At 45.6% G+C, this 71,849-nt stretch overlaps 1 protein-coding gene across 2 annotated transcripts; it reads right to left on the minus strand.

Moving 5' to 3' along the window:
• Positions 1-383: 383 nt before the first annotated feature.
• TNFAIP8L3 (TNF alpha induced protein 8 like 3) lies at positions 384-37,121 on the minus strand. Of its 2 annotated transcripts, none has more exons than XM_034994911.1 (2): positions 36,931-37,121; positions 384-1,546 (listed from the first exon to the last, which is right to left on the minus strand). In XM_034994911.1, the coding sequence occupies exons 1-2, from the start codon at positions 36,980-36,982 to the stop codon at positions 984-986; spliced, it is 615 nt and encodes a 204-aa protein (XP_034850802.1). In that variant the 5' UTR covers positions 36,983-37,121; the 3' UTR covers positions 384-983. The 2 variants fall into 2 exon arrangements, with proteins under 2 accessions (XP_034850802.1, XP_034850800.1); XM_034994909.1 differs by lacking the exon at positions 36,931-37,121 and adding an exon at positions 13,333-13,498.
• Between the last annotated feature and the right edge of the window lie 34,728 nt (positions 37,122-71,849).

Raw genomic sequence — 71,849 nt, forward strand, 5'->3', positions numbered from 1 at the left:
TATCTAACTCCAAGGCATCTTATTTTGGAATCACAACTCCAAAACCTCTTGTTTGAAGGGTAGTTTCAATTTATTGATGAACCGAAGAAACTAGCACAATGGGACTGTGAAAGGCCAGGAGAGAGGGACAGGGGTTCGTTCGGCCCGCTCTCCCGCGCTGCCGGGATGCGCCCTCCCGCACCTCAGGGGCGGCGCCCCTTGGAGGGGGAGGCCGGGCCTGCAGGGGGCACAGTTCTCTGCCCCTGTGTCAGGCGTGGGAAACTCTCCACACCCCCGCTGGAAAGACTCCCTCTGTGGGATCATAAACCTGCACCTGGGACCTAAAAAACACAGCTCTTGGAAAAGAGTTTTCCAGTCTGCAGCTATGCTTTTTCATACCTTTGTATTCATTTGTGTCTGAAACAGCACGTCTGGAGACAGACTGTAAACCTGGCCCACTAGATACTGATATTCTTTTCTTCTCTGCTGCGTAGTAGTCTAGATCCAGGTGGGTCCCTCTCACACTCCAAAGAGAAAATAGTAAGACCTTACGTTAGAGTTTTCAAAGGCGTGAACATACGTTGCCTCCTTTGAACCTGCGAGTAGCCCTGGGAGGGAAGCAGGCGGGCATCGTGGTCCCAGGGTCCCGAGGATGGCTGGACTGGTGAAGCCGGGAGCCAGATCCACGTCCTCCAACTCCTGGTCCAGGGCTCCTTCCACTCCACAAGATGAAGCGAGCTCACCTTGATGAGCACAGCAGCCTTCTGCTGAGAAGGGATGATGTGTCCTTCGGGCTGGCGGACCAAGGTGACTGGAGGTACAGAGCTCATCAGTGGGCTCAGGGGAGAAACACACCTGAGTGAAATCTGACATCAACAGCAGACGGGTAACTAGGGCAGGACACGGGCATCTTGGACGAGGGTTTCCTCTTTTCTGGATTCTAACCTGGACCACACCGGGTGCTGTAGCTGGAACTCAGCAAAGTCCAGGAGGAGAGAAGGCATTCAGAGGACTTTCTCATCTAGCAATTTATGGATTCCTTCACACATTCTCTTGAGGTTGGGCTGGCAGTCTCCATCCAGACTATACAGGGTGGAGAGGAACTCCACGTCAGCAAAGTGGTTGAAGACGTGGTTGATGCGCCCGTGGGTCCGGGGCGTCAGGTGTCGCTGTACCAGTTCGTGCACCAGGTCCTTGCACTCGTGCAGGAGCTTGGAGAGCACGTTCCTGTCGAAGGTGTACTCCACCTCATAGAAGCTGACGATGGTCATGGCCGTCTGGTTCAGCTTCTTCCTGAGCTTCTCCACGATGACCACCTCGTCCTGGCTGAACTGGTTGTGCCGGTAGAGTATTCCGATTTTGATTGCCACCTTGATCAAGTCTTTCATGATCTTGTGGGCTTCCTTCTTGTTGTGGGTGTGCTCTCTGGTGACTTTGTAGAGCTCATCGAAGATCTCACTGCTGGTGTCATCAATCAACATGTTCGCCATGGTTTTGCTGGCGATTTTGCTCAGGATCTTCTTCTGGGCTTGAAGGGCAAGACTCTTTGAACTAAAAACGTCGGGACCTATCGTGAGGAAAGAGAGAAAAGTTATAGAAATATGAGAACCATTTATTATGTTTCTACAAGTGAAACACACTAATTTGAACTTACGTTCCTAGAGCAAAAACTCATGCCTTTATATCCCACCGCTCCCTCACCAAACTCCACCAAAGCCTGGGATTGCTCCACTGTCCTCTCCACATACCATGCTTGTTTGCCCTCTTGAATCTTCTCAATCGCCCTCTTTCCTCTCTGGAAGGGGCCTCCTCTTCTCCGGGCCAAATCTCACCTTTCCAGACCTACTTCATGCACAATGCCTTCCTGACCCTATTAGCTCACAGAGAACCCCACCATTCAGTTGTGCAAATTACCACTTAACGACAAGCATGGGGCACCAACACCAGCACCATCCGCAGGGCGGACATACCCAGGCTGATCACGCGGTCTTTTTGACTGAGTCTCAGAATCCATATTTTGAGCTTCAGGGGTCTTCTTTTTCACGTTTCATATCTTGGATATTGATATGTGTCTTACTGTCCCTGTTCCCAGGGGGGACTTGTGCTGTGGTTATCTTTATCTATATGCAAGCAGTTTGCACAACAGGAGCCGGAGATTTGGGAGAAAAGTCAAGGGCACTCGGAGAAATATTGCCTCACCAATGCCCTCAGCTGGCATAGAGAACAGAAGGGCACCGTGTGCGAAACACACAGACAACTCCAAGTCAAAGATGCTTCAGACGAGTAGTGCCCTGAATGTGAAGCAGCTTAGAACAACCAAAGTCAACTAATGTCTCTTCTTTTCCACTTTATGAATGAACAAGAGTAATATATGTTAAAAAACCCCCCACTATGTCTAAGTAAGTCCAAAAGGATCCTTCAATAAGTATAAAATTTCTAAGTAAAAAGAAAGCAGTCACTCACAGTTTAATTGGCAGCACATTGTTCTTTCTTAAGAGCACATAAAAGAGCCTCTTACAATTGACGGTGTCTTAGATTTGATGAACTGCTCCATGAAGTCACCAATTAGCTAGAGCTGACATCAGAAACCCACTGGCCATCTCTCTACAGTATGTACACGTATTATTACTCTTCCAGAGGAGAGTCAGGTTGCCCGAGGACGGAGACAGTGTCTCCCACAGCACCCAGCTCCGTTCTGGGCACAGGGATGAAATGGTGTCTTCTAGGTAAAATACCAGAGAAACAGTGCAGAAGAAGAAGGTAGTAAAATACAGTGCAAATTTATATTAGAAAGTAGTTTTCCTTTGAGAACTGAAGACCCTTCTAGGATCCATAGAGACTGTATCCAGTGCTCTGTGGCCACAGGGAAGTGACAGATAGGACAGGCAGAGTGGACACGTGGCCATACATGCCAGGTTCCGCAAGCCTCACCTGGCTGCCCCACCTCATGTTCCACGTGCTCTGCCCACCCTGGACTCATTCGCTCGGTGGAAAGTGATTAACACCCAGATGCTCAGGTCTCACGGACAGACTCAATGAACACTCCCACACAACTTAGACAAGGCTCATATGCATTCCCTCCACCCGCCTGCCCCCTCACAACGGGCCCCGCCTTGCTCCCTCAGGCCTGGGCCCTTCCAGGACAGTGTCTTCTGCTCTCAGGCTTCTAGCTGCTTCTCAGGCTGCCAGCTCTCTCTCTCAAGTCTGAAACCATAGAATGTTCAAGCAACTTTGCAGTCAAGTGACCCTGACATGGGCGGGATGTTCCCTTCAGTCAAGGTGCAAAGGAAACCAACAGCATGTCCTGACTCTTCTTCACCATGAGAAAGCGCAGACCTCCTGATTTATGCCCTCCAGAGTTTGTAGCAAAAAATACTTCTGCCCAGTCTGACCATCTGCTACGGTCACCAGACCTTTGTGTGAATGACCTTTGTTCCCCAAACATCAAATTCGTATTCCAGGGCACCTGGTGGCTCAGTTGGTTAAGCTCTGCCTTCGGCTCAGGTCATGATCCCAGGGTCCTGGGATCGAGCCCCGCATTGGGCTCCCTGCTCCTTGGGGAGCCTGCTTCTCCCTCTGCCTCTGCCTCTCTCTCTCTCATGAATAAATAAAATCTTTAAAAAATTATTAAAAAATTCATACTCCAAAGACAAATATTTACAAGTATTGAGGATGCTCAGAAGACTGTGCTGTATGCTTAGGATTAAAAAAAAAGTCAGTCAATCCCACAGAAGAAGCTTCAAGACTTAAATAGTGGCCCTGCACTAAAATAGGTGTATGCCTACTCAGGTTATTATTCTGATGGGAACAATGGAATCTAGATGGATCTTTTCTAGAATATATATATAAAAAAATGAGTCATTTCTTTGTAGATATAGCTCCTCCTAAAAGCTGCCTGAGAACGAGGTGCATTAAGAGGCTCTCTAGAAATGCAGCAAGCCCGGGCTGACACAGAAGCGACAGATCAAATGCATAGATGGCCACGAGAATGTACGCTCTGTGAGAGCCGGAACCTGTGTCTAAGCCCTACTGTGTGCCTGGTGCTTCACGCACTGGTGGCCCAGGGCAGGTACTGGGGGAGGAAGGGAGTGCGGGCTGGCTCTGCGCCAGGTGTTTCTTGCTTCTCACTCTAACTGGTGGCTGAAGCTGCCATTTTTATCAAGCCTTCCTTCCTAGTCTTTTCCCCTCCCAACACTCTTCTCTCGACCAGTAGCCGTCACACCTTTTGCTCATATATTCCCATAAGAATTTTGAAAAACTACGCACCTCCTTGCACCCGTGATGGCAAGTATTTTTCACCTTAAGGTTAAATAATTTGTTAATAGATATAATTTCTAGATATTATAAAGTATTTAAAAATTAGTCTGTTAAATCATTCTTTTAAATATGTCCAATATAACATAGCACTACGGTGATATAACACAAGCTCTTCTTTAAAAATTAGAAATGTTAGGGCGCCTGGGTGGCTCAGATAGTTAAGCGTCTGCCTTCGGCTCAGCTCATGTTTTCAGGGTCCTGGGATCGAGTTCCGCATCGGGCTCTCTGCTCCTTGGGAGTCTGCTTCTCCCTCTGCCTCTCTCTCTCTCTCTCTCTGTCTCTCATGAATAAATAAATAAAATCTTAAAAAATAAAAAAAATTTTAAAAAAATAAAAAAGAGATAAAAATTAGAAATGTTAGAGATGCCTGGGTGGCTCAGTGGGTTAAGTGTCTGCCTTCAGCTCAGGTCATGATCCCAGGGTCCTGGGATCGAGTTCTGCATTGGGCTCCCTGCTCAGCGGGGAACCTGCTTCTCCCTTTCCCTTTGCCTGCCACTCCCCCTGCTTGTACTCATTTTCTTTCTCTGTCAAATAAATAAAATCTTTAAAAAAAATTAGAAATGTTACATTGTTCTTTTCCCCCCCTTGAAATTGTATCTCTATTCCATGACACCCAGAGAATTTTAACTTAATATATTTTTATGCTTGAAAATGTTTTATTTGATCAATTCATCATAATTCTCTACAGCCAAAGGATGCATACAAATTGAAATTTAAATTAAAAGACGATTCCAGTGATCATAAATCTCCAAGTCTTAAAACATTTCTTCTAGAGTGAGTTATTTTGGGGTACAATATAAAATGTTAAAATGTTGATGGGGCGCCTGGGTGGCTCAGTCGGCTAAACGTCTGCCTTCGGCTCGGGTCATGGTCCCAGCATCCTGGGATCCAGCTCCACATCGGGCTCCCTGCTCAGCGGGAAGCCTGCTTCTCCCTCTCCCACTCCCCCTGCTTGTGTTCCCTCTCTCGCTATGTCTTTCTCTGTCAAATAAATAAATAAAATCTTTAAAAAATATATATTAAAATGTTGATAAACACTAAACATAAATAAATTTTTATTGGAGATGCACCTCCAAATGAGATGTGTAGGGGTGGGTTATGGCATCTTGATTCAAAGAGGCACCATGAACACCAGAGCTTCACGTCCTCCCTGTGTCTGACCAGGAAGGTTCTGCACCCCAGGGTGATATATTTGTCTCAGTACGAATCTTCATGGGTGAGAACTCTGACTAAAAACAGTGGAAAGGAGAGAGGTCCAACCATGCTTTGACCTCAGGTTGTTTCTCAGGCAGGAAAGTGTAGAAAAGAGTATGTATTAAAGTGAGAAAGAGGAATTGGATCTATAATCAATTCCCTCCAAATCGTCCTCGTCTGCACATCACATGGGAGGTCTCTCGACTCTCGGCGGTTCGAACACTACATGGAATTCTCCTCTTCGGTGAGAGCAATAGAGTTCCAAGAGGTGATAAGAAGTCCTCTTTGGGGGTAAAGAGATTCTTGACCAAGTAAGTTTGGGAAATACTGGGTTAAGCAATTAGATTTCTTTTCCTGTGAGACTTTAAAACACTCCTTTAATACATTAAGGTGTTTTATCAACTCTCTGAGAGGGCTGGGTGTGGTAGGCAGAATAACAACCCCCCTCCCCCCACAAGATGTCCGTGTCTTAGTCTCTGGAACCTGTGAGTGTGACCCAGCAAAAGAGACTTTGCAGATGGGACTGAGTGTAAGGATTTGGGGATGGAGAAATTACCCTGGATCATCCAGTGAGCCTGATACAATCACAGGGGTCTTTCAAAGTGAAGGAGGGAGGCAGGAGAGAGTGGGCCAGAGAGGGGTCCATGACGGTGGAAGTAAAGGGTCAGAGTGATGTGATCGCTGGCTTTGGAGATGGAGGAGGGAGCCACCAGCCAAGGAATGTGGCTGGCTTCTAGAAGCTGAAAAAGGGAAGGAAACACAGTCTCCCCTAGGGCCTCCAGGAAGAATGCAGCCCTGAGGATAACACTGATTTTTAGCCCTGTGAAACCCACTTAGGCTTTCTGATCTCTAGAGGTGTAAGAGGATACATCTGTGTTGTTGGAAGCCACTAAGTCTGTGGTAATCTGCTTTGTAATAGCAAAAATAATTCAGGTGGATGGACGTGATGTAGCATTTCCCAAGTTTATCTGGTCAGGAATTCTTTTTGTCTTTTGAGTAGAGTGACCAACTGCCCTGGTTTGCCAGGATTGAGGGGTTTCCCATATAGCTGACTTTCAGTGCTAGAACTAGGTAAGTGGCAGGCACATTGGGACAAGTGGGTCACCCTATTCCGAAGCCACCAGTGGGGCATATATCACTGAGTTAAACACTGAAGAACAGAGAAGTAATAAAGAAAAATTTCAGAGGATGGCAGAAAATCATACATGCTTGCCATTCAAGATGCTATCATCTCAGCAGGTAAGTTGTACACTCGTGTTGCCACATTTACCAATTTACCGCCCCTCTCTACTTGCTTTTTATTCCTGTAATTAAACTTAACCCTTTTTTGCTCATTTTGGGCAAAGTCCCTTTTGTCCTTTGGTTGCTCTGCAGTTATTGAACAGTTCCTATTAGTCTGGCTCTATATGAAGTGCTATGGGGGAAATCCCCCCAAAATATCCATTTGGGTCCCGCTCTGAATATGGTCCTGCAGGAACAGGAGACACAGACAAGAGAAACAAAATTCAGAAACATGCGAAATAGCCCAAAACGGCTTGAGTGAGAAGAGCTGGGGACAGCTAAAGGCAGACTTGAATGTGGATAGATGGGGGTGGCTACCATGTTACAAAGTGGCTTCTAAAGCCAAAGATACAGGCCGGTAATTTTCCTCTAATCACAAAGGCTGGTTTTCCTGCTAAGTTTTCAGCCATCTCTATTGTGTAAGAATGTGTTATTTACATATAAGGGGATTTAGGATACAGCCCTCCAGGGTGAGGGCTCAGGAGGGTCACAGGTGTAGCGTCTCTGAAGCCCAAAATATCAAGAGTCTACAGCAGGGGAACCCAAGTGCTACGGATCACCAAAATTACCAAGAAAGCTTTAAGAAACAACAACAACAAACAAGTAGATTCTCCCACTCTACCCCAGACTGCCAGTATGAAAATCTTCAGGACATGGATCCGACTGAACACTCGTCCTGCTAGGTGCTCTGGGAGAGAAGGGTCTGTCTGTGGGTAGTTACGACGAGCTTGTGGATGACCACAGATTATGGTTGGCTCTTGAGGCTTTGCTGTACCGGGTAGCTTATTAAAGTCTTTGAGATGTCCCACCGTAAAGACACCTGTGTAGTTTTGTTTAGTCGACCCACTTCTCAAACTTACTGAGCCTTACAAAATTTGTACACACACACACAATCATCTTGCGGTATATATTATGAGAAATGCTGGGATAGGATTGAGAGAAATAAAATTAAGACACTCTGGTCAACTTTTAAAACTCCCAGGGATCTGCTGGGCAGGAGTGAGGAGAACCAACGTCTCCAACATGTGTGCATGATTAAAGGGAGGGTGTGTAACAATGAGAGAGAGCCAGAGGGGCAGTCCTATTCAGAAGACTTTTGCACAGAGAAATCTTGGGCCTGCTTCCTTCCATCCGTTCTTCTCTCTCAACCTTCTGCAGGGGGACTATGTGCTCACGATCTATCAGGGAGGAACAGTGCTGGCTGAGAGGAAGAATGCGAGTTTTGGGAGCCAAGGTCAGGAGTGTACTTGGATATTTGGGGAAACAGGCCTAACTGGTGGACACATATTTGTTTTGGGAAAACACCAAGAGGTCCAGGTTAGGTCTTGGCAAAAACTGTCCCCTTGTTGCCGTGTACAAGCCTTTGGAAGGCTGTTTTGGCCAGGGATAATTCTCTTAACCGTGTTCGTACAAAAGTTCCCATTCCCCAGCCACGAAAGCTAATGAGTTGTTTACAACACCTCAGAATCTCAGAGAATGGAGACAAGAATGTGATGATGCAGCTACTACATAGCTCCCCTGACCAGTACCAAGAGACAAGACGGAGGGAGCTGTGAAACTGATCGCCGTAGCATAAACAGGGGCTTTCTTACACCAAGACTGATGGAGAAGCTCAAGTGAGAGCAATGTGAGGTCAGTGCTCTGCGAATAAGCCCTCTTGGAATGTTTACAAGGAAAAGAAAAGTACCAGAGCTATGTTGGGAGACTGGCATGACAATGGTAGCCAACTAGTTTGGAGAGAGAAAGCAAAAGATAAGCGGGTCCTTCACTAAACGGAAAAGTGCTGGGGCCAGCCTCAGTTGATGTTTCTATAAATGATGTTCGGCCGTAGTACAAGGGATGTTTCCACATTTCTAGACAACACTAAGCTCTCCCAGGTGGTGAAATGCCAAACTGGTGGTGATACACAGCAGGAAGATCTTACCGAGCTGGCAGAGTGGGCGGAAAAGAGGCAGGTGAGCTCTAGCGTGGTAAGAGCAGGTAGTACACGTTGGGAAAAAGAAAGCAAATGCTGGTCATGAGGGATGAAGCACTCTGAGCATCTGCCCAGGATGTGCTGAAGTACAGAGGGGCTGGGGACAGACTTCACCCTTCTCTTCCTACTCTCGGGGCTCTGTAACTTCTCTGCTTCCAGTTAAGGAGCGTGCGGAAGGCTTGAACGCGAGTGTGGATGGCTGTGTCAAAATAATAAAATTGGGAATCGGAGGGGTGGACGAACCATGAGAGACGATGGACTCTGAAAAACAAACTGAGGGTTCTAGAGGGGAGGGGGGTGGGAGGATGGGTTAGCCTGGTGGTGGGTATTGAGGAGGGCACATTCTGCATGGAGCACTGGGTGTTATGCACAAACAATGAATCATGGAACACTTCATCTAGAACTAATGATGTAATGTATGGGGATTAACATAAGAATAAAAAAAATAAAAATAAAATTGGAAATTATCTGTCTTAGCCAGTGGTACACACAGGATCACGTCACTTCTGTAAACAGCCTAAGATGATGATGGCAAGGAAGAGAGTCAGCTAAAAGTGGGAAGTAGAAGTTAGGAGTGGAGACGGTACCCAGAGCCAAACACCGTCTGTCAGGGGCGCCTGGGTGGCTCAGTCGTTAAGCGTCTGCCTTCGGCTCAGGTCATGATCCCAGGGTCCTGGGATCGAGCCCCGCATCGGGCTCCCTGCTCCGCGGGAAGCCTGCTTCTCCCTCTCCTCCTCCCCCTACTTGTGTTCCCTCTCTCGCTGTGTCTCTCTCTGTCAAATAAATACATAAAATCTTTAAAAACAACAACGAAAAAAACACCATCTGTCAAAGCAGGAGACCCAGTGTCCAAGGAACGTGGGAGGGGCAAGACCCCGAGCAGAGGGCGATCAGTGGTAGTCCAAATTTCTGGCACGCAATCACTTATACGTGACTGCTGGGGAAAAAGTTCAAGGAAGCCTCCTTCAGATGCAGCAGCCTCACAAACTACTGGAACTTTCATGATGAGCACCTTTCTGTCCACCTGCACACGCACCCAGCAAAGCTGACTGCACTGGTCATGTCCCTCGGGCTCCCCCCTTCACTACTGATAAGGGGCCAGGAGCCGGTGGGGAGACTGATAGTGTCTCCCCTCCCTGCCTGCTTCCTTGTCTGTCCTGTGTGTGAACGGTGAGGAAGGGGTTGGCTCTGGGGGTGAGGTGGTCTGCAGGATGGGACAAAATACCTTCTAGAGAAGACACTGCCTCTGCTTCAGTTCCTGTTTGTCCCCATGTAGCTACAGGGACAAACTATTAAGCAACCTTAAGTAGTGCTTTGAAATGCGAACCTAACAGAGTTATGGTTTCCAGAAAGACTACTAATTGAGTTGTTGCATCTCCAGTGGAGTCTAACTAGAAACCGCTGTCCTGCCCTTGGATAAAGCTGTGGCTTCTCTACTGCTGGAATAGTAAAAACATGGCGCTGGAGGAGGTACAGTGAAACAAGATCGTTGAGTGATGGTGGGGTCTTTGGGTTCGGGACAAGCAAAAACCTGGATCCTCCCCTCTCTCCACAGAGAAATGATCAAAGCTTGGGAGCCCATGAAAAAAAGCCTTTGTTGGTCTAGTCCCTTTCATACTTGAATGAGATGGCATTTTTGAGACTTAAAAAAGGTATTTTGGGATGTCTTAAAAGGCATCACAGTAAAACCTGGATGGCATGGGAGGGTTAGGAATGCATTTTGCTGACTGCAGGTCAGTCCAGCATATCCTTGAGCCTTCTTCGGGGCTGGGCCTCCCCCACCCCTCCGAAGAGAGCCACCTGCCTTGAGCGCATACCTCCTGGGCTCACCTCTGCGGCTGAGACCTGAGGTCCCCCCAATTTCCACTACTGCAGTAAGAAGCAAGCAGCTTGTGGGTCCTACAGGTGCAGTCACTGTGATGTGCTGGGCAGCAGCCTCTGCCAGGTAACACTGCATGGTGTGCAAAATGAAAATACCAGAACCTCTGTTTCTGCCTCCTTGTTTTCTTAGGAGAGAAGTGAAGCTTTCCTAACTCTGAACATGCAGGCTGGCCGGGGGACCCACTGGCGGGTGGCATTCTGAGGGAACTGGGGAAAGTCCCCCACTCAGGGTTTGGTGGGTATTTAGTATCCCTCACTTGTTTATTCCCTTTCAAAAGTTTTGATATATTTCAGCATTTGTTTATGTGTGCTTGGTTAAACAGACTCAGTGATTATATCATTTAGTTTTAACTAAACCCTCAAAAAATGGACCAGTGATTTCAGAACATTCCTGCAAGCAGCCAAGCTGAGGACTGAAGATAATACACTAATCATACCAGCATAAGTGAACAGCAAGGAAATGGCAGAGCTGACGATTATCCTCCTCATCGTAAGAGCTTTTCCACAGCCAAATTATAAGGTAAAAGTAATGATCTAATCAGATTGACAAGAAATAGGCCATAAAAATTTCAAAAATTCTAATAAGATGATTTGAAACATTTTACTTGCCTTGAAATATTCCCCAAGGTATTAGGAAGCCATGGCAATTAGTAAGACAGTGAAATGCACTGTGATTTTGATTTTAGCTTGTCCTATGGGTGATGGGGAGGGGCACTCAGGAACAGCACGGATGACTGTTGGGGGGGCAGGAATGAATCGAGGATGACATTGAATCCTTCTCCTAGCTTGGGAAACTGGGGGGCGGGGAGAAACGAAGGCACCACCAACTGAACGAGGCATCTAGGAGCTTGTGGGGTGGATGAATTCAGTCCTTAGCACGCCGAGTTCCAGGGGCTCTAGGCTAATCTGGGTGGAGAAGGTCACGGGAGCCTGTCCAGTAGGCACCTCACACCAACCTGTCCCACCCTGAGCTTCCCATTTTCTCACCCAAACTCTACCCCTTTGCATCAAGCAGGAGCCGGTGAAAAGACCCATCTTCCCTAAAGAATTTGTCAGTGGGGGATCCCGAGAGATAAACAGGTTCTTCCTTAAAAATTCAACTATCTAAAATTAGCTGGTTAAAATATAGTCTCTACTCACAGCTTGCTGGTAATCACTTCAGTCAGAGCCATACCGTGTCCCTCCGAGGGATTCTCTCTCCCCTCTTTGGGCCCACCACCAAACTGCCCTTCCTAGTAAATGAAAAATGAGGGTAAATGAAAAGTGAGAGGCAGGCTTGGGTATGGCAGGATTGGGAGGGAGGGTGGAAGGAAGAAGGACCAAGTTGCCAGACAAGCAAATGGGGAGTAAGTGGTGTCGCACTGGCCAATCTTTCTGCCTCCAGCTCAGGCTTGGTTGAAATCTTGCCTTTGGCCCAGGCCTGGGAGCAGGCACAGAGTTTGGGCTTTGCCCTTGGTGGCTGCTCAGTCCTCGAGAGTCATTCATCCAGTGGTTTAGAAATGATTTGATTGTTTTGGGGGGCCAAGCATGATGAATCTTCCCAGCTGTACTGGACATTTCAGGATGCTGTGCAAAGACATAGAAAAGCAATGGTAGTCAAAGTGGGACACTTCTTACAGGAGAGCTGATTCTGATTGTTGCAACACCTTGCACTGAATCATTACTCTTTTTTTTTTTTTAAGATTTGTTTGTCAGAGAGAGAGAGAGAGCGTGAGCACAAGCAAGGGAAGCCGCAGGCAGAGGGAGAAGCAGGCTCCCCGCTGAGCAAAGAGCCTGATGTGGAGACTTGATCCCAGGACCCTGGGATCATGACCTTAGCCAAAGGCAGACGCTTAACCTACTGAGCCACCCAGGTGTCTCGAATAATTACTCTTTAAAAACAGCATTTGATCATCTTTAAGGAGAAGACCAAGGTTTTTTTGTTTTTGTTTTTTTCATTTCAAAAAATTCCTGGAAAAAAACCCAAAACCCAAAACCCAAAAAAACCCTAAAAATTCCTGGGCCTTGAAATAACTTACTGTTCCAAGTAAGGTGAAGAGAGATTGGCAGGGTCAGCTATAAGTAAGACCTACTCTCATTATCTCATTTTGTCTTAGACCCCTCCAATCAACCCATCCATCAGCACTGAGCAACTAGTTAATTAATAATCATGTCACAGATACTATTAACTACTGAGCACAGATTATATACCTGGGGTGGTGGATACCATGTATTTCATCTTCACAAGAGTTCTTCAAGAGAGGGATGGTGAGTCTCGTTTTACAGATGAGGAATCTGAGCCATAGCAGATTTAAGTAATTCACTCAAAGCTATGGGGCTAGTAAGCAGCACAACTGCAGCGGGGCCCAAGTTCAAATCAACTCCAGACAAAGCCCGCCATCTTCGCCTTCTGGCATCTGCTTTCAGAAAATCAGCCTTGGCTCCTGAATGTCTGTGATTTCTCACTTATTTGGGACATTAAATAGGCTTCAAATTAAATCCCCATCTAGCGAGGAGATTTACGCTCTTTTTTTTTTTAAATACAAAAAAATCCATTCTTACTATGTGATAGGACAATGCCACGTATTCATCAAAAATTGAAGATAGATGTCGCTTTCATTTTTAGAGGGAATTCTATATATTTCAACAGAGTTACAGATGGATTTTGTTTTTCCTGTTGATTTACAGCTAGCTCTGAAAAGTGAATGAGCGATGATTTTACTTACCAGAGCTAACTGAGGCAGATACGTGTGAAGTCAGTGGGGGCTGAATCATCTCCAACTCCACAGGTTAATTTTGGAGATCTGAGAGAGATTTTTGTCTTACTGCAGTAGAAGAGCAACCATCACCAAACACAATGTCTACTTACATGATTTTGTGAAACAAAGCTTATTCATCCCCTCCCCCCCTCCCTTGCGTCTAATAAGTAACTGGTGTCTCTCTGGATGGTAGATCACATCCAGGCATAATAATAGAGTCCCCTTCTGCACTGCTTTATGCACACGACCTCATCATACCCTTGCGACAACTCTATGAGCACGCACTAACCATCATCAGCAGCAGCAATGGCATTTGACGTCTTCCATCCAAGGGATCCACAGGAGAGAGATTAAATAGCTTGTGTGAAGCCACCATTCAGGAAGCGGCAGAGATGGGTTCACACACAGAAGAGGGCCCCAGAGTCCCGCGCTTCAACCCGCCATACTAAACTGCCATTCGAGGTGACAGCCATCAATTAGTTTTTTGGTTTTTTTTTTTTTAAGATTTTATTTATTTATTTGAGAGAGAGAGAATGAGAGACAGAGAGCACGAGAGGGAAGAGGGTCAGAGGGAGACGCAGACCCCCCGCTGAGCAGGGAGCCCAATGCGGGACTCGATCCCGGGACTCCAGGATCATGACCTGAGCCGAAGGCAGTCGCTTAACCGACTGAGCCACCCAGGCGCCCCAGAGCAATACTTTTAAAGCTATAAAATAAAAGGCAGAGTATTATAAAGGAAACTATTGCTAAAGCACTTATCAAAATATCAAAAGAATTTATATGTGCTTTAAAGAAAACCTAACGCATTAAAGATCTAGCAGATCTAATAGCTACCATAATTTTGAAGTAGTAATGAGCATAAACAGTATTTCAAGGTATAGGCAACACCTGTGATACAAGAAAACACCTGTGATTTTTTTAAGATTTTTATTTATTTATTTGAGAGAGAGCGAATATGAGAGAGAGAGAGAGCATGCACGAGAGCACAAGCAGGGTGGAGGGGCAGAGGGAGAAGCAGACCCCCCGCTGAGCAGGGAGCCCGATGTGGGACTCGATCCCGGGACTCCAGGATCATGACCTGAGCTGAAGGCAGTCGCTTAACCAACTGAGCCACCCAGGCGCCCAGCCATCAATTAGTTTAAAGGTGTTTTGAATTACTGCCCACTTGAAAATGGAAATGGTTCTCCCCCCCTCAGAAACATTAATTTTTTAAAATTAATAGACAGAACAGAAGATAATCTAACAAACTCTACTCGTTTGGCCACTGCCCAGATGGGACAAATCTCAGTATTTTGTCCTCGGAGAAAGAGCGAGGTAAAAAGCCCTCTTTGTTTTCAGCTCCCTCTTTCCCCTTCTATCTCCCCAGATCTAAATGCACTTCGGAAGCTGATGTGTCTTCGTCTCCTCCACATTTTTATAGTTTTGCCTCACAAGGAAACATGCATCACCAGTATATGGTTTAGAGTGTTTTTAAACTTCAGATAAGGGTGTCGTACTACACAGATTTTTCTGCAACTCTTCATTCAATATCATGCTCTCTAGATTTATCGAATTTAGTCATTTAGTTGCTTATGTGAATATATGATGTCTCCATGTTTTCTGATGATGGACATTTAAGTTCTTTCCCCTTTCTGCAAGCAATAAAGTCCACAGACCTGTCTCTCTGTGCACACACGTGACAGTCTCCTGGGTTCTACATCTAGAACGCGCCTGCCAGCTCCTGGGCCGGAGGCTACTGGTTGCTTTGCAGCAAGACAGCACTAATTTTCACTCTCACCAGCAGCCTATGAGTGCCTGCAGTTCCATTTCCTCATCAACACCTCAAATAGGCTGCCTTTTAATTTTCTGCCAATCTGATAGGTACAAAATAGTATCTTGTTTTAATAGATCTTTCTCTGCTAGTGACATTCAATGTATTTTTGTGTATATTGAACATTCAGGTCTTTCCTCTGTGAATTTCATAGAATTTACTAACTCCTCTCCCCGACCCCTCCCCTGCCATTGGATTGGACGTCTTTTTCTGGCTATTTTGTAGGAACTTTTTTTTTTTTTCTAAGATTTTATTTATTTGAGAGAGAGCAAGCGAGCGAGCACAAGCAGGGGGAGAGGGAGAAGCAGACTCCCCACTGAGCAGGGAGCCCGACGTGGGGCTCGATTCCAGGACCCTGAGATCATGACCTGAGCTGAAGGCAGATGCTCAATTGACTGAGCCACCCAGGCGCCCCTGCAGGAGCCTTTAATATGCTGTGGATTCTAATCCTCTGCTGATCACATGAGTTGCAACTATCTCCTTCCAGTCTGTAGCATTACCTTTTCACTTTATTTGTGGTGTCTTTAGACCTACGGAAGTTAAAATTTTTAACATAGTCAAATTTATCAATGTTTTCCTTTATTGTTAAGTGGGTTTTGTATCTCATTTTAAGAAATCATTTCCTGCCATGAGGTGAGAAGTGAGTCTCATATATTTTCCAGAAGTTTTAAGGTTTTGTTTCCCACATTTAGATCATTAATCCGTTTGGCATTTATTTGTGCATATTGCATGAGGTACTTTTTCTCCTCACAGTTTGTTCAATTTATTGAATAGTCCATCCTTGTCCCACTGACCTGTTAGGTAGGCCACCTTTTTCTAATCAAATTTCCAAATTGCGCAGGTCTGTGTCTCTTACTCTGTTCTACTGAACTATTTCGGTACTGGCACCACACTGTATTAACTACTATAACTCAGAGTAAGTCTTGATAGGCCGTAGGGAAGATCCCTGCCACCATTTTAGTCTTCCTAGAAATGGTCTTGACTGTTCTTGCCTTTGCTCTTCCATATGAATTTTAAGATCTTTTGACCAAATGCCATGAACACCCTGTATTAATCCAGAGCAAACAGGTATCTTTATGATATCAAGCCTCCCATCCATTAGCATGATACATCTCTCCATTTAGTCCGATCTTCTGTGTCCTTCGATAATGCTTTAAGAGTCATTTCCATGAAACTCTTATATATCTTTCATTAGATTTACTTCTAGGTACCATAGTGTTTTGGTTGCTACTGCAAGTATAATTTTTTTCTATTATAGTTCCTAAATGGTTATTCGTGATATATAGGAACCCAACTGATTCATGTATCTCCAACTGAGAAATTTTGTGAGTTCTGTAACTAGTTCTAATTGATTTTATGTAGCATCTCTCAGATTTTTTTACTTGGACAACTACACTGCCTCACAAAATGATCTTTTTCTACCTCCCATTTCTTTTTCTTGCCTTGTATGCTGAATCGTAAGGGTGCTATTTGATATCCTGTCTTGTTCTCGACTAACAGAATGGCCTCCAAAATCCTCCCTGCCCCCCACCCTGGCCACATATGATCTCTGCTGTGGGTTTTTGATGGATACCACTTATCAAAGTAAAGAACCTTCCATCTGCTCCTGTTTTGCTAATAAGGCTTTGTTTGAAGGTAGAAATGTGTATCTAATTTTATCAAATACTTTCTTTGTACCTCTGAAGATCACCATATGGTTTATCCCTTTTAATATGTGAATTTAACCAATTATTAAATGACTTTCTGATTTAAATCATCATTGCTTTCCCACAATAAGCCCCACTTCATCATAATGCATATTACATATGTACATTATATATATTATAGTGTATAAGTATGTATGAATATACACATATATAATATACAGAGAAATTCCATAGTAAGTATTGTATTTAGCATTTTGCAACTATGCTCAAAGGTGAGATTGGCCTATAATTTTTCCTAGTACAGTCCCTGTCTGATTTTGATGTTCGAGTAAACTAGCCTCATGAAATGGATTGTGTAGCCTTCTTTTTTTTTTTTTAAGATTTTATTTATTTATTTGACAGAGAGAGAGCACAAGTAAGCAGAGTGGCAGGCAGAGGGAGAGGGAGAAGCAGGCTCTCTGATGAGCAGGGAGCCCGATGCGGGGCTCGATCCCAGGACCCTGGGATCATGACCTGAGCCGAAGGCAGACGCTTAATGACTGAGCCACCCAGGCACCCCGCCTTCTTGTTTTTTAAAGGTTTAGTAAAACTCACCCATAAGGCCACTTGTGACAAGTGTTGTATTTTGAGACCGGAGATGAGTGGAGAATCAATTTTTTTAATGTTTATTCATGTGTAGAAGAGCAATAATCCCCCCAAATCAACACATACTTACGATTTTTTTTTAAACAACTATTTTAGGCTCTCTAGATTTTTCTTTTCTTTCCCTAGAGCACCCACAAAGTAGGTAGCTGCTGTGAATGATAGATCACTCTCAGGAATAAAGTGATAAACACCATCCACTGGTGTAATTTTCAATACTATTCTCCTTGTTTTATTTTAAGAAGGGAGACCAAGTATCTATTTCTCAAAATATTTTCTTTAACGATTTCATTACAAAAAATGATTAATAAGGGGCGCCTGGGTGGCTCAGTTGGTTAAGCGACTGCCTTCGGCTCAGGTCATGATCCTGGAGTCCAGGGATCGAGTCCCGCATCGGGCTCCCTGCTCGGCAGGGAGTCTGCTTCTCCCTCTGACCCTCCCCCCTCTCATGCTCTCTCTATCTCATTCTCTCTCAAATGAATAAATAAAATCTTTAAAAAAATGATTAATAAGTATTGAGAAAAGTCAGAAAAGATGCATACACCAAAGGAAGAAAAGGAGTCCCCCACAACCCCACCATGCATCACAGTCACCATGTATATATTCTACCAAACATTCTCCCAGGCATATGCCCTTTCCCATTCACAGATACATGATCAACAAACACTATATTCTAATCTACGGAAAATAACAAATAACCCAGCAGCAGGCTGCGTGATGGGGGAAAGGGTGTCCAAAGGGGTCCACTGGCATATAGCAGGATTCCCTTCTATTGCCCCTTCCTAAGCCAGGAGGTGGCAGGAGATACCAAGGAGGAGCCCCATACACAGACCCCCTGGCTCTGTCCACCTCATCCCAGCCCTCCCATCAGATGCCTGCTTGTTGAATGTTAGAGGACATGCTGAAATCAGACGCCACAGGGTGGCTCATCCCTTCACACGGATGGCTCTGCCCTAGTGCAGCTGGCTGAAGACAGGAAGGTGACAGGAAGGTGACAGCCAAGCATCCCAGAAATCCAGTCGGCTCTCCCTGGGGCTGGTACATTGGCCCCTTGTACCCACAGCTGAATGCAATGATCCCTGCCCAGGTGGCAGAAGCGCAGTGACGGTTTGCCCCGGCTGAAGACCCCTCTCTCCTTGTGCCCTGGGCTAGCACTCACATCCTTCCAGGGAGGGGGGCCCTCCCACCCAAGTCCAGCTTAGTCCTTTTCCAGTGCTGCACTGCGATCGGCACTGAGTTACTCCAGGACTGATGCTCAGAGGACTCGTGTATCCTCACAACGAGGGCAGCGTCTGCCATGTACAAGCTGCTCAATAAATGTCTGTAAATGAATAACCGGATGAATAATGTGCAGTGTGCTTTCTCATTCTTTGAGGCCCAGATTCTATCGGTTCAGGGTACACACTGGCACGACGTGCAGACGCACGGAGTACCTGCTGAACGGAATGCACTCAAGCACCTTCTGAACTCAGCACGAGGCCCACGCCCTGCCTTTCCCAGGCAGTCACCTGCGCGGCCCAGCTGGGTTCTGCCTGTCTGCACCCCTACACGCAGCAGCGTCCCCTGGGTGCCCCCTGTGCCACCCCCACACCCCCCGTGTTCACTCCAGCAGGAGCCCTCCCTCCGTGGCAGCAGCACCCACCTTCCCGCCACCCCCGGAGCCTCCCATTCACGTCCCTTCACGCTCACCCGTTGTTTTAACACCCAGGAGCTGCTGGGGATCAGAATAGCACAGACCACGTCTGTCTCTCTGGCTGATCCCCTCTGTCTGCTGGCGGTTCCCAAACTGTTCACTGTGGCAGGCGCTGAAACCCCAGGCTCAGGCCAGCAGACTGCTAACAAGGACACCAGTAGGATGCTGCATTCAGAGCCATGGGACGATGCCAGCTTGGTAATATGTGAAATTAGTAAACAGACTGATGTAATAAAAATGTCAGCCTTTGGAATTCTTCAATTTTTGGAGTGTAGATATAAAACCTGAGACATTAAAAAAAAATCAGGCAATAAAATGGAACACATTCCAGTCTATACTGGAAAAAAAAAATAAACAAAATATGGCCTGAGATAGTGGGTATGTAAGCCTAAAGGAATGAGGCTCTTGGAAGGTGCTGTGATTAGATTAAAACAGCTTAGTGAGTTAAAAAAACAAAAACAAAAACCAGTAGCTGTACTAGAGAGGTTGGAACACACCAGGGAGAAGAAACCAGAAGGTACTTCTGGATGGGAGATGATTTGGCAGACAGCACTGCGCCTTGCTCAATGTTCTACTTAATTTTTTTTTTAGTGAAATACAAATTTTGTACAATGACATTTTTGGATTTCAGTCAATTTGAAAGTGGAACAACAGGAAAGGGGCACATGTAATATATAGCTAATAATACCCCTTACATATATTCTGTAGTAATTGTTTTTTTTTTTTTGGTCCATGGATTTGAGATCTAAGTCATAAGTCAGGCCACGTTTTGGATATCCACTGGTGCCATAGTAATTTCTGGCCCCGGGGAATGGTGGTGTTGGGGAATGGAGTTTGCAGATGGGAGGTGAGACGGCAGATCTCTCATTCACCTGCGAGGCCCCTGAGGTTGGACTCCCGAGCTCGGCTGGGACCCCTCCTCAGACAGAACCACTGTGAGCCAAGAGGGTCCCACTCATCACTCAGGAACCAAACAAGCTGTGGAGACTCGTGTTCCTGGAAGTCACACATAAACGTGTCTTTCTCTGAGACTTCCTTTCTAAATTAAACGTTCTCCACACTTGTCCTAAGGCAGTAAATGTGTCTAAATTATTTACACATCATGGTAATAGAAGGAAGCACCACCACAAGGTTTTACCATTTCAGATCAAGTCATCTGGTGCGGTCACCTCCAGATGCTGATAATGGCTGTCCTGTGGAGTCGGGATGCAGAGCTATGGCCAAGGAGTCGCTCCCCCACACAGGGGAAACTGTTCCTGCGTCCAGCCTCTGTGTAGGCAGCAGGGTGTGGAGGACAGAGCCCCACCCCCAGGCTGCCCCCAGGCCCCCAGTGGGCTCACTGTGTATCATGGGCCCAAGTCTTCACCTTCCTGGTTTCTCGGTCTGTTAAATAGGGGAGCTGGACTCGATGAATCTGCTAATTTTAAATTAACTTCTTCAGAATCAGAAAGTAAGTTTTTAAGTCCATTAAAGAACAGCACTGAGCATACATGAGATATGAGCTGATACCCGCAGGATGGATTACCAGGCTTCCTTCTCTCACACCGATTCCCTCCAACCACCAAACTCTCTCCCAGCTCTGCAACTGTCCGTTTCAGCCGCGGAATGCCTCCTCTCTTCCCTCCTTGAAAAACCTGGGGCACTGACCTTGGAGCCTCCAGCTTTCTTTTTCTGTGGCCTCCCTCCAAAATGCCCCCTCCACCAATTTCCTGGGGCCCTTGCATCCTCCATCAGACCACAGCCTGTGCTCACCACAGAGCAGGCGGTCAGCAGACTCTCCCCAAGGCCTCTGCCTGTGCTGGCCTCAGCGCCCACAGACCAAGCCATAGACTGCCAGCCCCAGCAGGCCGCCCTGCGCTGACACAGCTGCCGATGGGAGCTGTGCCCAAACCCCCAGGGTCAGCTCTTCCTGCGAGGCCTCACATCTCGGTCATCCCACCTTTCTGCCCAAAGAGAAAGCGGCTCATCCTTGCTCCAGTCCCACAGGCTTTACTCTATGCATCTTCTACCTGGATGCAAACATACCCTGCTGCTCTCCCTTCCACCCCTCCCCTGAACACTCCTATCCAGAACAACCCTCCCCCCAGATAGGGCCTATTTAAGGACCTCCCACCTGGCTTCACTGGTTTGTCCACTGCAAATTCCAGGAGCAGGGACCTGCACTGCTGTGTCCACAGTCGTGTCTCTGGCACATAGTAGGAGCTCAAATGAATTTAAACTTCAAAAAACCAGTACTGACAAGTCAGTCCCGGAAGCGACGTCGCGGGGGAAAGACAAGGACAGACTCTCATGGCATGCCGCCTTGCTGAGCCAAGGATCTATGTTCTGTTAGCCTCTCCAGCTTCATCCTCTACTGCCGGCCACCCCCTGGTCTCCCCTGTACCGGGCGCTATCATTCCTGGGGTCCTCTCTGTGCTTCTGCACATCCTGTTCCCTGGTGCTTGGACATCTGCACCTCCCTCACCCCCTCTCTCCCGATTCCTATCCAGCCTGCAAGGCTCCACGGAAGGACTTCTGACCTCTGAGCACGCATCCCTGCAACCGCATTTCCCTCTGGTATACTCATCACAGCGCAGAGCCATCATACACCAGCTGGATGAGTGACGTCATGTACTGCCGTCTGTAAGCCACTGGGCGGCAGGAATCATTCCTGTATTCATCCCCAAGGCTCCAGCCAGGGATTGAAACGCAGAGAATGTTCATTGCGTGAATAAATGGCTATCAGTCTTGACATTTCACTGAAATGGCTTCGCACTTACGTCAGAAGCAATAACAATAATCAGAACCAGCATGGCCCCAGGGACACTGAAGCCTGCCTCCTCCAGCCAGGGGCCTGAGGTCACCCCCACTGCGCCTCCTTCCCACCTGGGCATGCTTGCCAGGACATCACTCCTCGGGCTCACCAGTCACGTTTCCTTTTTGTTTTGTTATTTTAGAAATCTATTTTCAAAGTGATATGGGTACATTATTTTAAAAGTCAAGTCATTCTAGGGCTTATCCAAAATGCAGCATCCTCTGGCCCACTTTGGATGCTTGCTCTTCATGGCAAAATACTTCAAACTCTTCTAGCTGTTTCAACTAATAATTACCTTATAAAATTTAAATTACATGTTATACTGTTAGTCCTCGACTTTACTTGCTTTTAACTTCCTATTACGGAAGGCAAGAAATTAGCTCTCTTCCCATTCATTTCTCCTTCCACCTTCCCATTTAGTTCTATTATAATATTTGGTTAGATCAAACATCAGTGATTTACACTACCATGACTTGGATACCATTCGTAGCTGACTCATGTATGCTCTATCACTTCCATGACTGCATTTCCTTTCTTATTCATCTCGCTTTCTCAGGAGTTAAACACTGCCTTGTTTCTCTTTCAGTTAGTTTTCTACCTACCTAGCACTAATTCACTCCCAAAGTTCCTAGCAGAATACAACGTTCTCAATGGGTTCAGACACATCAACTCATCTTTTCTTTTAATTTTCTTTCTTGGAGATTCCTCTGGGAGCTCTCTCTGTGCACTGGCTCAAATCCGGGCTCCTCTCCCTCTAAGCCCGTGCTAGGCTGCCACCCTGCTTCTCCCTCCATCCTTCCTCCCTTCTCTCCTGTGTCCATCTCATGGCTTCTTCTTTCTGAACCTACACCCCATTTCAGTGGAACACTTTGAGTAGCACAGACATCAGCAAACTACCTGAAAGAGCCCAAAATAAAGGGCCTAAAGGCAAAATATATGTGGGTACTTATAGAACCATTTAAATGTAACCATTAAATAAAAGAGTAAATGTGCTCGTGGGCCATCCAAAAACAGGCGGCTGGCTGCACCTGGCCTGGGGGCCTCAGCTGGATGACTCCTGATCTAGCAGCCCCTAAGAAAGGGAACAGGGTAGGGTAATTTTCTGAAGACCGAATGTGTCTTACAATGACTTTATTCCACCCACACGCTCGACTGATGATTTGACGGTGTTCAGTACTCTACCTGGGAAATCCTTCCCCTTGAGAATTTAAAGGCATTGTACCACTGTTGTTTAGCTCTTGGTGTTGCTGCTTGGAAAACTAGCCCATTGGTAAAAGGGCCTGGTTATCTTCTCTGGAAGCTTTAAGATCTTTGCTTCCTGACCAGTCATGGCCACAGGTCTCGGAGTTTCCCCTGCCTTCGTCCCTTTAATGCCCAGGAGGGCTTGGTGAGGTGAGTGGGGGGCCCAGGCAGAGGAAATGGAGAGAAGCACCTGGGTAGGAGAGGCTGCAGGGAAGGGGAGCATCAAGGATGAGGCAGAGATTTGGGGCCCAGGAGACAGGACAGAAGGGGAGAGGAGAGGGGGAGGACTTGCTTCTGGGCAGGAGGTAAGAGGTCAGGAGGCCCCTGCTGGGGAGCCAGCTTTTCTCCAAGTGTTGGACTCTTTAAGAGGGACCACCCTCCAGGTGAACAGACCCAAGAAGGCTGGGCAGCCATGACTGACAGGACCGCCGCCAGCCTAGCAACTCAAGAGAATGGCCCTTCTTGTGACCCCTGTCCCTCTGGCCTCCCTGCCACATGACCTGACCTCCTTATGTCCAGACCAGCTGCCCTTTGTCCTTGCCGGCCTCCAGCCTGCCTTAAGACAGTCTTGGCCCCTAATTATCAACCATCTTCAGACTTTGCTCAGACTCCAGTTACTCTCATTGGGTTATGACAATTTGGCAGAGCTCTTTTTATGTGGAGATTTTTTTTTCTTTTTTAACAAAAATGAAACAAACAAAACCCAAGGATGGTTGGAACGAGACATCTTCATCCCACCCATGAGCCTCAGTCCATCACTGACCTCCCTCCTGGGGTGAATGGAAAGCCCGGGGTGGGGTATTTGATGACAGCCTTCTGGAGATAACACCTGGGTGCTTACTACAAGTGCTGGTCTTAGGATGTATCTATCATCCATCATTCTTGGCATAAATGCCTACTTTCTCTAAGAATTCACTCTTATCTTGATTATTCTGCCTTTCCTATTTTCTGATCTCTCTTTTAAAAAATCACAGTGGTTATATTCACTCACAATCAATAAGAAGGAGATACGGCTGCCTAACAAAGAACTGATATTGCTTTCCACTTGAAAATTAAGTAATTTTTTTTTTTTTTTAAATGGGAGGATGAACTTTTCTGGAAGCATGAAAATACATAGTCAATATATATTTTTATATCTGAAAAGAGGTAAAAATAATCATTTCGTATATTATAAACCAAGAAAGTAGACAAAATTGTGGCTGATGGGGAATACCATTAGCCCTAGCTAGTTTAAAATTGGGTTAAAAATTCTGATAAACGTGAATCTAAATGGTTAGCACTTCTGTTTCCTATAAGCTTCCTACCCCTCTTTGGTTGGCTAGAGTAGAATAAGGTGGAGATAGGGAGGCAGTAAAGAATATTGGGGCCACGATGTCTCTTATTTTCAGCCCCAAGATGCACAAGAAATCTTCAATTAAATTTCCAATTCCTTTAGAAATAGATACACATTATATTTAATATCATACAACTCCTCAATAATAATTTTTTTGTTTTTGGAATGGCGGACCAATGGCGGTAGCAGACCAATACCGCCTAAAAACTAATAATCCTGCTATAACAGGATTTTAAATGCCACCCCTCTTTTTTACTAATTCTAAAAGTAATAAAGACACAAAATCAATGTGTAAATGAAAAAGAGGAAAGTGAAAGTCATTCATATTTGGGATAGAGGTCAGGGACAGAGAAAGGGTCATGGAGGGAATGAGGGTCAGGGATGCCAGGTGCATACAATGACAATCAGCTAGCGACAGTGAGGCTATGTTCAAGGGCCAAGATGGCTGAGTCAACAAGCTCATTCCAGCACTGCATTCAGCTTGAGAGGCTCTGGTGCCTTGTGCCAGAGTCTGGGCCCCAAATCTATGAGCTCATTACCCACTCTGACGGTCCACACTTCCTCTTCATGGCACAAGGGCCCACAAGGCCTAGGCCGGGTGGGCCCAGATGGGACAGAGTGATGTGGGGGAGGCACCAAGGAGAGCGGAGAGCCTAAGCCTGGGCAATGCGTGAGCAGGAAGAGGACTGAGGAGAGAAGCCTGGAACATGCCCCCCACCAGGAGGAGGCCTGAGAGGGATTCGGGAAGGACTGGTCTGAGGTGAAAGAAGATCACAGGCAAGTGAGAGAATAACTAGTTTCAAGGAAGAAGATGGAGACAGAAACTGGGACAAAACTACAACAAAGCCCACAGGATGAGCAGTGGACTAGGCCCTTGGATCTCACTTGATTGTTGCTCTGAAAATAACATTTCCTGCTGAAAGTTATACATACTCATTGCAGAAATATCTGGAAGAAAAGTACAAAGAAGGAAATTATAATTACCCATAAACTCATCATATAGAATGGTTAATTCTGTTCCAGCATTATAAAGTTAAAAGTTTATGTGTATGAATGAATGGAAGGGAGTCTCTTGCCCTTTTCTCTATAAAAAGGAATGTATGTGTATGTACGTATGGGTGTGTGTGTATAAATAAATATACGTACATATAATGTGTGTGTATATGCATGTATGTAACACAAGTGGGATCACAGATTATCAAGTTTTCTTTATCCACTATAATGCAAACTCTTCCCTATATTATTAGATGTTCTTCAAATTAATTTCTCTTAACAGCTGAATAATATTCTGCTGTGTGGAAATGTCATTATATATTTAATTGTTCAGTAGCTATCTGACTGAATACTGTTTTTTAGGTTGGATATGTAGGTTTGTTGCTGCCCCCATCTTGGGGGGTACAGTTTTCAATAATGAAAACTCACCACCTGTTTTGTGATTTGGGGTAATCTCTGATTCTGTGTCTTCATCTGTAAACCGAGAATAATAATACCTGCTTTATCCATGTCCTGGTTTTGCCATGGATCAAGGGTACAGGATATTTCATTGTTCTTAGGACTTTACCGTTGTTCGACTTGGTGGCCGAGGAGGCCACAGAAGAGCTGGGAAAAGCTGAGGGAGAGGGAATGGTCTGGGAGTGGAGGTGCTGAGCTGAGGGGCCTCCTGGCCAGTGAGGAGGAGAGGCCCAGAAGCCCTGCAAAGCAGGATTCTTGCTTGGGAGAGAGGACCAGGCGAGACTGCAGCTTTGGGAATTTTTGGCTTTGCGCCAGGAGAACGGATGGTGTCTCCAAAGGAAAGTGTATTGTCAGAAAAGACCAGGCTGAGGGCTCAGCCTGAGGAGACATAGGAAGAAAGCATTAATGATGGACACAGGAGAAGCAATGGAGGAAGGGTGCAGGAAAACCAGGATTATATATAGTTGCAGAAGTCAAAAGGAAAAAAAAAGTCAAGAAATTATTGTTGAATTCCCATCGGATACTGCTCTGGGCTCTCTAAAATTTGACTCTGTATTAACTGTTTCACTGAGATTGAGTCACTGAATTATGAAGTTAAATCCTAAGGGTAGAAATGTTAACAAAGATGAACAAATTTCTCTGTTTCCTTACAAAAACAGTCCATCTAACCAAAGATAAAAAAACATAATTGGAGAACTAGACGTCAATAAATCTCTCCCTGAAGCTGGTAGCTATTAAACTCAAAAGTAAATTAACCTTTGCAATTGTCACTGGGCATCTATAAAACCTAGTAAATACGTTTTGGCTATTAAAAAATATAAAAATCCTCTGAGGGCTCTGTGTAGGGCTTTCCTGACTGTGGGGGAGGAGTGCACCAGGCAGAAGGGTGAGGCCTGGTGTGGGCCTGTGGTGACCTGACTTCTGGGCAGATGTGCCTGGTGGGGAGGGGGTAGCAAGAACCCAGGACAAAGTGTTGGAAGGACACAGAGCAGGGGTCCCTTTGATATCCCAACATCCAGAATAACTGATCCTTTTTAAAAAATTATGTATGTCTTCTGGGAAGGACAGAGGAACCAGAGGATCTGGCCTCCAGTTCTAGTTCTGATACCACCTGGCAACACAACCAGTTTTTAGTGTCCCCAAGAAAACATAGAAGGGGGGCTTTTGTTCTCTTAAAAAGCCCACTCCCTCCCCAAATAAAGCTCCCTTGCATCTTTTCAGGATTGCTTTTTGGCTTCGGAAAAGCACATCTATTCTTAGGGCTCAATCTAATTTTCTTCTTTGTACTGTTTTTTTTTTTTTTACATATTCTACCATGAGTTTGCATTCCTTTGGTCAGAAACTAACGTTACTAAAAGGCAGCAAGTAAGAGATTGCCCTGGACATCCAAACCCCAGTCATCTAGCTCTGGATCTCGACTTCTCTTCACTGTGAGGCAGGATCATCCTTGAGTTTTCGCTTATCCTCGAATCCAACGGGTCACCATGCCCTGGGAATTCTATATTGGAGATGATTTAATGCTGGAGTGGGGGGAAAAGTGACTGAGGACCCAGCTTAAGTACACTCAGATAAAAGGAATGTTTGTCTGTCTTCAGCACCTCTCCTGACTCTGCTTTTCAATCCTTCTCTCGTCTCAGTGTTTGCTACATTCACTACATACAGCTACGTCCCATGGCTCTGGAGATATGCACAGCTGCAGAGCCCTTCTATGACCTTCTCTCCCTGGCAGGAGCTTTGTGCCCCTCTCCCCATCTTCCCTCCCAAACCACCCTTCACCAGCTCTAGCCAACCCTTGCCTATGTGCTATTGGGCTAATGCAGGTATTGTCTGCTGCTTAACACAGGGCCTTCTGGAGATGGAATGTCGTAACAGAAGGAGCCTCATGAAGGAACCTGATAGTCAGGGTTCTGGGCCCGGTGGGAGCTGGTTGGGGATACAAAGGAGCCTGGTGGTATCCATCCACTTAACTACCTAATCTACCTCATACAAGAGCAGTTGGAATTAGCCTGACTTCATATCCACTGACAAGCTACACATCCCAGAGCAAGTTACTTAACCTCTCTATGCTTCAGTTTCCCAGTTTATAAAATGAAGTTACTTCTAGTACCCATCCCAGAAGGCTGGTATAAGGGTTAAATAGCATATAAACAATCAATCCAGTCTCGAACACATTGTATGTGCTTAGTTAACATGAAAAGTAAAATTCAAAACATCACTATTATTTTGCATTCCATAGTAGCCCTCTGGGACTGGACTCTGGCTGGCAAAGACCATCCTCACAGTTTCTCATCTTGTTTGATATTTGCCACAATTTCTTAAACCCCACATCCTCTCCTCTATCACCCCAACCCCAGTCTTCTCTCCCTGACTGTCTCAGTGTTATCCTCAGGAAACCAAGGAAGCGGACTGGAACGTGGTAGACAGAGCTGCTGCCAAGGCCTGCCCTGCAGACGGCCCCATCATCTCCCTCCCATGTTCTATGCCAAAATTTCTGTTTACCTTCCCAGCATAACCCACAGGCCCCAGATTAGGCTCGCTGGATGTGCATACTCACCAGAACAGCCCTTGACAGAATTTCCTCCCACGCATGAAATTGGATGCCTTTACTATAAAAATATCAACTAGGAATCTCCATAAAACTACGTATCACCAAAATGTTTCCTTTCAGGGTTAGAACAGTTTCACAGAAAGCATATTTTACTTTTTTTTTTTTTTTTAAAGATTTTATTTATTTATTTGACACAGAGAGACACAGCGAGAGAGGGAACACAAGCAGAGGGAGTGGGAGAGGGAGAAGCAGGCTTCCCGCCGAGCAGGGAGCCCAATATGGGGCTCGATCCCAGGACCCTGATATCATGACCTGAGCCAAAGGCAGACACTTAATGACTGAGCCACCCAGGCGCCCCACATATTTTACTTTTGAGAAGAGACCCTACAAGCTAGCAGCTGCTCCTGCGGTTTTTTGACAGTTTAAACCAGTATTTGGACACGGCCAAAGTGTCTCCTCTTTTTTTCTGGAGAACCGAGTTACAAAATACTGGTTTCTATTAGGGTGTGTCTAGCACTTTCTGTGCCGCCAAGCCTTCCATTTTTATAGTCTGCACACTAGATTTTCCATGAACAGGCTCAAATTTATTCCCAGGCAATGATGTTTAGGAAACCCAGTAGGAACGTGAAGACTGTTTAAGGCAGCATCAGAATTTGGACCATGCAACTGCTTAAAAAACTCCATTTCTGATGTATAAAAAAGTAATCAATTTTTTGGCATGCCTTAATACATGTGGGGGACAAGGGTACTCGCTCTCCTTATATGTTTTCTTAGATTAGGTTGTTAGAGGAAACTTGTTTTTTAAATTCTTCTCTATCCTTTATTTCTATACTTGCACAGAATACAGCCCAAACACCCACCTACACAGGCATTTTACATAGAGTTGGAAGCCAAGTGACTGAAAAAAACAAAACCAAATTATGTATATAGTGTCTTTATAGAGATCTGCATGTGAATTTAAGTGGGAGCCAATGGTAACTCTGGAGGAAAAGGAACCAGTTAGAGGAGAGTGCTAACGGAAAGTGTGACTATAATTTGGTTTTGCTGACAAATAAAAAAACAGGTGCCGTATTTTTTAAGAGAAAAATAGCATAAGAAATAGGGCTTTATATTTACACACTCACACATATTCTCATTCTATCTCTAGAAACTTACACGTTGGCTACAAGCACCACCACGACACCCAATTTTCCTTTTTGAGTATGACAGCTCCCTTGTCCCACCAATCCACTGGGGAGATCCCCACTGGGTCAGGCCAAGCTCCTCACAGGCTCTCGGCCTTGCCAACTTCTCTTTCTTCTCCCCCCATCTAAATCTTTCACTCCTTCAAGGCTACCCTCAAGGCCCATCTCCTCCATGAAGCCTCCCCACCAGAACTCCAAACCACAATGCCCCATGCTCCAAATCCTACAGCATTTACTGCTGATGCCACCCAGTCTGGCAGATTCAGTTTTGGGTGGCTGTTTTCTCTCCCCAACACAGCTGCAAATTTCTAGAGGGCAGGGTCCCATCAAATTCCATTTTTCAATGCCACCAGAGCACCCTGTACCCCTCTGAACACAAAACAGATGATCAGCCAATATCTCTTGGATTGACTGGATTGAACAAGTGGGTGCAGAACTATGAGGTCTAGAATGGCTAATTTCATCTGGCAATCTAAACTGTCCTAGTGAGGTCTAGATAAAATGTACAGCTCAACAACTATCCCCTGAGCTTTGCCGGTAGACAGGGCTGCCATCCCTAATGAACCATTCCTGAAGAATTCTGGGGACCACCTGCGGGGGATGTTGTGATATACTGCCCTGGTTCCTCCTGGAGAATGAACGGCCAAGCATGCTGCAAGCTGCTGGGGGCTGGCAGATAGCCCAAGCTGCACCCAAGCTCACAGCCTGTTCCTTGGGATGGCCTGCATCTATGACTGACTGACCACTGTACAAGGGGACATGAAGGCCTGGCCCCGAACCCCGACTCAGAACAGTTCCGAAGGGCTACTCTAGCTCCAGAGCTGGAGGCTATCGTTGGGTGTGCATTGCAGCTCAACTTTTCACTCTGCCCAGTCCAGCGTCCCTCCCCTCTCCATTCCTTTCCCAAATAAACCCACTGCATGCCGACCTCTATCACAGAGTCTGCTTCCTGGGGAACCAGCCTACAACAGCATCCATCCATCCATCCATAAACACGCATACCTCGTTTGGTTGCACTTCGCAGATTTTTTTTTTTTTTTCCTGAACTGAAGGTTTGTGGCAACCCTGGTGGAGCAAGTCTAGCAGTGCCATCTTCCCAACAGCATTTGCTCACTTCATGTCTCTGTGTCACATTTTGGTAACTTTTGCAATATTTCAAACTTTTAAATTATTATTAACATTTGTTATGGCGATCTGTGGTCAGCGATTATGGCTCACTAAAGCTCAGATTATGGTATTTTTTAGCAATAAAGTATTATTTTTTAAAATTTTTCTGAGGGGGGGATGGGACAAAGAAAAAATCTTAAGCAGGCTTCACACCCAGCGCAGAGCCCCACGTGGGGCTCCATCTCACCACCCTTAGATCATGACCTGAGCTGAAACCAAGAGTCGGACACTTAACTGACGAGGCACCCAGGCACCCCGGCAATAAAGTATTTTTAAATTAAGGTATGTAAATTGTTTTTTAAAGATATCATGCAATTGCACACTTAAGAGACTATGATACAGTGTAAATGTAATTTTCATATGCATTGGGGAACCTAAAAATTCACTGGACTACCTTTATTACAATATTTGCTTTATTGCAGTGGTCTGGAACTGAACCTGCAATATCTCTGAGCTATGCCTGTATTCACTTATCCATGCAGGCATGCATCCAGCCAGCCAGCCAGCCAGCCAGAAACCTACTAGTGTGTTCAGGATCCATCGTGTTGGTGGGAGGTGATACAGGTGAAAATGACCCAATCCTTGCCCTTAGGGAGCTAACAATCCAGTACAAGAGATGAGATATGTACAAGAATAACCATAAAGCACACAATGGAAAGTGGCTGTTATTAAGACAACACAGATTTGGCCGGGGTATAGTCCCAGGGCCAGGGGGTCAGGAGTCTTCATGCACTGGTGTAAGGCTGTGGCCATTGGTATATGTGTCCTATCTCTCCATCTGATCTTAAGCCCTGGAAGACAGAATGGACAGTGTCCTTACCTCTCTGCCTTCCCCATACTTTTCTAACACAGGGTCCCAGACAGTAAAAGAAATCTTAAAACACTGAAGCAAAACAAAATACTGAAGGAAAGCTTTGGCAGTTCCACCGTATAGGAAAGGTTTCTGGCTGTCTGGTCTTTCAGTGCAGAGTTCCCACGAGGCTCCTCACGATGCGCATTCATTTATTATGCCCATAAAATCTCAGGAACATCAAAGCACAAGACAAGGTCCTGACCCCTTAAAGCAGTCACAGGACACTGTGTGGACAAGGCAGAGGCCCCTGAAAACGTCCACAAACAGGAACAAGACACGGGACAGTGACTAACAGGCAAGTGATACCTCATCCCCAGATGGTCTCCGTCCCAGGTTGGCCAGCCCATCAACTGTCAATCTTTCAGTCAACAAAGGTTATTCAACAGTCTCCATGAGGAATCTAACAATGAGAATCAACCAGCTACAGAACCTCACAGTCCCCTGAAGCCAGTGCCCTAACATGGTTTATTTTTACAGGAGAAAACGCCTTTAAGCAAAACATCACCGCTAAGTGCCTGATGGAAAGAAGGGGGGGCTGGGAAGCCTGGGTGGGGGAGTCCACCTCCCGCATTTCCCTGCCCTCACCCCAACTCAACACGCCACTCTCCTTTCACTCTCCCTCTCCTTGCACTGCTTTTATACAGTCTGTCAGCAACTTCTGTTGTCTGCTTCTCTGAAATGGCACTTGCATCCTTCCTCTTCTGCCTCGCCTTAGCGTTACCACTTGCTCCGATACCGTGGCCACCCATGGTCACCGAGGCTCCAAGCTGGGCAGTCCCACACTCCATGTCTGTCAGATGTGGCTCCTGCAAACCCAGCTCTCGGTCAGTCTTGTCTCTGCACAACAGTCAGCTCAACAGGGGCTCCTCTGGCATCTCAGGACCAGTCACTAAGACCCTCTTCTATGTGGCCCTCCCTCCACTCCTGTAACTTTATTTCCCAGTACTCCCTAGTATATGCCCTCCACTCCAGTAACCCCCTTGCTTATTTGTGCCTTTGCTCAAGTGGTGTCTGACTTCTGGAACACCTTTCCTCTTCTTGGCCACCTATTGAATCCTACCCACTTGAATCCTACCTCCCTAATCTACCTTGCCACTTTGTTCCCATGAACCAAGCTTAGGACCTAGGCGATGGGAGAGATGGCAAAGGCAGGGTTAGGGGCCTGCTTTTTTTCCCATTTCTTTTACTGTTTTGAAGCTCCCCTACCACATCTCGACTCCATTGCATGGAAATGCTTTTCTGTAGCACTTGCCCAGCTGTGAAGCCCCACCAGCTTGAATGCCCTGGACCATCTAGCTGTGGGTGGAAGGAGCTTGTTTGCCCTCAGCTGGGTAGACTATCTTTGTCTTAAAAGCCAAAAAGGGAAAAAGCTGACACTGCTAATGTTTACTCACTTGTTGCTTCTTAGGAAAGACTCTTAATCACTGTCAAGTTAATATACCAAGTGCTAGGATTTCTGAGAGATGGATGGTGGGTTTGCCAAACGATAGACTGCCAAGTTGGGTCTCTGGAATGAGTCCAGTGTTCCATAAACCCTGCCTCTTTCCTAATCATAGAAAGAACCCCAAATGACAGAAAGGCAGAGTAGAGTTTCAGGCAGCAGAATGACATAGAAGCATCATCCTATGCTTCCGGAAAAACAGAAAATGCAGCTCGAGACAAATTTCATCTCCCCCCTTCACCTTCATATGCAGAGGGCTGCATTGCTTGATGAGTGCACTGCAGGCACTGGGGAGATCTTCGGAAAAGTCTCTTGAAAGGGGTATAGTAAAGAGCAGGTGGTCCTCGGAGACTTTCTCACTCTTCTGCCAATTTGTAACTGGGAAGGTGACTGAGATGGGTAAAAATGGAAGGGGAATGATGAGGACTTCCTGGGCCTACTGCTACCTTGAAGGAAAATGGTTCACTGGTTGGGAAGGGTTACCTCCTCTTCTTTTATTTGAAATGGCATGAAAGTGGTTATCTCCAAGTTAGCCGGTGGGTTGGATAAGGGGTTCTCTGCTTTGTACAACTTTACCTAGAGCTAAAGGAAAAGGGGTGTGAAAGTAGTAGTTTTGAATGTCCTCATCTTCATGCCTTGAGCTGGCAGATGAGGAGGATAAGAAGAGGTAAAGATAACCTCCTCCAAACCAACAAACACACACACATACAAACACACCTGCGTGTACACCCACACACCCACACACATACCCCAGAGAGAATGAGAGAATGAAAAAGAGAAAATTCAAAACAAACCTGCTCAGGCAATTACATTAATATGATAATAATGACAATAATACTAATTGTGTTACACATGCCTACTGATCTACATTTTATAAAGCACTGGGGTATATTATTTAGCAGTATTCTTATAACAAATAATCCAGTCAGGTGATAAACAACATAGCAGCTACCATGTACTGAATGATTACCGGGAACACTTTTCATGTGGTGTTTTATTTAATCCTCACAACCTCCTCGTGGTACTAGTACTATCCCCATTTTACAGAGGGAGAAACAGGTTTGGAGAGGTTAAGTAACTTGCCCAACAGGTAGAGAATGAAACCTAGGTCTTTCTGATTCCAGAGTCCAGGCTCTTGACCTTAATAGGGTACATGTCATGGCAGGGCTTTTTTTTTTTTTGCAAGTTCAAGAAGGGAAGGCCACTCAGGAGGATGCAGCCCTTACATCTCAACTCCCTAAGAGGTAGGTACACACACACACACGATGAATACTCGAAGAGGTCCCACTTCTCTGTTGTCCCCAGTTACAAATGCATCCAGCTTGCACAGATACAGGTCCACAGATGAAGGCCTCATTCCTTAGAGAAAGGTCAACCCCTAAGGATAACATACCTGTCATTTAACCTGTATCTGAAGTTGCAACAAGGGTTTCCATTTGACAGGATGCAGCTACAGCAAGGCAATGAATTAGCATCTAGTTCTGAAGCTTTGCCACGAAAAATAGTTTAAGACTGAGAATAATGAGATGGAATGCCATTTAGAAGAATGGCTCGTGATAGTCAATTAAATGTTCAGCTTGGGAGATTCATGCGCACACAGAAAAGAAGAAATGACTGTAGAAAACAGCAAGGTGCAAACACATGGTGACAGCTCACAGAGTTGGCTGTCCTATTCTTCACAGGACCCATCTGACCTCAGCGGTCAGTGCAGAGGCCTGACACAAATGGACATGCACACATCCGGGATACTCTGGGCTGGGCAGGCTTGGGGGAGAAGAAACAGGACCCTTGAGAACTCCTTCCCTCCCCTTTCACCCAAGCACCAACTCTTCTGGAGTATCTCCTCCCCCTTCTTCTCCTCCCTCCTCTTTCTCTAAGCTTCCTTCTCCTCTCCTTCAAACATCAACCTGCATAAGAGATCTGAGGGTGGGGTGGGGACAGCATGTTAGTTCCTGGGATTTTGAGACAGTAAAGTGTCAAGGTCAGCAGCCCCCCCCCCAACCACACCCCAGTTTTCCAGATACACTTTTTTAAAAAAAGATTTTATTTTTTGACAGAGAGAGAGACAGTGAGAGAGGGAACACAAGCAGGGGGAGTGGGAAAGAGAGAAGCAGCTCCCCGCCCCCAGCAGGGAGCCTAATGCGGGGCTAGGACCCTGGGATCATGACCTGAGCAGAAGGCGGACGCTTAACGACTGAGCCACCCAGGCGCCCCTCCAGGTATACTTAGATACACACACAAACACCCACTGGAACTTTAAAAAGATGTTAGGAGATCCGCAAGACCCCTGTGAAACAAAATCTTGGTGCTTCCTAGCCACAGAAACATACAAGTAGGCAAAGGGCTCAGGTTAGTTATCTCCACACCTACCGCACAAAGGAGGTGGCCCTTGCACACAAACGGGAATCCTCAACACAGGCATCTTGGTAATGCCACCCTTCCTCTTGGCCAGCCTCATTTCTTCCCCCCCACCCAAAAAGGTATTGACCACAGCCGCCCTGCGAGAGGCTGAGGGGTACTGTATAGTAGATAGGGAATCCTATCCTTCAAGTAGACCTTGGCTACTCCCTGCTGTGAGACATGGGTAAGCCACTTAGCCTCTCTGGGCTTCTGTAAAATGGAACTAATGACCACCTGGCTAGATGCTGTGAAGATTAAGGGGAATCATCTATGTAGGGCCTTTGGCACAGTGCCTGGCGCTGTTCTGCCTGGTTCCTGAGCCCACGCCTGGGCTGATAGTGCCTCCTGGCACTTGGTCCCCACTCTCAAGATGCTGGTGTGACATAGGGAAGAGTGGGGACTAGTCTAGGACCTCGGGTCTGTACCAGGAGGGTCCCAGCCCTCAGGTCACATGTCTGCCGGCCGGCCGCGGCTAGCCTTCAGGGCCCCTAGGGTCCCGGGAGCCGGGGACAGGTGGGGAGGGCGATCAGGTCTCCGGTGTGTGGGCCCGTGGGCGGCGGGTGGAGCCGGCCTGTGGAGGTGGGCAGAGCCCAGCCGTAAGTAGACCCAAGGCTGTGGGTGGCTTCCTCCTGTTGCTCAGTATCAGGAAGAGGCGGGGGAGGACGTTCATTTTTTTCCAAAGTAAGCATCCACCCATTGCTTCGATAACTATCGATTGTGAAAAACCGGCGGCGCCTCTTAAAGGCGAAGCCCGGCTCCCGCGCCCCCTCCCCCCCGCCCCCGCGGCTGTATTCTCGGACCCCTCCGCCGGGACCTCCTCTGCCTGTACCGGGCAGCGATGGACGAACCCCTCTGCACCGCCTCGGGGACCGCAGCCACTAGCTGTGGTTTGACCTCTGCCCGTCCACCCGCGGGTCCTTTCCTTCCCGGAGTCCCCTGTCACGCCTTCGACCGGGTCACCTGTTCCGCAGCGTCCCTGGCGCCCGGGTTCGAGGACGGGGTCGGCGCTCGGAAAGTTATTTCAAAGGGCAGATGTGTTGCAACCCTCGCTGCAGCAAACTACAGGACGCGGATTTCCCGAACCCTTCCCCACCCCCACCCAGCCCGGGCGACCCGAGCCCGCTGCAGGACGCAGCTGCGCGGAGAGCCACCCGCAGACGAACCTCTTCTCCCTCCCGCGCGCCGAAGTGCAGTGGAAAGACTCACAGCAAACTCAGAGCGCGGAGCAATCCCGGGTCCTGGCCTGGAAGGGCTCGGCCTCCCGCCCGGCAGCTCCGAGAAATACTCGCGATTTCCTGCCCCGGCCTCCCCTCCTCCCGGCCCCGGCCCTCCCGGCTGGGCTGCCGCGGCCCCTCGGTACCTGCCGCGGTCACGGGTTCGCCCTCACTCTGCTCGCCGGAATCCGAATCCATGCTGCGGGCTGCTGGCCGGACGTCCACAGCCGCCCGCCCGTCTGCGGGGCGCTCGGGGCCGGCGTCCGGGCTCCCGCTGCCGCGGCGTACTCGGAGCGGGCAGCCGGCGGCGACAGCCCTGGCGGCACGGGCTGGGCAATGCGCGGCGGCGGCGGCCGGGGGGCGGCTCCGCAGAGGCGAGCGCCGCCCGCGCCCCGCTCCCCGCGCCCTGCCGGCCGATGCCTGCGCGCCAGGCGAGCGCGGGGCGGACGGTGGGGGCGCGCGGGGAGAGAGCGGGGAGGGGGAGGGGGAGGTGCGAGCTGGGAGGAGCGGGAGCGTCCGGCCCCGCGGGCTCCAGACGGGGCTTAAATACCCCGGGGGCGGTGCCGCTCCTCCTACCCGCGCCCGGCGCCCGGCGCCCTGGAGTTGAGGCGCGCGGCGAGGTCCTGCCGGTCGGCGAGGCCGAGCGCGGTCTCTTGCGGATGGCCAAGTTGGGAGGCTTTTGAGGCGAAAAAGCGCCTCTACCCAAAAAGGCAAAAGAGAGGTTCCGTGTGGGAGTCCCGGGGCTGCCCGGATTGGAGTCCGAGTCCACCGCGCGGGGACCTGGGACGAGAGACTCACTCTCCCTGAGGTGTTTCCTCACTTGGCAGATGGGGAAATGACAGTTGCCTTGTACCGGGAATGTTGTGGGGGAGGAAATAAGAAAGCACGTGAGGAGCCGAGCGCAGGGCCTGACACCTGGCGAGGAAGTGAACAGCGCTCGGCAGGTACGCTCGCTCCGGCGGCGCTTCTTCCCCGCGTGGGCGGGGCGGGGAGGGCGGGGCGGGGCGGGGCGGGCGGGGCGGGGAGGGCGGGGCGGGGCGGGGAGGGCGGGGCGGGGCGGGGCGGGGCGGGGCGGGCGGGCGGTGCCGAGCAGGGAGCCGTCGCGCGCCGAGGACACGCCTTGCCCGCCGCGGCCGCGCTACTTCGCGCCCACCGACTCGGGCCAAGAAGGGAATTTTCAACCTCGTCTTAACAAGGAGTGTGCAACATGCTCCAAAGCCCCTACCCTTTTACTTTCTAAAAAGAGGTATTTGTGAATTTACTCAGTAATTAAGAGACAAAACGAAGGGGGGAAACGCCCTGAGCAGGAGCAGTAAGGCCTCAGGAGATCAGGAGATTGTGGGTTAATTGTCAAGGATCCATGCATTCTTACTGTCTCCCCGAATTATCAACTCCCAACACTTACGTAACTTCAGGCCAGCTTCTCTGTATATAAAGTGCCACAGAAAAAGCAAACTAACTTTATTGACGTGAGCAAAATGAAGTCAGGAGGAGAAAGTCCACTAAAACGCCATTTAATTGTTTCCTGTGTGCATTTGTTTAATCTGTACAGTGACCCAGTGAAGAGTTTGGGTTGAACTACGTGCAGATGCTTTTTTGGAGTTCAAAAATAGCTGGAAGTTGGCAATTTCATAGAATTCGACCTATATTGCTATCCCCATTTTATACATGTGGAAGTCGGATTTCAGGGAGAACAAATAATTTTCTTGTGGTCGCGCGTCCAGTAGGTGGGTGAGCTGGGACTTGAAATCAGGCTTACCTGATGTCCACACCTGCTCCTAACTGTTAGGGTATAGTGTCACAAGTCAGTTTGGCCTCTTGGCTACCTGAGGGCCGCCTCCTTCAGTGAAGGTATGGGTTTCACAGAGTACAAATATAGTTCTACTTTGCGTCCTCAGAAAACATTTTCTAGATGGCCAAACTCATGGGCTCTAGTTGACAAAAGTTGGATGGGTTTCTGTGGAACAGTCAAAAGAGTCCCATACTAGATGTGTGATCTTGGGCAAATGGCTTAACCTCTCTCAGTTTCCTCATGTGTTGGCATCTCCTTCATAGGGTGGGTGTGAGGGAGTAAATGAAATAATGAGTGTGGAAAGCTATTCCTCAATGCCTGACACACAGTTAATGTCTGATAAGTGGGAAGAACATTACTTCTCAGATCTAATGGGTCCCATTTAGAAAAAATATTTTAAAATCACATTTTTAAATGAAAAGAAAAAAAGTAATGGCAACATTTGTATAAAAGTTGATACTCAAAAAATAAATAGCTGGCATCCTTTAAAAAGTTTGCCACCATAGTTTTGCTTTTTTTTTTTGAGATTTAAAAAATTTATTTATTTATTTATTTATTTATTTATTTATTTATTTAGAGTGCTTGCCAGTGGGGGGAGGGGCTGAGGGAGAGAGAATCCCAAGCAGACCCTGTTTTGAGTGCAGAGCTCCAGGCAAGGCTGGATGGTGACCTGAGCTGAAATCAAGTCGGATGCCTAACTGACTGAGCCATCCAGGTGCCCCATAGCTTTGCATTCTTAAGGAAAATCAAGGATGGTGGCATCAGAGAACAGAGTATATTAGATTGAAAAGACATCCAGCTTCCTTTGAAAGCCAAGCCTAGATTCAACAACAGGAAACGTGAAACTTTCCCTGTTCCCTTACACCTCCTTTCCCAGAACTTGGTAGAAGCTTTTTAATGATTGTTTGTTTATTTGTTTGTTTTAATGGACAGGTGGTCTAGGTTGAAGGGTGAGAGAGACAGAATCCCACGGAGGTATCTGTACATCACACCTATAAAGGAAATAGGGAAGCTCACTACTGGAACTTGGTTAACAATAAACAAGGTATGGAGCGCACATGATACATATATGCCCATCAAGTCATTGGATCTTTACTGAATAACTAATACATTCAGCCCAGAGATAAAATGCTGGGGGCGGGGGATGCTGGTCAAAGTGCTTCTGAAAAGTGTATAATGTGAGTCCAGAAAAACAACACCTATTCATTTGTTTGTTCCTATATTCAGTCATAGTATATTTCTGCAAAAAAAAAAAAAAAAAAAAGAGGCAGACCTAGAATGAAAAATTGAATGTGGAATTAAACAATGGAGAAGAGAGATCCATACCAAATAAGGTCTCCATTCCAGTTTCCTATGATATGCAATCTGTTGTCATGGGATAGCAAGACAAAGGGAAATGACTGCTGGCGTGCATGTGTGTTTAATGAAGAACGTTAGTGGAACATACCTTATCTGTCCTCCCAGTGTGGAAAAATCTGTATAAGAGAAGGAAGTCCTTAAAATAGTATCTCACAACCATCACCCCCATGAAAACAGTGAAATCTGAGGTGGTGAATCTCCTTTACAAACCAATCCTACTATATTTCTTTAAAAAGAAAAAGAAGGAAAGGAAACGCTCTTAGAAAAGAGGAAAGGATTTCCGTAGTTCCTCTGTGTATTTTTAGAAGAATGGCATCACTAGAATTGAATTGAATCTAGAGTCTGAGGGTTATAAACCACTTTCCTCAGTGTTTCCACTACATCTTTTCAGCCTGGCTGCTTTTCAGACACACGAGTTTCTAAGTCTCATTGGTCATTCCTTAGCTTTAGCTAAGGAAGTCGTTGGATTTTAAGGAACTTACTCGTCTGGTAGGAAAAGCCTATCTATATGTAAGGTGTCAAGAAACGGATAATAAAACAGATCCATTTCTGTGAACACAATAATACTCCTTTAATCTAAGCCAGTGCTATGACTCATCTGCCTGTCTCCTCTTGTGGGATGGAAAGGGAGCTGTCTGTAAACCTTTGGGCAAGCAGCCTGGAGAGGGGAAGGAGGTTCCTCTCACACGCTAGGGCTGCTACTCTGCTTCAAAACCCCACAGGGCTCTGGCACTGCCATTTTTTTCTAGGCTGAAGTAGCCCTTGGTATTTTGAGATGAGAGGTTGGCCAGGACAGCCCCATTTTAAATAACTTGTCTCGAGGTGGATCCTGGCAACAAGGAAGTTCTGCCCAGAGGAAGGCAGCCTTCATGGGGCTCTAGGCAAGCTGGACAGTGGGGTCAGAACTGGCTTCATATCCATCTGGCAGAGCAAGGTGCCTGAAGACAGCCTTGAAAGAGGGGGCGTTTCCTCTCTCTTTCTGGCTAGCAAAAATAAGTTTTCATTGTCCTCCATCCCTTATTTCAAAAGTATCACTGTAGAAAAATTAAAAATCTGTTCATAATTGCACTAGTTACAATAAGTGTAAACACATCTTTTGAAAAACTTTCCTCTTTGTGTGTGTTGCATTCTGCTTTTTTAACTTGCTTCTTCCTTTTAATAGTATGTTATTTCATCTGCTTTTTGACATGATGTTTAGTAGCTGCACAGTATTCTACTGTTTGGGTGCACCATAATGTAGTTGAACATTATTGGGCATTGAGGTTGTTTCCAGTTTTCTGGTATAACTGACAGTGTTAGTAAACATCTTCATGTCTAAATCTCTGCATACATCTTTAATCAATGTCTGTGATCCTTCAGCAGCTTCATTTGTTTTTGGCGGGGGGGGGGGGAGAGACAGAAGATTGTAGCTACTAAAATAATTGTTGTATATATCTCAAGATTTCAAGATTATCAAGAATTGTCATGGGCATGATCCCCTCTCAGCAGGGGGTGAGTTATCTGTGTTCATTTTTGCATTTATTAAGCATTGATTGAGCCCAGAGGGGATTCCTCTAGGTTGAGGAGAGGAATGGAAAATTTCCTTTCACATTTTCTTTGTGGGTATTGTGTCCCCTGCACAGCCCTATCCAAGTCCAGACACCTCGTGGGAAGCAGGGTGTGGGCAACTGGGCAATTTGGGCATCAAGCTGTTCTATGTTCTTAGCTTCTATAGGAGAGCTTCTGGAGCAGCTAATGCAGTTAGAGTGACTCTAAAGCACTGATTCAGGTGGCTCAGTTGGTTAAGCGTCCAATTCTAGATTTCGGTTCAGGTCATGATCTCAGGGTCGTGAGATCGAGCCCCATGTTGGGCTCTGTGCTGAGCATAGAACCTGCTTGGGATTCTCTCTCTTCCTCCTCCACCCTCCAGTATAAATAAATAAATAAATACATACATACATACATACATACATACAAACATAAAGCTGGCACTGATTCAGAGGGAGAAGGAAATTGAGAAAGAGAGAGAAAGAAGAAAGCTCTATGGGCCCAGTCTCTGTTGTGCTCTGACCCAGCTTCCTCTGGGGTTATTTGTGAGCATTTTAAACAGCAGGACCAGGATCATAGGGTTTGGCCCTGCTGGGAGTCTCCCTGATCGCGTATGGTGTCTAGTCCCGCTTCTGGCCTTCACCCTGGGGGTTGTGGGGTGTGACTGTGCCGTACTGGGGCTGTTCTTACTCAGATCCACAGGGCTGCGTTGTGGGCACCCTATGTGACTATTTCAAGCTATGCCCAGTGCCTTCCCATCATCCTGGACCCTTATGCAGCTCTGTGGCATGGGAAGGGTCAAAAATTATTCCCACCGAGGGAAAGACAGTTAAGACCCATAATGCATAAGCAGCAACAGAGTCCTTACAGTTTCAGGAAGATAGGAGAGTACTCAAAGACTGGATGGGGCAATATTGCCCCAGTTTTCAAAAGGAATAGTTGCCAGGAATAACAGATTGGTGACATTTTTGGTGCCCTCTAGCAAAAGTCTGGAATAAACTTAAAGAAGAAAATGGTGATCACTGGCAGCCATTCCCATGTCTCATTAAAATGACCATGCTAACTTCCTTTAAACAGGGTCACTAGGTGTCTAGGTGTATAAATCAAGATAATTTTATTCACCTTCAAAGTAGTGAATATTAGTTGAGTACCTTCTGTGCTTCAGGTGCAAAGTGAAGGGAACTGATTGCCCCAGATGCCATAAGTTGTTATTTAAGTAAAGACTTTGATGAAGTCTTGCCTAATTCTCTTGTTGTTAGGTGGATCTGGAGCTGGTTGAACAACCCTACTCAGTGAGCCTTGATTCATTGTTCTGAGTTAATTTGAACAGAAGTCTCTAATGGAGTGACACAGGGCTTTGTCCTTGATCTATTCTACTTTTTTTTAATCAGTGATTTAGAGGATTAATTTAGTTGTGTCTATCAAATATGTAGATTATCCTGCTAGGACAAGTCAGAGAAGACTTGGAATCACATGGGAGAGATATGTGGTCTTGATTGTGCATAAACTCAACGTGAGTCAACAGTGGGATAACAGCTATGTTGCCACGAGAAGGGTGGGAATAGTCCTGTGTATGAGCTGGTATTATGGACACCTGGGGTCTTGTGAACATCTGACACCACATTTTAAGGAGACGGATCAGGGAGTTGCCAGAGGAGAGGAACTAGAATGACGAGAGAGGTTTGGAAACCATTCCATGTGAGGAAGTTGGAACATCATGCTGGGAAAGAAAGAAAACAAGGCATGACAAGAGGGATGTCCTCAAATGTGTGGAAGACCCGGACTCTAGGCTGATGCAGGATCAATAGGTGGACATTGTAAGAAGGTATACTTTGGATTTCGTGCCAGTCCTGGCCTGCTTGTCCTCAGATCCATTCCTCGCCATTTCCCTGCTCTGTGTGGAGGAAGTGCTGACCCCTGCAGCCTGCATTTGCCAGGGATATTCTCTGCCACTGTCTATCCCTTAGATCTTGGCACCTCTGACAGTGGCCACATCTCCTCCGTGGCTCCTCCAGCTCCCACCAGATGGACCCACTGTGGCTTGAGCTTCAGTGGCTCCCTGCTGTTGCTAACGTCTCTTGCTTCGCTGTCCTCTGTCTGGCTTCTCAGCTCTTCAGTCACCTCTGTGCCCAGTTCCTGCATTACTTCTGAAAATACATAAACTAGCTTCTGCCTTCCTAGTTGCACCTTCTTAGTGTAGACACACAGAGAGCAGAAAGACTATTTTAATGAGTACAGGTGGATGACCACATCGTGGGAGGCTGGTGTCCATGATCTTTAGGTTCCTTTGGAAGTTGGGGCACAGAGGGGAAAGAATGTGTCCAGATCCTGGAAGAGTCAGAGTTGGGACTGGAACTCAAGGCTCCTGACCCCTACACTAGCACTCTATTCATCTGATCTTAGCTCTCTTCTCCTGCTTATATCTTTATTAACCACCCACCCATGGTTTATGTTAATCACTCTTCTGATCTATGGGAGGGAAAATTGAGTCTCCTAAATTCTTTTTTTCCTTTTAATTCTCTTGTAATTATGGGACAACCCAGTTCAATAATGCTTACTTGCTAATTATTTTATAGAACAAATACTGCTTGCCAAGTGTTGAGTGGAACCCTTTTTTCCCCTCCATTGAAAGCATTTTTTACTTAGAAAAGCTAAATACATGTTCCAGTCTGGAAGGTTCCATTTATGTAAGTCTTCTGATTTCACTGAGTCTATGGGCTGTAGAAGAGGGAGGGGATGTTCAAGGTCCCCTAGTCTAAGCCCATCACTTTACATATAAAGAGACAAGCCTAGGAAGATGGAGTGACTTGCCCAAAGTTAGAGGCAGAAGGGGGACTAGAACCCAGGTCTCCGGCCCTAGTTCAGGACACACATCATAGTACCATGCTCCTTTATGGGCTGGCTTATTCTTCTTTACTACATCTGGTTTTCAATCTGCTTCTGACTTTTCCCAAATCTGTCTCCTCAATATTGATCTTTCCCCTTTTATCACCTCCTGCATACCAGTGTTGTTGTAGGCCCATCTCCACCTGGAATGGAATTATCAAAAGCAGGACTTGACCAACCCCTCTTTAATTTCTTCATCTCATCAAAGTCTTCCTTCTCTGCCCTCCCCTTCTTCTCTTCCCCTTGCTCCCTTTCTTTCTCCTCCCCTTCTTTTCCTACTCTCCCCTCTTTCCCTTCCCTCCCCTTCCTCTTTCCCTCTCCTTCCCTCCCCTCCCATTCCTCCCTCCTCTCCTTCCCCCTCCCCTCCCTCCCCTACTTCTTCCTCTTCCCTCTCCTCCCTTTCTTCCCTTCCCCTCTCTCTTCCCTCCCCTATCCTTACTCTAGTGGATTTTCAGAATTTCCATTTCTCTTTCCTTGGTAGCCAACATTTTCTTTCCCACCAAGTCTCCCCTCAGCATTTTTCTTTAATTGATTCCTCCCTTCTGTGTTCAAAGCCAATCTGCCTGGCTGAAGCCATCAACACTTCTAAGGGAGAAATCTTTCAAGCACTGGATCTGATTCCTGGTTGCCATAAACCTTTGATCATTTTCTGAGGAAATCCATAAATTAATGTCATCCCTTAGAAGGACCCCTGGGCCTATCTCTATTACTTCCCTGGCCTCTTGACTGTGGATGTGAGCATCTTAACATCTCAGGCAGTATGGCAAAGATGGGAAATCCTCCCTAGCCCAAAATGTCAAATTTATTTTAGTTCAAACCATTAACACATATCATCCCATGGTAGTTTTCAGTGTTTCAACAACTTTCTTCTTTGGCTGTCAGTATCAGTTTTAGCTGGTTTTTAGATCTTTCCAAATTTGTGTTATCTGGACATCCACAAGAGGTTAGATTTATTGAAGCTCTGTCAGGATAACATCATTACAGTACAACATTTGAGTCACAGTGACCTTGTTCAGATGCACTAATCCTCCCCCTGAACAGACACATCGACACCATATTTCCAGTTGGCTTAATTATAGTCCTCTATCCTTCCAAGCTCTGTGTTACTTTTTTCCAATGTGGATTTTGTCAAGTCACATAATTGTCAAGAATCCAGGAACTCAGTTCACCCTTCACATTCCTATAACTCCTACTTCAATTTCTTTCGGTGAAGTTGATGAGTCCAAAGGTCCAGTATTGGGTTTCTGTCCAGGGCAAACAAGTGTAGGGGACACCTGTCTCCTTCCTTAGTGCGGTGGCATTGCCGCAAGAGTTAACAGGAATGGGGAGTGGCTCACAGAAGAGAGATCAGCCCTGGACCCTGGATCCCAGCCCCATCACGCTCTCCTCTCCCAGTTACCGAGTGCAGGGTGAGGTCAGTGCCACGTGGACTCTCCACTCCAAATAATCACATCTTTCCAAGTCTCCATCAGCACCCAGGGTGCCAGCAGCCCCCAGGTCCCCAGACTCATAGTCTTCAAATGAGTTTCCTGACTTGTTTTCCTTTTGCTTTGGCATCCACAGGCCTATCAGATTCTAATGCCGTTTCTCTACAGTTCTCTCGACTCCAAATCTGCAGTCTCTCTCCTCCCTGCTCTTCACCTCTGTCACCAACGCTTTGTCCAGCCTTGCCCAAATCCTGCTACACCCAAACCAGAGCTCAAGCTCTGTCTTTTTCATCTGAGAGCTTGTGCCTTTACTATCCTGCACTGTTCCCCACGCCCAGAAGAGCCCTGAATACAGATCAAAACAGAGAACTAGCCAGAGTCTAAGCAGTGATGGGTTTGTTCCATGGCTACCCCATTTCGGTCTCTCCCTGCTTCTTTCTTGCCCCACACTTAATTTCTCTGGCTCTGTTTGCTGCATTCCCATTCCTGGCTTGTGGGCTCCTTGCTCCTCTTCTCCCCAGCATAAAGCCTGTCTCCTTCCTGTTAGCCAGGGTGCTTTGCTGGGACGGCTGGAGGTTTTGACTCTTTGGCCTGGCCTGGGGCCCTTCTCCCTGAAATTATCCTCGCAGAAACTTTAAGCCAGCGTGTCCTGGTGGTCTTGGAACCCGCCTCTTCTTGGCTTTGCCTTGGGACTACTAACTGTTGGGTAATTTCTGCCGTGGTGGAGTGAAGACACCTGGATTTTTGTCCTGGCTATTCATGAGCTTGATATGTGACTTTAAATAAGTCAGGGATGTTTGTCCCAGCCCTCCTCAGATGCAAGTTCTGAGGACTTTCAGTTTGCCATCTCTTGTGTCGTGAACATGCCCTTCTCTTCCCTGCTAATGCCTGCGCCTGTCATGACCAAGTCCCCTCCCCCACCGAGATGAGGGAGGGGATGAGTCTTGTTTGTAATCTGGCATCCAGCATTCCCTGAACCCCACATATCCACAGTTCCACAGTTTCTCCTTTGGCTCTGCCCCACAGAAGGTGTATGCTTGAAGCAGTATACTTGGTTTTGCCTCAGTTTCCCCACTTGCACTCACGCACCCTTCTTGAGACTGCAACCCCACCCTGGACACTGACTCTTTCCAAGTTCTGGCCATATCCTATTATTTGAGGTAACACAAACAAGTCAATTTTCACCTCTAGAGCGTTTGCCTAATACAACCTGCAATTTGTGGACTTTTAACTTTGTTTCAGAAATTAGTGTGATTAGATATTTATGAGTGGCTAAAAAAAATTTTTAAACTACCAGTTGTCTTACAGCACCTTTTAAGAATACAACCAAGAACCAGAAGTTAGACTTTACTGGGCTATCATAGAGGATATCTTTTACCCAAAGGAGGGTCCCTTAGGCTCTTAGTCATAGTCTAGTCTTCCTTCTTTACCCTGAAATTCTGGTGTGAGGGAGGGGTGGAGCACCACTCCAGGCAGCTCCAGAACCATAGTGGAGGAGCTTCTGTCCCCCATACTCACCTTCCCCCATATCCTGCTGGCCTCCTACTGCAAACACCTGCAGGCTTCTGGCTGGAAGTGCCAGGTTGCTAAGGGGAGCAGCTCTTAAAGAATGACAGACAGGATTTGGGAATAAAATCTTGGTTCCTGCCCCTCATGTGGGATAGCTCTGCACAGTCTTGTGGAAGTCTCAGTGCCCTGAGCCCCAGCTGCTCCCAGAGGTAAGTAACTTGCTCCTTTAAGTAATGCACCTCTATGGGCTGCTTCCCTATTCCTGTCTCACTTCCAGCCCCCTGCTGGTGCTTCCTGGGATCACCTGCCAAACAAACAACTTGCCCTCCAATCATATCTCAGGGCTTGTGTCTAAGGGAACCTGTCTTAATCATGCTACAAGAACGAAAAGCTGAGAAATGATGGAAAGAGAAAGTTGAAGAATTCTGAAAAAGCAGGGACAAGAACTAAAGTATTTTGGGGTTTGGGGGTCATTTAGCAGGAACCATTAGTACTTGAGGTTATGTGACATAATTACTGTACACATTGAGGGCTTTAGTGGTGATCTAGGGATAGTGTATTCTCTATAGGAGGCTGGGGAAGAAGTACGTTTTAGACAGAAAGGTTTCTGCCCAAAAGAGTGGAAATAGGTTGTGATGTGTAAGGGGATAATTCCTTGACTATCTAGAATCTCGAGTTTCTTGGATGCTACTTTCCCTGATAGCCAGGATATATGGGTTTTCAGTTGAACTGAAATCTTTGCCTCCAAGCTTCAAAGCTCCTGGTTCCAGCTCTTTGGTTCTTTAAGATTTGTATTCTTCATGGTTTTCATAGTCCTTGATTTCTTCCCTTCCCATCCCCTATTTGCATAATGGAGTTCTTTTTTTTAAAGTCTGTCTTCCCATGGAAGCCCCTTTTGCCCCTTGGCCATTTCAGTGCCTCTTCTTGTGCACCATTATCTCATTCTTGGGGTGTGGGGATCAGTTCTGCATTGAGTATTCCAAGGGCCCATGCACTGAGATTTGTACTTCTGTTTTGTTTCCAATCCAAATTGATAATTTTTTCAGTTTTCATCCAGATGTTTGGTATCATGTAAACACAGCTTGAAAGTGTGCCTGAACTGCTTACAGATGTATGCCAGTGAAATCCTTTCCAAATTATATATAATGATGCTCTGGGTCTATTTATATCTATGTCATAGTCTCTGGCTTGAGTTTTAGCTATAAGACTAAGTTGGAAAGAAAGTGAAAAATTCATGTGTGTGGGTGATTTGTCTACTTGATTAAAGACTCCAGATATTTGGAAATATTCAGGAATTGATGTCATTTTCTACCGAATGGTGGTATGTCTATAACCATGGTGTTATGGACTGATTGTGTTCAATTTATATGTTGAAATCCTAACCCCCAACGTATTTGGAGATGGAAACTTTGGGAGGTAATTAGGGTTGCATGAGGTCATGAGGGTGGGGCCCTTATGATAGGATTAGTGCCCTTATAAGAAGACAGACAAGAGAGATCCTCCCCACCTGCCAAACCCCCACATTCATGCTCACACAAAGAAAAGTTCATGTAAGCATACAGTGAGAAGGTAGCCATCTGCAATCCAAGGGGAAAGCTCTCACCAGAATCTGACCATGCTGGTACCTTGATCTCAGACTTTCAGCCTTCAGAACTATGAGAAGCACCTGGTCAGTGGTACTTTGTTATGGTAGCCTGAGCAGAATGATGCACATGGGGCCCCAGATGTGTTGATCCATTTAGCATATGGTCACTGTGACTCTCAAACCTGCCATATATCCATTAGACTAAGCCAAGACTTCCTCACCTGGTGTTTGGCACCAGAAAGATACCTTTAAGCCCTTTACATCTATTCCAATCCTACAAAAAGCTTGGTTGCAGGATATAGTATCTACGGGTGATGATGGAGCAGATTGTATTTTCCCAAGATGGCAGCAACAAATATCTCCCATCCACATGCTTTTCTCCAGTGTAACCTTAATAGGCCTTCTATCAAGAAGTGGGGTCTGTGTCCTCTCCCCACAATCAGGGTGGGCTGTGACTTGCTTGTAACCAACCAAATGCAATGAAAGGGAAGTTGCATAACATCTGAAGGTAGGCTAGAAAAGACTATACAGCTTCTGTCTAGTTCTCTGGAATGCTCACCTTTGGAGCCCTGAGCTACCATCTGAGAATTTTGATACACTGAGGGCTTCATGCAGTGAGGCAGCCCTGGCCACATCGAAAGGCCATGTGTGAGCACCAGATCAACCACCAGACATATAAGTGAAGATGCCTCCATATTCCAGCTTTGGACTTGCCCCCTCGGTGAGCCCCCACTGTCATGGAGCAGAAATAAACTATCCCCATTGTCCCCTGTCCAAATTCCTGGCCCATGAGATTTTAAGCAAGATAAAATGATAGTTGTGAGCTTCTAAGTTTTGGGGCAATTTGTAATGCATCTATAGTAACTGGGACAGATGTATTTTATTGATTCCTCTGAATCAAATCCTATCCCTGGATCAAGCCAGACCAGCAGAAAACTACCATGCTTAGATCTCTCCTGAGCATCCCTCAGGTATGGTGCCCTGTTTCATACCAACAGGCAGGATCAAAGGCACCTCTTCTGTGGAGATGGTATTGAGGATGGGACAGAGCTCACCTAGAGCTTAGTGCAGGAATAATCGTGTTTCCTGGAAGCAGCTGATATCTAACAAACATTGTGAGTCTTAACATTGCTCAGCTTTCCCTGTTTGCTTTGGCTTCTAGGAAGCTCAGATCAACTTTGTGACCAATTTAGAGCAACTATTCTTATTTATTTGTATCCTGCCATATTTATTTTTGTAAGCCTCTTCAAAATACTTTTGGAGCAAGGTGGGGTATAAATGAATTCATGGAGGAACAAATATCCCTCAAATCACTCTAGTATTTGAGAGTGTTATTGAACTTAGTTGGTTCCAACATATAGCTTTATTAGAGCTAAAAACCAAACGTATTCTACATTCTCTAAAATAAAATACAAGAAACTAAAATGGGCAGTCTAGGCCACAATTTAAAAGGAGTAATTATTCACTGCAAAGTAATACAATATTATTTAGTAAGCAAAACAACAGGGGACTTGGACAGGGAAAATAATGGCTATTGTGCACTCCCAGGCATTTTCTAGATCCTTTATGTACACAATTTTACTTAATCATATTTAATCCTGATAAAATCACCACAGGGGCATAAGTTTGTCCAGGGTCACTCAGCTAACTGGGAGACCTGAGATTCAAACTCCATTCACTTTGTAGTTATGGTGGGTACTGATGACAACTTGGAGGCCCACATAAGTTAGAATACTTCCCCAGGCATAGATCAGATCCCATCCAAGTGAACACTGCGCAGGTGCATCTCTTTCCTGGGAGTGGGGTGTTGTTGTAACTGGCCCTGGCTAAGGAGGGATTCAGTGCCCTGGGGTGTAGCTGGCAAGGAAGCCGAGCTACAGGAGACACAGCAGGGACATGCCTACAAGGGACAGCCTCTCACACAACCATCACTTTCAGAATGGGATGTTTTGTTTTCTTTTTCCCCTTCCATATATGTATTATCACCACCGTGCCCCATCTTTCTCTGGAAAATATCATTGCTTCTTCAAGAAGGCTCTCAGGAAAACCACTCAGATGTTGGCCATGGCTGCGGGTGAGGTTTCTGCCACTCGCCAGTGTAAGAGCCTGCTGGGTGCTGTCACAGAGAGGCATTTGCTATTTCTTCCCCCATATGGACAGGAACTAGAGAAATGCGTTCTTGGTACCGAAATAATTCCTCTCAGTGGGTTCAGCCATGAGCAGATTGGGCAAGCATCGTGACCATGGGCTTCTGAGTGGGGCTTGGTGACATTCTTGCACTTTGGGTCCTGAATTGTTTTGGGTAGTGATACCCTGCTTGCTGTGTCCTTTGCCAGACAGTGATCTGAAGCATCAGAGAGAAGGAACGCTGACCTGTGGATAAGAATGCCATCCAAGCTCTAGCCACAAGCTGTCATTCATCTGGGTAATGCCACTGGAACTAAGGCTTAAATTCTCAAATTTCTCTAATTACCTGTCTGCACGAATGGCCTTTGGGGCTGCTATGGAGTTAGCCTTACGAGTAGGCCTGAAGTGACTCAAGGGGTACGATCTGGGTGAGACCAACATCTCAACACCTCTCCCCTGCTGGCCCCAGTGCCTGAGGTCCCAACATCAGTGGGTCACACCACTGAATCAAAAGCAAGTTGTCAGAGTATAAGAGTCCCCTAATAACAATATCCTCGGATGGATAGTTGAAGGAGGTATATGGGAGCCCCAGGGTGAGCTGCTGCCTTCTCTGCACTCAGCCCCTCCTCCCCATTCCTAACCCCTGGCCACTAGTACACGTGAGCTTTGTGAGGTCCTGGCTCAGTCCTGGCCTGCTCTGGAGCCAATTCAGAATGTTGGTATCCTTCACCTGCTAGCAGGTGGGCTTTGGTACTCACGCACTCACTCATCACTCACTTCATCAAATATTTATTGAGCTACATGCTCAGGTGCCGGGGTTTGGCTAGACTGTGGGGACACTGGAGTAAACACGGGCCCTGCCCTCATGGAGCATGCATTACGTAGGAGATAGACAATAAATCCACCAATAGATGTATCACGAGTCAGCTGTGATAAGTACTGTGAAGAAAATAAGGGGGCTGGAGAGTGATAGGGAAGGTGTGTGTGACATTTCACCTGGGCAGACAGGGAAGTTCTCTTGGATGAGGTAACAGCCAGGCAGAAGCCGTATGCAGTGAGTGAGCCCGTGAGCAAGCCTGTGAACAACATAGGGAAGGCACGCCAGGCAGAGGGAGCAGCTGGGGTGAAGGCCTGAGCAGGAGAACAAGTGATGTGCTGGAGGACCAGTGAGGGGACTGGGAGCTCAGGGGGAGACATGGTGAGGGTGGTCCATGAGGAAGTCAGAGACAGGGGTGGGTAGGAACTATTACTCCTAATTCCCAGTCCAAATGCCTGGGAAGCTTGGTGTAAACAATGGCAGATGATAGCCTCCCTCCCAGAGGGTCCAGGAGCTCTATCCAAAGCACCAGATTGCCTGGCTGAGGCCCTGGAAACTGCCTGTCAATTCCCCCGGGGCTATAACCCCCATCCCTCCCCACTGCATCCCTCTGCAAGCTCCTGTAGGGGCCTCCCTGGGATGGCTTCTACAGTCTTTTCTTGGCCACCCCCATCCCCCACCCCTGACACCAAGGTGGGAGCAGGCCACCTTGCGGTTGGTTCCCCGTAGCCCCAGCTCTTCTGGTCCTGCTGCGGTGCCACCACTTATGCTCCCGGCCAGTCCTCCCACTCCATTCCTGGGGTTGGGCCTGTTTGCGTGCAATCACTGCTGGGGAAAGGAGCCATGAGAGGGTTATTGAACACCAATGTCCCACCTCGCATTTTTGGCTGGGGCCCACCCTGGGTAAGTCTCTCCTGCCCTTGGGAAATTCACTGAGTACTTGATATGTGCTAAGCACTGTGCTTTACATGTGTTGAGATTTCCTGATGAGATGGGCATTACTAAATTTTATCTCTATTTTATAGATGGGAAAATGGAGGCTCTGAAAGGCTAAGTCATTTAGCCCAAGGTCACATAGCTGCTAATTGGTGAAGTTTTGGCTGAAACCCAAATCTGTCTTTCCCCAGAGCTCCTCCCAGAAAAAATGGTAACTGTTGAATGTATTCAGAAAGAAGTTCTGAATTGCGGATTAAGAGGCTCTGTGCTCTGTAGCTCCAGGCATTGTGGAGTTGATCTGTGCCCCTTGCTCACATTGTTCACCCACCAGGAATGCAGATCCTGGAAACTCTCCTGCCCTTCCTCACCAGTGATGGCTCTGTTATGCCAGCATCCAAAGCGATGCTGCTCTTCTGGCCTGAAGTTCCCTGATTGCAAGGAAAAAAAAGGCCTGGATTTGAAGTACTTCCCTTGATGTATAAATGTTCTTTTTCCTGGCCCTAATGCCTGGCCTCTTACATCGAACATTTGCTAAGTACTTTCTGGGTATCAAGGACTGGGGATACAAAACGAATTATGGCTCCCTACTGTCGTGGAGCACTCAGAACAGAAGACCGGGTGCCCTTTGAGATGGCTGCTCCATGACCCTTTTTTTCCCTGAGGAAAAGGCCATGCTGCTGCCTTCCCCCACAGTTTCCTTCATATTTGCAGGTTCTTCTTGAGCTCCTATTACCTGTGAGGGATGGTCTTGGGCCTGCTGAGTATACAGTGAGAAATGGGACCCTTTTAGTCTCAAAGGGTCAATTAACTTGATTGGGGGTGGGGAAGCAGGTGCATGCAAGACAGGTACCCAAACCACTATATTAGCAGGGAGAACATGGGCCTCTTCTTGCTTAGGTATGTGCTGAAAAACAAAACAAAACAAAAACTGAACAAAGACAACGCTATTTCAACAAGATGAGCCTGACGTGAAAATGTACATGATATAAAAAATGTTTTCATATGACATTCAAATTGCAAATTATTTGTTCAGCAATTTTTTTTTTTTAATTTCCACATCTACCTCATAGCTTTCCAAGAGATTTCCAGGAGATTATGACGCTTCTGTGCAATTGTTTAAGCCTGTTTTCATTCAGCCCCCAGACATAAAACTTACAGTGAAAGTTGGCCCCTCAGATCATTCTTTCAGGGGGCTGAAACATACAGTGGGATTGGTTAACATACAGTGTTGTATTAGTTTCAGGTGTACAATACAGTGATTCCACACTTTCCTACAACACTCTGCAGTCATCACAACAAGTGCACTCCTTAATCCCCATCACCTATTTACCCAACCACCTCCCTTCTGGGAACCATCAGTTTGTTCTCTAGAGGTAAGAGGCTGTTTCTTGGTTTGTCTCTCTCTCTCTCCTCCCTTTGCTTGTTTGTTTTGTTTCTTAATTCCACATTTGAGTGAAATCATATGGTATTTGTCTTTCTCTGACTGACTTATTTCGCCATGTTGTTGCAAATACAAGGTTTCATTCTTTCTTCTGGCTAAGTAATATTCCCTTTTGATGCCGTTGTTTTCAGACTTCTTTTTGAGGGTATTATGGTAATGCAGTGGAGCTCCTTCTGCAAATGAACTCTTGTACCAAAAGCCCAGATGAACATAATTTAGATGTGGGTTAGGGATCTCCCTCCCCTTGCATTTTAGGTAAAATTCCCTAGACAGCCCTCTTCCTTTCTGTCCTACACATTTCCACAGCCTGATGAAGCCCTGGCGTTGACAGTCATGGGGTCCCCTCAGCTTCTGGCTCCTGCATCCTGTTTTCTCTCACGTCCACCCTGGTGCAGAGCTCAGCCACACTGTTTCCATGGGATAGCCACTGTGGCAAGCGTTTTATGAGTTTCACAATCATCCCTGAAGATTTCATAGAGGTCAAAATGCTGTTCACTCTCCCATCAGGCTCATTCCTTTGTCCTCTGTCTTCTCTCACACCCTGATTCTCCTGGGGCTCCAAATCCTTTTCCTTGCACCTGGACTACCCGCAGGTGCCCCCTGCTCTACCTGGCTCCTCCCCACTGAACATGCTCTTTCTCCTGGCTCCCGAAGAACTCCATCATCTTCTTGCTGCTTAAGCCAGGAATTGGGGTCATCCTTACTTCCTCTCCCTCTCTGTGTCCCAGGTCCAAATACCAAGTCCTATCTACCCTAAATAATCCTATTTCTCCAGGCTGGATAAAATTCACTCTAGGGGGGCTTCTGGTGGAAGAGGGGCAGAATGGGGGGCGTTTTCTTAGCTATAGGTGCATAGCCAACACCCTGCTTTAAATTTGAGGATCTGTTTACTTGGGGTGACTTTGGAGGTGAATTGATGGAGATCATGGGCAATGGCTAGGGTCCCTCAACTCCTCCGCCACCATAGTTACATCTCTCAGTCCCCGCTGCCACCACCCCCTCCCCCGACTGCAGGACACAGGATAACTGCAGGGCCTCCCACCCAGACTCCCTCACCCCTGTGCTCCTTCTGACCTGTACTCTACACAGCTTTTAAGACTGGCTTTCTGAAAGTTGAATCAATCCTGTTGTTCCCAGCTTCAGTGGTCCTCACTGTCCTTTGGCTAAAGACCCAGTTCCTTTATAGGACCTGCAGGGCTCACCATGGTCTGGGGACCACCCCCCATCAGTCTTGCCTCTTCCAGATCCCTGCTCTTCATTCCAGCCACATGGACCTGTTTTCAGTGCCCTGAGTGCACTCATGGTGTCCACACAGGACTCACTCTGTCTGGAAGTGAGTCCTGTGTGGATCTTCATCCCCATTGCCTGGTGAAGCCCCCCTGTCTGAGCTTTACCTTCCAGTTAGACATCACTTTCTCCAAAATGAGTCCCTGATGTTGTAGCCTAGTCAACAGGGTGCTGGCCTGTGAGTTTTTTGGCACAGATAACAACAATGACTACTCAAACCAAGGGCTTTCCTTGCCAACAAGGAAACCTTGCTCAAACCTTGCCTTTCCTTGTTGGCAAGGAAAGCCCTGCTGCCTCGAGAGACCGGCCTGCCCACAGTGGTCTCCCCAATGTCTGGCGCAAGCCTGGCCCATTAGAGGTGCTCAGTAAATGTGTGCTGAATGAATGAGTGAAGGAACAACATGCCAAACATTTCTATGTGAAAATAGATCTTGTGATGTTTCATCAAGGAAAGAGTCAACAGGCATTGGCAGGAGACTGTGCATGATCATTAACCTGAGGCTGCTGAGGACAGAGAATTGGAAGGAGTAGAAAGATTGTGGGAGGAATAAAAATAAAATGCATAATGTGCCAAATACACTGCCTGGGACCAGTAAGTTTTCCCTAAAGGGTAATTTCTATCCCGTGTTGTTCTCTTTGTACCTATTTTCCTTCCCCACCAACCTCCAACATTGGATTGAATTAGGGGCCAGCAGAGTTCAGAGAAGATAGTTTCTTCCCTTGGGGAGAAAAACTTTCTACAGAATATTCTGGAAATGGAACGGGATCCTTGTGATGGTGACAACCCCACCCTGCAATCATATGGTATTGAAACAGCAGCACCATATACCAGAGGGGTGGGCAGGGGGTGGATCAGATGTCTTTTAGGTTTCCCTCCTTCTTCAGGAAGTTCTGATTCTGTTATGTCATCTTTTTTATTTTTAATTTCTTTTGTTGCCTTGATTTAAAATAGGTGTAGGGATGCTGCAAATTCAAATATAAGAGAAATCTCAGGAAAATTATGTTACTAGGAAACCAAAAAGGTTTGGCATTCTTTCAAGAGAATTTCTGTTCTTCCACCATATATTGTTCCTGAGGTTTTGCCAAACCACATTTTTAATCCATGGCCAGTCTTCTTTGGGCTGGACTCCCTCCCACAATGGCCAAGGCTCAACATCTCTGAGCACCAAAAGCCACTTGCTGGTTACTGCTTTTCCTGCTTTTTTAGGTATTGAGGCAGAAAGCAGACTTTTCAAGCATGCGTCTTATTCCAACAAGAATGTAGGACATTTGAGCTCTGTCAGGAAAATATATAAGATGTCTAGGTCAAAGTTCTCAATCTTGGCACTATGACATTTTGGATCAGCTAGTTCTTTGTTGAGGGCAGGGGGACTGTCCTTTGCACTGTACAATGTTTTAGCAGCATTCTTGGCCACAAAGGTACTATTCCAGTAGTACCTCCCCAGTTGTGACAACTAAAAATATCTCCAGATACAGTCAAAATCACCTCTGGTTGAGAACCACCCACCTAAATAAAAAGGCTAAAAGTCAGTCATTTATATGTTCTGTTGGTCTAGGTAATTAACACATGGCACCTGAAATCCAGGTTTTCTGACCTTGCAACCTGGGCTTATGAGAGAAGACCTCAATGTGATTAAGAGCAAGGATCAAGAAGCCAGTTGACCTGAACTCATTTTCTGGACTACCTGTCTCCAAGTTATTGACCTTGGTGAGCTTTGGTTTCTTCATCTGTGAAGGAGGCAGAGATAGTATTTACCTTACTGGGTGGTCAAGAGAATTAACTGAGATAATGTTTGCAAAGTGCTTATCACAATGCCCCAGTCTTAAGAAGGCTACAATCCTTGTGGCTTATTATTGTTTGTGACAAAAACTTCCCAGACTGAAAAAGGTAATCTGTTCTTTGGCAGATAACTTAAAAACCTGCATGCATTTGGTGTATTAGGCAGCATAGTCTAACTGCTGTTAGAAACAATCCTGAAGGTTAAGTGGCTGGATACAATAAAAGTGTCTTTCCCACCCACCCAATAGCCCATCACTGGAGTGTTTCTGGTAGGGTTGGTCTCCTGGGCAGCCCCAAGCAGTGACTCAGGGACCTATGTTCCATCTTATGGCCCCTTCACAAGGATCTTTCCTGAGCACGAATCTTTTATGAATTAAAAAAAAAAAAAAAGAATTCTGGGGTCAAATGATTTTGAAAAATAATATGCTTACAACTTCTTTCTTGGAGATTCAAAGTGTCCATTTGAATATGAAGGATTTCGATAAGTTCTGTATTAAGAAACCTGTTGAACTTTGTTTAACCCACTGTTTCTTTCTCTCTCATTTCCCCCTTTGCTTGTTTGTTTCTTAAATTCCACATATGAGTGAAATCATATGGTATTTGTCTTTCTTTGACTGCTTATTTCACTTAGCATTATACTCTCTAGCTCCATCTATGTCGTTGCAAATGGCAAGATTTATTCTTTTTTATGACTGAGTTATTCCATTGGGGGTATACACACACACACACACACACACACACCACATCTTCTTTATCCATTCATCAGTCAATGGGCACTTGGGCTGTTTCCATAATTTGGCTATTGTAGATAATGCTGCTATAAACATCAGGATGCATGTATCCCTTCAAATTAGTATTTTGTATTCTTTGGGTAAACACCCAGTAATGCAATTGCTGGATCATAGGGTAGTTCTATTTTTAACTTTTCGAGGAACCTCCATACTGTTTTCCTGAGTGGCTGCACTAGTTCACATTCCCACCAACAGTGCAAGAGTGTTCCCCTTTCTCCACATTCTCACCAACAGCTGCTGGTTCTTGGATTGTTGATTTTAGCCATTCTCTCAGGTGTAAAGTGATATCTCATTGTAGTTTGGGTTTGTATTTCCCTGATGATGAGTGATGTTGAATATCTTTTCATGTGTCTGTATGTCTTCTTTGGAAAAATGTCTATTCATGTCTTCTGCCCATTTTTAATTGGATTTTTTTGTTTTGGGTATTGAGTTGTATAAGTTCTTTATATATTTTGGATACAAACCAGTTAGCAGATATGTCATTTGCAAATATCTTCTCCCATTCAGTAGGTTGTCTTTTAGTTTTGTTGATGGTTTCCTTCACTGCTGCTTTGTACCTTTCTTTTAAAAACCTATTCTGGGGGTGCCTGGCTGGCTCCATTGGTGGAGCATGCAACTCTTGATCTCAGGCTCATGAATTCGAGACCCATGTGAGGTGTAGAGCCTACTCAGAAAAACAAAACAAAACAAAACAAAAAAAACCCTACTCTGGACATCTTTTCATGTGTATTTATATGATTCCTATCTTCTTACCATTTTTTAAAGTTTTAAAGGCCAAATGGGCTTACATGGACTCAGGACTAGACACACAGAAAAATTTCTGTAGACAGGAAGAAAATAACTCCAGGATTTGGTGTCATCTCGGAAAACACCTCCATTGTTCACAATTGTTCCTACTGTGGTTCCTCTAGGAGCTGTTTGTTCTCATTTTTATAGTAAACATAATCTCTGCACAGTCCTTCAAGAACAACCCGTCCATATTATGTTATATTTTATTTTCAAATGAAAATATACCTCTTCCTGATAGGGGACATAAGAAGGGCTCAGCACCACTTATATGGCCTTCCTACCAAAAGGGCATAATCTGAATCTAATGATGACAAAGCATCAGACAAACCTGAATTGAGGACATTGTACAAAATAACTAGGTATTCTTGCAACTTTTCTGCAAGTCTGGAGTTATGTCTAAAATAAAGTAAAATTGAATGAAAATATAAATGCAACTCCTTCATTTTTATTACTGTCCAAAGACCTAGAAATGCAGTTTGAAATGTTTGCTTGGAAATGGTTGACCCATGACTCATTAACCTTCAGAAAAATCACAAAAATTTAGCTCTCTTTGTCAGTGTTGCTTATCACTCACCATCTTTCATGACTGGCTCTGTCAACACATAATATGTCAGCTCACCACTCTCCCCCATGCTTGCCCTCTCTTTGAATTTATCCATCCAGCCACTGGCTCCCAAACATCAAAATACTGTGTGGTATCCTATCTACCTGACCATGGTTTTGTGTATATCTATGTCATATTCTCTCCATGTGGATCATAAGAGTTAGGATCTTTGGGAATATTCAGCATTTCAGGGTCAGATCAAAACTGTAGACATTTTCCTAAATGCATTTCCTGCTTTTTCCTCTTCACCACATCTTAAAAGATACTTAGACTTGAATATTCCCTCCTCTCCTCTTGATTAGGATAATGCTGCCTTCATGCATTAACTTTTGATCCCTAGGTCCCTTCTTGCCCTTTCTCTCCCCACTCCTATGATTAGGAAGTTTCCATTTGTCAGAAGGGTTCCAGGACTTTCATGCTGTAGAAAGACTGGAGCAAAGAGGCTGGAGTGGGGAGGGGAAGAGTTTAGCTGGAAAAGTGAAGTTGATTTGTTTAGTAAAGTGCAGAGAGAGAGAGGAGGAAAAGAAACACATGTGGGGGCAAATGCGCATATGGCAAATTAGCAGCTCTGGAGTATGTTTGTAGGAAGAGAGGAGACAAAAAAGGGATTTAAGAAATGTTGCTGGGAGTTATGAACTGCAGAGGTGAAAGTAAAAGGTCTGTGGTAGAGGGGGAGAGTGGGGTGTATTAAAAGAACCCCCCGAAAGGTCAAAAAGCAGCTGATCTCAGAGGGAGACAGAAGGTGACACCCACTGTGCTGCTGGAGGGGTAAGTTTTTGTCTTCCTCCTAAGGAGCAATGGGAAGCTAGAAAGATTTTGTTTGTTTGTTTGTTTGTTTTTTTATTTTATTTTGTTATGTTATGTTAGTCACCATACAATACATCATTAATTTTTGATGTAGTGATCCACGATTCATTGTTTTCGTATAACACCCAGTGCTCCATGCAGTACGTGCCCTCCTTAATACCCATCACCGGGCTAACCCATCCCCCCATCCCCCTCCCCTCTAAAACCTTCAGTTTGTTTCTCAGAGTCCATAGTGTCTCATGGTTCATCTCCCCCCTCCAATTTCCGCCCCCCTTCATTTTTCCCTTCCTTCTCCTAATGTCCTCCATGCTATTCCTTATGTTCCACAAATAAGTGAAACCATATGATAATTGACTTTCTCTGCTTGACTTATTTCACTGAGCATAATCTCCTCCAGTCCCATCCATGTTGATGTAAAAGTTGGGTATTCATCCTTTCTGGTGGCTCAGTAATATTCCATTGTATATATGGACCACATCTTCTTTATCCATTCATCTGTTGAAGGGCATCTTGGCTCTTTCCACAGTCTGGCTATTGTGGACATTGCTGCTATGAACATTGGGGTACATATGGCCCTTCTTTTCAGAAGACATGAACAGACACTTCTCCAAAGAAGACATACAAATGGCTAACAGACACATGAAAAAATGTTCATCATCATTAGTCACCAGGAAAATTCAAATCAAAACCACACTGAGATACCACCTTACACCAGTTAGAATGGCAAATATTGACAAGGCAAGAAACAACAAATGTTGGAGAGGTTGTGGAGAAAGGGGAACCCTGTTACACTGTTGGTGGGAATGCAAGTTGGTACAGCCACTTTGGAAAACAGTGTGGAGGTGCCTCAAAAAATTAAAAATAGGGCTACCCTATGACCCAGCAATTGCACTACTGGATATTTACCCCAAACACACAGGAAGTGTTTTAAAAGCAGGCATGGAGACCTACTATCAGAGTTCTTTTTCAATAACCTTGTGGCTACAATGTGGAGAAAGACTGGAGGGGCAAGACTGTGTGTGGGGAGGCCAGTAGTCCAGTGAGAGATGATAAACGAGGTTGGTGCAGTGGAGCTTGAGAGAAGGGAGTAGGTTCCAGAGATATTTAGCAGATAAAATCAACAAGACTCAGTGATGAATTGGAAATGGGGATATGGAGGCAAGGAAGTAGGCCACCTCGTTTGTGAATTTCTGACTAATGTAACAGGATTAGGTGTGCTAAAAGCAGTGGAAAAGGCCAGTTTGGAGACAAGGTCATGGAATCAGATTTGGCCCTTGTAGAGGAGGAGAGAATCTTTTTCTTTCTACCCATCTTAGGTTCATTGGCTGGGGCCCTGTGAATTACATTGGCAAAAGACAGATTAACAAGAGAAAAACAAGCAGAAGTTTATTGACATGAGAAATTACACATACACATGGGAGTACCCAGAGGTGAGTAGCTCAAAGGAGTGGCTGGAACTTGGGCTTATCCACCATCTTAACAAACAAACAAAGACACAAAAAGAAAACCAATGAAGTTTTCAGACAAGTGACGAGACAAAGGGAAATGACTTTGAGTTTTTAGGGCAACAAGTTGTAGGAAGGCAAATATATGGGGTAACTAGTAGAAGATAAGGGCCAGTTAATAGTTTGTTATATAGGCTCCTTGCTGCCATCTCTGAGTGGGTGAGGGTCTAGAGTTGTCTCTGGTGATGAACTTCTGTCCATCCTGGTAGAGAGGGGAGGTGGGATACCTTTACAAGTTTATGTCCTGTGTTTAGACAAATAGAGGAGAGCTTGTATCTGCTTCTTAATTGCTTTCTTTCTTTCTTTCTTTCTTTTTTTTTTTAAGATTTTTATTTATTTAACAGAGATAGAGAGAGAGCACAAGTAGGCAGAGTGGCAGACAGAGGGAGAGGGAGAAGCAGGCTCTCCACCGAGCAGGGAGCCTGATGTGGGGCTCGATCCCAGGACTCTGGGATCATGACCTGAGCCGAAGGCAGCCGCTTAACCGACTGAGCCACCCAGGTGCCCCTCAATTGCTTTCAACTCAAAATCATCCTTATGTCAAAGTGGCATTATTTTGAGGTGGCCTATTCTGCTACCCTTCACTTTGATGTAGGTATAAAGTGTTTGTATGAGCTTACTAGGGCTGCTGTAACAAAGTACCACAAACTGGGTGGCTTAAAGCAACAGAAACTTATTCTTTCACAGTTCTGGAGGCTGGAAATTCGAAATCAAGATATTGGCAGGGTCCTGCTCCTATGAAATCTCTAGGGAAGGATCCTTCTTTGCCTTTTCCAGCTTCTGGTGGTTGCTGGTAATCTCTGGCCTTCCCTGGCTTGTAGCTGCATCACTCCGATCTCTGCCTCCATCATCACTCGCCATTCTCATTGTGTGTCTATGTCTCTGTGTCCTCTCTTTTTATAAGGGCATCTGTCAAATTGGAGGTGGGGCCCACTTTAGTTGGTATGACCTCATCTTAACTAATTCCATCTATAGAGGCCCTATTCCAAGTAAGATCATACTCACAGGGACCTGGGGTTGGTTAGCACTTCAACATTGTCTTTTTGGAGGACACAGTTCAACCCAAAGCAGTGCCTGTGCCCCTTCCAAGTCAAGTGGCTAAGTGGGCAGTTGGCTGCGTGGATCTGTAGTGGTAAGGCTGCAGAGAGGAGGGATGATGGCAAGAAATAAATGGTGACAATCTTGTGTGAAAAGTTCTAAAATAAGGATATGAAGGAAATGTAAGTGGAGAGCTAGGAGGTGGGGGCCCTGGGAGAGAGAAGGCAGAGGAGGACCACAGAAAAAACGTTAAAATAGAATCCAGTGTTGGGTAGGATCCTTCAGTTAGACAAGGGGCAGTGTGGGGACGCAAGCGTGAAGACCTGAGTGCCCAATTACAGTTGAGGGACTGACTCTGGCAGTCTTGGGGTGGCTAGGGTGCAGGGAAACATGTGGCCTTGGGTCTTGAGGGATTTGAGTTTCATGTGAAGGCTTTGTGTGTAACTCCGAAGGCAGAGGAGAGCCGGGGTGGGATATGCAAGATCCAATTTGAGTTTTAAACTGAGGCTAGCAAGCCGGCATTGTAAATGGACTGCAGAGGATTTGTGGCCGTTGTGGTGAGTGTGAAACCATCTGCCCTGGCCGGCCGCCCCCCCCCCCCCCCCCCCCCGCCAATTCCCCGCTACTCTGATTCTTGACTTTGACTCCCACCCCTGGTCTCCCTGTGGTTTTGCTGACCATCTGGCCTGAGAGGTCACATGACAGTTTTAGCTTTGTTTATCCATCCCGCCCCTCCCTCAGGCCTGCGGGATTTCGACAGCTACTTCATGGTGTTGGGAGAAGGGGGCAGTTCGGACATCAACGAAGTGATGCATGTGAAAGGTAGGTTTTTAGACCAGAAAACATTTTACACAGTCTGGTTTTGGAGTCAGGCAGACCTGGGTGCACTGTTTTTTAAACAGCTCTATTGAGATATATACGGTAAAGTTCACTGTTTTGAAGTATATAACAGCAGTTTTTCATATATTCAGGGAGTTGTCAAGCATCACCATGATCTAATTTTAGAAAAATTTCATCATCCCCCGTAGAAACTTTGCATTTGGGAGCACAACCTGATCCACCCTTTCATAGCTGTGTGACTATGGGCAACTTATTTAGCTTCTCTGAGCCCTGGTTTCCTCATCTTGTAAGTGGGAATAGTAACACACAATTTCATGGGTTTATTTAAGGGGTGAATGAGAGAGCAAATAACACCCTTAGCATATGACCTGGCACAGTGTTGGCCCCCAGTAGATTTGAGTTTTCTAAATTTAATGTCACCAGCTATTTTTCTGTTAATTTAGTCAGAAACCACTCTGAAGAGTTATTCATGAATCATTGTCACAGCCTCCAAATATTTTTTTTGAAGAGCTTGCAGTCCTTACATTTAACCTAATGCTTTTTGCACAGACACACAAATACACCAATACACCACACTTCACAATCTTTCTCTAACACACACATAAATATGCTAATACAATGCACATAGAACTAAGCAAGCTTTGAGAGATTCAGAGAATTTCTGGAATATTTCTTTTTTTTTTTTTTTTCTCATCTTCATGACTCAGGTTTAATGGAAGTCGAGATAACATTCTTCTTTGATAGAACTTACTTTTCCCAAGCTGGAATTTAATAATCATACTCAAAGTAACAGTTAATATTTATTGAACTTTTCCTATCTTCAAGCTATTCTTTTTTTTTTAATTTTTAAAATTATTTATTTATTTATTTATTTTTATTCTTATGTTAATCCCCATACATTACATCATTAGTTTTAGATGAAGTGTTCCATGATTCATTGTTTGTGCATAACACCCAGTGCTCCATGCAGAATGTGCCCTCCTCAATACCCACCACCAGGCTAACCCATCCTCCCACACCCCTCCCCTCTAGAACCCTCAGTTTGTTTTTCAGAGTCCATCGTCTCTCATGATTCGTCTACCCCTCCGATTTCCCCCGCTTCATTCTTCCCCTCCCGCTACCTTCTTCTTCTTCTTTTTTTTTTCTTAACATATATTGCATTATTTGTTTCAGAGGTACAGATCTGAGATTCAACAGTCTTGCACAATTCACAGCGCTTACCAGAGCACATACCCTCCCCAGTGTCTATCACCCAGTCACCCCATCCCACCCTACCCCCCACTCCAGCAACCCTCAGTTTGTTTCCTGCAATTAAGAATTCCTCATATCAGTGAGATCATATGATACATGTCTTTCTCTTTTTGACTTATTTCACTCAACATAATACCCTCCAGTTCCATCCACGTCGTTGCAAATGGCAAGATCTCATTCCTTTTGATGGCTGCATAATATTCCATTGTATATATATACCACTTCTTCTTTATCCATTCATCTGTCGATGGACATCTTGGCTCTTTCCACAGTTTGGCTATGTGGACACTGCTGCTATAAACATCGGGGTGCACATACCCCTTCGGATCCCTACTTTTGTATCTTTGGGGTAAATACCCAGTAGTGCAATTGCTGGATCATATGGTAGCTCTATTTTCGACTTTTTGAGGAACCTCCATACAGTTTTCCAGAGTGGCTGCACCAGCTTGCATTCCCATCAACAGTGTAGGAGGGTTCCCCTTTCTCCGCATCCCCGCCAACATCTGTCGTTTCCTGACTTGTTAATTTTAGCCATTCTCACTGGTGTGAGGTGGTATCTCATTGAGGTTTTGATTTGGATTTCCCTGATGCCGAGCGATATTGAGCACTTTTTCATGTGTCTGTTGGCCATTTGGATGTCTTCTTTGGAAAAATGTCTGTTCATGTCTTCTGCCCATTTCTTGATTGGATTCTTTGTTCTTTGGGTATTGAGTTTGATGAGTTCTTTATAGATTTTGGATACTAGCCCTTTATCTGATATGTCATTTGCAAATATCTTCTCCCATTCTGTCGGTTGTCTTTTGGTTTTGTTGACTGTTTCCTTTGCTTTGCAAAAGCTTTTTATCTTGATGAAGTCCCAATAGTTCATTTTTGCCCTTGCTTCCCTTGCCTTTGGCAATGTTTCTAGGAAGAAGTTGCTTCGGCTGAGGTCAAAGAGGTTGCTGCCTGTGTTCTCCTTTAGGATTTGGATGGACTCCTGTCTCACATTAAGGTCTTTCAACCATTTGGAGTCTATTTTTGTGTGTGGTGTAAGGAAATGGTCCAGTTTCATTCTTCTGCATGTGGCTATCCAATTTTCCCAACACCATTTGTTGAAGAGACTGTCTTTGTTCCATTGGACATTCTTTCCTGCTTTGTCGAAGATTAGTTGACCATAGAGTTGAGGGTCCATTTCTGGGCTCTCTATTCTGTTCCATTGATCTATGTGTCTGTTTTTGTGCCAGTACCATGCTGTCTTGATGATGACAGCTTTGTAATAGAGCTGGAAGTCCGGAATTGTGATGCCGCCGGCTTTGCTTTTCTTTTTCAACATTCCTCTGGCTATGCGGGGTCTTTTCTGGTTCCATACAAATTTTAGGATTATTTGTTCCATTTCTTTGAAAAAAGTGGATGGTATTTTGATGGGGATTGCATTGAATGTGTAGATTGCTCTAGGTAGCATTGACATCTTCACAATATTTGTTCTTCCAATCCATGAGCATGGAACGTTTTTCCATTTCTTTGTGTCTTCCTCAATTTTTTTTTTTTAAAGATTTTATTTATTTATTTGAGAGAGAGAGAATGAGAGACAGAGCACGAGAGGGAAGAGGGCAGAGGGAGAAGCAGACCCCCAGCCGAGCAGGGAGCCTGATGCGGGACTCGATCCCGGGACTCCAGGATCATGACCTGAGCCGAAGGCAGTCGCCTAACCAACTGAGCCACCCAGGCGCCCCTCTTCCTCAATTTCTTTCATGAGTATTTTATAGTTTTCTGAGTACAGATCCTTTGTCTCTTTGGTTAGATTTATTCCTAGGTATCTTATGGTTTTGGGTGCAATTGTAAATGGGATCGACTCCTTAATTTCTCTTTCTTCTGTCTTGTTGTTGGTGTATAGGAATGCCACTGACTTCTGTGCATTGATTTTATATCCTGCCACTTTACTGAATTCCTGTATGAGTTCTAGCAGTTTTCGGGTGGAGTCTTTTGGGTTTTCCACATAAAGTATCATATCATTTGCAAAGAGTGAGAGTTTGACTTCTTCTTTGCCAATTTGGATGCCTTTGATTTCTTTTTGTTGTCTGATTGCTGTGGCTAGGACTTCCAATACTATGTTGAATAGCAGTGGTGATAGTGGACATCCCTGCCGCGTTCCTGACCTTAGGGGGAAAGCTCTCAGTTTTTCCCCATTGAGAATGATATTCGCTGTAGGTTTTTCATAGATGGCTTTTATGATATTGAGGTATGTACCCTCGATCCCTATACTCTGAAGAGTTTTGATCAAGAAAGGATGCTGTACTTTGTCAAAAGCTTTTTCTGCATCTATTGAGAGGATCATATGACTCTTGTTCTTTCTTTTGTTAATGTATTGTATCACATTGATTGATTTGCGGATGTTGAACCAACCTTGCAGCCCAGGGATAAATCCCACTTGGTCGTGGTGAATAATCCTTTTAATGTACTGTTGGATCCTATCTCACCTATCCTATTTTGGTGAGAATTTTTGCATCCATGTTCATCAGGGATATTGGTCTGTAATTCTCCTTTTTGATGGGGTCTTTGTCTGGTTTAGGGATCAAGGTAATGCTGGCCTCATAAAACGAGTTTGGAAGTTTTCCTTCCATTTCTATTTTTTTGGAACAGTTTCAGAAGAATAGGTATTAAGTCTTCTTGAAATGTTTGGTAGAATTCCCCTGGGAAGCCATCTGGCCCTGGGCTTTTGTTTTTTGGGAGATTTTTGATGACTGCTTCAATTTCCTTAGTGGTTATAGGTCTGTTCAGGTTTTCTATTTCATCCTGGTTCAGTTTTGGTAGTTGATACATCTCTAGGAATGCATCCATTTCTTCCAGGTTATCTAATTTGCTGGCATAGAGTTGCTCATAATATGTTCTTATAATTGTTTGTATTTCTTTGGTGTTGGTTGTGATCTCTCCTCTTTCATTCATGATTTTGTTGATTTGGGTCATTTCTCTTCTCTTTTTGATAAGTCTGGCCAGGGGTTTATCAATCTTGTTAATTCTTTCAAAGAACCAGCTCCTAGTTTTGTTGATTTGTTCTACTGTTCTTTTAGTTTCTATTTCATTGATTTCTGCTCTGATCTTTATTATTTCTCTTCTCCTGGTTGGTTTAGGCTTTATTTGCTGTTCTTTCTCCAGCTCCTTTAGGTGTAGGGTTAGGTTGTGTACTTGAGACCTTTCTTGCTTCTTGAGAAAGGCTTGTATTGCTATATACTTTCCTCTTAGGACTGCCTTTGCTGCATCCCAAAGATTTTGAATAGTTGTGTTTTCATTTTCATTGGTTTCCATGTATTTTTTAAATTCTTCTTTAATTTCCTGGTTGACCCATTCATTCTTCAGTAGGATGCTCTTTAGCCTCCATGTATTTGAGTTCTTTCCGACTTTCCTCTTGTGATTGAGTTCTAGTTTCAAAGCATTGTGGTCTGAAAATAGGCAGGGAATGATTCCAATCTTTTGGTACCGGTTGAGACCTGATTTATGACCTAGGATGTGATCTATTCTGGAGAATGTTCCATGGGCACTAGAGAAGAATGTGTATTCCATTGCTTTGGGGTGGAATGTTCTGAATATGTCTGTAAAGTCCATTTGGTCCAGTGTGTCATTTAAAGTCTTTATTTCCTTGTTGATCTTTTGCTTAGACGATCTGTCCATTTCAGTGAGGGGGGTGTTAAAGTCCCCCACTATTATTGTATTGTTGTCGATGTGTTTCTTTGCTTTTGTTATTAATTGCCTTATATAATTGGCTGCTCCCATGTTAGGGGCATAGATATTTACAATTGTTAGATCTTCTTGTTGGATAGATCCTTTAAGTATGATATAGTGTCCTTCCTCATCTCTTATTACAGTCTTTGGTTTAAAATCTAATTTGTCTGATATAAGGATTGCCACCCCAGCTTTCTTTTGGTGTCCATTAGCATGGTAAATGGTTTTCCACCCCCTCACTTTCAATCTGGGGGTGTCTTTGGTTCTAAAATGAGTCTCTTGCAGACAGCATATCGATGGGTCTTGTTTTTTAATCCAGTCTGATAGCCTGTGTCTTTTGATTGGGGCATTGAGCCCATTTACATTCAGGGTAACTATTGAAAGATAGGAATTTAGTGCCATTGTATTGCCTGTAAGGTGAGTGTTACCGTATATTGTCTGTGTTCCTTTCTGGTTTATGTTGCTTTTAGGGTCTCTCTTTGCTTAGAGGACCCCTTTCAAGATTTCCTGTAGGGCTGGTTTTGTGTTTGCGAATTCCTTTAGTTTTTGTTTGTCCTGGAAGCTTTTTATCTCTCCTTCAATTTTCAATGACAGCCTAGCTGGATATAGTATTCTTGGCTGCATATTTTTCTTGTTTAGTGCTCTGAATATATCCTGCCAGTCCTTTCTGGCCTGCCAGGTCTCTGTGGATAGGTCTGTTACCAATCTAATGTTTCTACCCTTGTAGGTTACATATCTCTTCTCCCGAGCTGCTTTCAGGATTTTCTCTTTGTCTATGAGACTCGTAAGTTTTACTATTAGATGTCGGGGTGTTGACCTATTTTTATTGATTTTGAGAGGGGTTCTCTGTGCTTCCTGGATTTTCATGCCTGTTTCCTTCCCCAAATTAGGGAAGTTCTCTGCTATAATTTGCTCCATTATACCTTCTGCCCCTCTCTCTCTTTCTTCTTCTTTTGGGATCCCAATTATTCTAATGTTGTTTCATCTTATGGTATCGCTTATCTCTCAGATTCTGCCCTCGTGATCCAGTAGTTGTTTATCTCTCTTTTTCTCAGCTTCTTTATTTTCCATCATTTCATCTTCTATATTACTGATTCTCTCTTCTGCCTCATTTATTCTAGCAGTTAGCGCCCCCATTTTTGATTGCACCTCATTAATAGCCTTTTTGATTTCTACTTGGTTGGATTTTAGTTCTTTTACTTCTCCAGAAAGGGTTTCTCTAATAACTTCCATATTTTTTTCAAGCCCAGCTAGTATCTTTAAAGTGATGATTCTGAACTCTAGATCTGACATCGTACTAATGTCCGTATTGAGTAGGTCCCTGGCAGTCGGTACTACCTCTTGTTCTTTTTGTTGGGGTGATTTTTTCCGTCTTGTCATTTTGTGCAGAGGAGAATAGATTAATGAGAGAACAAAATGCTAGGAGAGTAACAACGTCCCCAGAAAATATACTCTAAACAAATCAGAAAAGACCTGAAGCAGTGGGAAAAGAAAGGGAAAGAGAGAAAAAAGAAAAAGAAAAAAAAGAAAAAGATAAAGATAAAAACAAAAACAAACAAAACAAAACAACAACAACAACAACAAAAAACCAGAATGTGATCAAATTTGATCAGGCTGGTATATAGATCAGTGCCACAGACTAGATTTGGGGTGTATTTTGGTCTTTTAGAAGAAAGTGCCTCCCAAAATTTTAAAGAAAGAAAAACTTATATATGTACAAAAATAAGGGTTGATATGATGAAGGGATGGAATATGACTGTAAAGATGGAAATTATAAAAAATTTTATAAAAGGAATTGATAAGAAGTTGTTTGAAAAAAGAAAGAAAAGGATTTAAAAAAAAGAAAAAAAAAGGGAGAGGATGTGATCAGGCAGGGGAATAGAAAACACCATATACTAGAGATTTAGGGTATATTTTAATCTGTTAGAAGAAACTATCTCAAAATTTTAAAGAGAGAACAACTTATATATATAAGCCAAAAATATGGGTAACTACTATGAAGGGATAGAATATGACTCTAAAAATGAAAAATAAAAATTTTTTTTTAAAAAAGGGATTGATAAGATGTTGGTTGAAAAAGGAAAAAGCAAAATTCAAAAAGAAAAAAAGACAGTTAAAAAAAATTAACTTTGAAAGACTAAAGAATCATGGTAAAAAAGCCATGAAGTCTATGTGCAGTAGTCCCTTAGCGCTGGAGTTCTGCCGTTCTCAGTGATCGGTAAACTTGGTCTTGGCTGGCTGTTCTTGCTGATCTTCTGGGGAGGGGCCTGTTGCCGTGGTTTCCAAACGTCTTTGCCGGAGGCAGAATTGCCCCGCCCTTGCCCCCTCCCAGCTAAGTAATCTGCTCAGGTTTGCTCTCCGGGGCTTTTGTTCCCTGCGAGCTTCCCGTACAACTTTGGAGGTGGAGAGTGAAAATGGCGGCCTCCCAATCTCCGCCCCGGAGGAGCCGAGAACTCGGGGCCCCGCTTCTCAGTGAGCCCCCAGAGAGAAGCCGTCAGTCACTCCCGTCTCCCTGGTCTCCGGCCGCACTCCGTGCTCACCCGGCCTGTGACCGCGCGTTTCTATCTCTGGCACCTGACCCCGGGTGGAGTCTCCAAACCCAGCAGATCCCTGCGGTGCACTCCTGCGCGGCTCCTCTCGGGGGAGGAAGGTGAGTCTCCCCGGATCTGCCGCTTGTTGGGTCCCTGCTGGAGGAGCAGTGGCCCGACTGTGCGCGGATCACGGTTTATGGCAACCCCGAGCTGAGAGCCCGCGCCTGGGCTCCATCTCTGCAGCCGGCTTCCCTGTTCTGATACCTGGGAGCTCTGCTGCACTCAGGCACCCCCGGTCTTTCTGTGACCCCGAGGGTCCTGAGACCACACTGTCCCAGAGGGTTCCACCCCCCGCTTAGCCACCAGAGTGACGTCCCTCGGCGGAGCAGACTTTTAAAAGTTCCGATTTGTGCTCCGCGGCTCTATCACTTGCCAGAAGCGGCCCACAGAGGCCCCTCCCCCGCTGTCTATCCTCCCGAATATCGCCTCGGATTCCCTTCTCCGCACGTCCTACCTTCCAGAAAGTGGTCGCTTTTCTGATGAGAGAGTTGTTGCTCTTCTTTTCTTCGATCTCCTGTTGAGTTTGTAGGTGTTCAGAATGGTTTGATCCCTATCCAGCGGAATTCCTGAGAGGAGACGAAATCCAGGTCTCCTACTCCTCCGCCATCTTGCTCCACCCCTCTGGAATATTTCTATGCTTGTAAAGCTAAACTGTTCGCTGTTCTTTAATTGTGTGTGTG

Source organism: Mirounga leonina, unplaced genomic scaffold (genome assembly GCF_011800145.1).
Source record: "Mirounga leonina isolate KUSES-001 unplaced genomic scaffold, KU_Mleo_1.0 Mir_91, whole genome shotgun sequence".
Lineage (NCBI taxonomy): Eukaryota > Metazoa > Chordata > Mammalia > Carnivora > Phocidae > Mirounga > Mirounga leonina.

Coding starts and splice junctions, on each gene's coding strand:
- TNFAIP8L3 (XM_034994911.1), bottom strand. CDS start 36,982: ATGGATTCGGATTCCGGCGAGCAGAGTGAGGGCGAACCCGTGACCGCG. Junction 1,547..36,930: donor CGAACCCGTGACCGCGGCAG/GTACCGAGGGGC, acceptor TCCTCACGATAG/GTCCCGACGTTTTTAGTTCA.